Source organism: Leucopleurus acutus (genome assembly GCF_964270905.1).
Source record: "Leucopleurus acutus genome assembly, chromosome: 2".
Lineage (NCBI taxonomy): Eukaryota > Metazoa > Chordata > Mammalia > Artiodactyla > Delphinidae > Leucopleurus > Leucopleurus acutus.
In genome coordinates, this window is record NC_139143.1 from 9623252 (window position 1) to 9695340 (window position 72089).

General features: G+C 39.9%; 1 protein-coding gene across 1 annotated transcript; it reads right to left on the bottom strand.

Annotated features, from left to right (window-relative positions):
• Nucleotides 1-13418: 13418 nt before the first annotated feature.
• On the bottom strand, nt 13419-30199 carry RGS13 (regulator of G protein signaling 13; the record flags this gene model as incomplete). The annotated part of the gene is made up of 4 exons (XM_082832893.1): nt 13419-13604; nt 14730-14896; nt 26848-26909; nt 30135-30199. 4 exons carry the CDS (start codon nt 30197-30199, stop codon nt 13419-13421), a joined length of 480 nt encoding a protein of 159 aa, XP_082689019.1.
• Nucleotides 30200-72089: the final 41890 nt, after the last annotated feature.

The following is a 72089-nucleotide window of genomic DNA, read 5'->3' on the forward strand; positions in this document are numbered from 1 at the left end:
ATAGTGCTGTACCAGTTCACATTCCCACCAGCAGTGCAAGAGTATTCCCTTTTCTCCACACCCTCTCCAGCATTTATTGTTTCTAGATTTTTTGATGATGGCCATTCTGACCAGTGTGAGATGGCATCTCATAGTAGTTTTTATTTGCATTTCTCTAATGATTAATGATGTTGAGCATTCTTTCATGTGTCTGTTGGCAGTCTGTATATCTTCTTTGGAGAAATGTCTGTTTAGGTCTTCTGCCCATTTTTGGATTGGGTTGTTTGTTTTTTAGTTATTGAGCTGCATGAGCTGCTTGTAAGTTTTGCAGATTAATCCTTTGTCAGTTGCTTCATTTGCAAATATTTTCTCCCATTCTGAGAGTTGTCTTTTGATCTTGTTTATGGTTTCCTTTGCTGTGCAAAAGCTTTGAAGTTTCATTAGGTCCCATTTGTTTATTTTTGTTTTTATTTCCATTTCTCTAGGAGGTGGGTCAAAAAGGATCTTGCTGTGATTTATGTCACAGAGTGTTCTGCCTATGTTTTCCTCTAAGAGTTTGATAGTTTCTGGCCTTACATTTAGGTCTTTAATCCATTTGGAGATTATTTTTGTGTATAGTGTTAGGGAGTGATCTAATCTCATACTTTTACATGTACCTGTCCAGTTTTCCCAGCACCACTTATTGAAGAGGCTGTCTTTTCTCCACTGTATATTCTTGCCTCCTTTATCAAAGATAAGGTGACCATATGTGCATGGGTTTATCTCTGGGCTTTCTATCCTGTTCCATTGATCTATCTTTCTGTTTTTGTGCCAGTACCATACTGTCTTAATTACTGTAGCTTTGTAGTATAGTCTGAAGTCAGGGAGCCTGATTCCTCCAGCTCCATTTTTCATTCTCAATATTGCTTTGGCTATTCGGGGCCTTTTGTGTTTCCATACAAATTGTGAAATTTTTTGTTCTAGTTCTGTGAAAAATGCCAGTGGTAGTTTGATAGGGATTGCATTGAATCTGTAGATTGTTTTGGGTAGTAGGGTCATTTTCACAATGTTGATTCTTCCAATCCAAGAACATGGTATATCTCTCCATCTATTTGTATCATCTTTAATTTCTTTCATCAGTGTCTTATACTTTTCTGCATACAGGTCTTTTGTCTCCTTAGGTAGGTTTATTTCTAGATATTTTATTCTTTTTGTTGCAATGGTAAATGGGAGTGTTTTCTTGATTTCACTTTGAGATTTTTCATCATTAGTGTATAGGAATGCCAGAGATTTCTGTGCATTAATTTTGTATCCTGCTACTTTACCAAATTCATTGATGCAAAAATCCTCAACAAAATACTAGCAAACAGAGTCCAACAGCACATTAAAAGGATCATACACCATGATCAAGTGGGGTTTATTCCAGGAATGCAAGGATTCTTCAGTATATGCAAATCAATCAACGTGGTACACCATATTAACAAATTGAAGGAGAAAAACCATATGATCATCTCAATAGATGCAGAGAAAGCTTTTGACAAAATCCAGCACCCATTTATGATAAAAACCCTCCAGAAAGTAGGCATAGAGGGAACTTTCCTCAACATAATAAAGGCCATATATGACAAACCCACAGCCAACATCGTCCTCAGTGGTGAAAAACTGAAACTATTTCCACCAAGATCAGGAAAAAGACAAGGTTGCCCACTCTCACCACTGTTACTGAACATAGTTTTCGAAGTTTTAGCCACAGCAATCAGAGAAGAAAAAGAAATAAAAGGAATCCAAATCAGAGAAGAAGAAGTAAAGCTGTCACTGTTTGCAGATGACATGATAATATATGTAGAGCATCCCAAAGATGCTACCAGAAAACTACTAAGACTTTATTGATTTTTGAAAATGAGTTATTCTTTCTAAGGCATTCTACTGGTAAAGTGTTAAAATTTGAAAACGCCACTGGTCAAATCCTTTCTATAAACACATTTCTTTATACTTAGATAAAGGATCTAAGCCCTAAGTGACTGGTTCCTAATTTTAAGCAAAACTGACCGTGACAGTGGTAGGTGCCAGATGTTGGGTGGTGTCTTCAGAAAGTGGCAAATGCTGCTGCATGTATGGCTGATAGATTTTTTAAAAATGACCTCAGATGACAAAGATGCTGCTTGTGAAAAAACCTAAAATACCCTCATGATTTCCTACATTATTTTCTCTAAATTTTTGGCCATTGAATCTAGATTCTTTCAGCACTTTTTTTTTCTTTGTATTTTAGTGTTTGTAATGACATTTTCATTCTCTGCCCACACCTTTCCTCCAGGCTCTCAATCTGAAGATTTAGCCGTTAGTACTGACTGGCCATGGCGCTGAGCCTGGACCTCCTGCTCATTTGTCATCCAGGACAGCAGTGACAGTGTGGGATGCTGCATGGTAAGTACTATGACCTCCAACCTCTCGACAGGCTTGGTTCCTCTCCTGTCTCCCCCTGCATCATTTTCATAAACATAAGCTGACTACTCAATATGTGTGTTTCAGTTCCTGGAGTCAACAGTGTATTTGCTAACTAAAGAGAAGAGGTTTCATCTTATTATTGGAACTTGGGCATCATTACCTCAATCAGTTGCCTGGTAATTCTTTCTAGCAGAAACCTAAGCATCAGCAATGATTTAAACCAGTCTGTACGAGCTTATTAGCAGCAGTAACTAGCGGTAGCTATAATAGTGACCATTTCCATATTAAAACCGTCTGTGTAGGTAATAGCACTTTACATTTGAATATGTATTTTACTATATTAGGTTATTGTGCATTTACTTGCCATTTAGCTTGTTTGTGGGAGGCTGTACTTATCGTGGTTAAGGTATGAGAGTCAGAAAAATCTTGGTTCTAGCCGAGAGGCACTGAAAAAGTTATTTAACTTCGCAAAGCCTTGGAGTCCCAGCCTCGGTTAGGGCTGTCGGGAGCGGGGACCATATGAACTTTGCAGAGAAGCTCCCCTGACGGCTGTCTCCAGCTGTCCCCATCCTGCCTCTGCTGCTCTCTATCGTATTGGTTTCTTTTCCTTCCTTTGTAGCACTTGTCGTAATCTGATGTGATATTCTTTGTTTACTGTTTTGTCACACAAGACAGTGCAAACTCCATGTGGGCAGCCATGTCTTCTGCTAGGTTTGTTGGTGCATCTCAGGTTCTCACCTGAGAACCTGGTTGGCATTCAGAAGGAGCTCTGAGACTATTTGTTGAATGAATGAATAATGTATTCAAACACTTAGCACCATATCCACAGAGGAAAACGCAATAAACCATCATTATTGTTACTGCAAATATCATGATGAGCTTACAACGAGAATTTGAATCATTAGTATGTTATTTTTTTCTCTAAGGTTTTGTTTGTTTGTTTTACATCTTTATTGGAGTATAATTGCTTTACGATGGTGTGTTAGTTTCTGCTTTATAACAAAGTGAATCAGTTATACATATACATATGTTCCCATATCTCTTCCCTCTTGCGTCTCCCTCCCTCCCACCCTCCCTATCCCACCCCTCCAGGCGGTCACAAAGCACCGAGCTGATCTCACTGTGCTATGTGGCTGCTTCCCACTAGCTATATGTTTTACGTTTGGTAGTGTATATATGTCCATGCGTCTCTCTCGCTTTGTCACAGCTTACCTGTGGGTTTGTCATATATGGCCTTTATTATGTTGAGGAAATTTCCCTCTATGCCTACTTTCTGCAGGGTTTTTGTCATAAATGGGTGTTGGATTTTGTCGAAAACTTTCTCTGCATCTATTGAGATGATCATATGGTTTTTCTCCTGCAATTTGTTAATATGGTTTACCACATTGTTTGATTTGCGTATATTGTAGAATCTTTGCATACTGGAATAAACCCCACTTGATCATGGTGTATGATCCTTTTAATGTGCTGTTGGATTCTGTTTGCTAGTATTTTGTTGAGGATTTTTGCATCTATGTTCATCAGTGATATTGGCCTGTAGTTTTCTTTCTTTGTGACATCCTTGTCTGGTTTTGGTAGCAAGGTGATGGTGGGCTCGTAGAATGAGTTTGGGAGTGTTCCTCCCTCTGCTATATTTTGGAAGAGTTTGAGAAGGATAGGTGTTAGCTCTTCTCTAAATGTTTGATAGAGTTCACCTGTGAAGCCATCTCGTCCTGGGCTTTTATTTGTTGGAAGATTTTTAATCACAGTTTCAATTTCAGTGCTTGTGATTGGTCTGTTCATATTTTCTATTTCTTCCTGATTCAGTCTTGGCAGGCTGTGCATTTCTAGAATTTGTCCATTTCTTCCAGGTTGTCCATTTTATTGGCATAGAGCTGCTTGTAGTAATCTCTGATGATCTTTTGTATTTCTGCAGTGTCAGTTGTTACTTCTCCTTTCGTTTCTAATTCTATTGATTTGAGTCTTCTCCCTTTTTTACTTGGTGAGTCTGGCTAGTGGTTTATCAATTTTGTTTATCTTCTCAAAGAACCAGCTTTTAGTTTTATTGATCTTTGCTATCGTTTCCTTCATTTCTTTTTCATTTATTTCTGATCTGATTTTTATGATTTGTTTCCTTCTGCTAACTTTGGGGATTTTTTTTTCTTCTTTCTCTAATTGCTTTAGGTGCAAGGTTAGGTTGCTTATTCGAGATGTTTCCTGTTTCTTAAGGTATGATTGGATTGCTATAAACTTCCCTCTTAGAACTGCTTTTTCTGCATCTCATAGGTTTTGGGTCGTCATGTCTCCATTGTCATTTTTTTCCAGGTATTTTTTTTATTTCCTCTTTCATATCTTCAGTGATCACTTCATTATTAAGTAGTGTATTGTTTAGCCTCCATGTGTTTGTATTTTTTACAGATCTTTTCCTGTAATTGATATCTAGTCTCATAGCGTTGTGGTCGGAAAAGATACTTGATACAATTTCAATTTACTTAAATTTACCAAGGCTTGTTTTGTGACCCACGATATGATCTATCCTGGAGAATGTTCCATGAGCACTTGAGAAAAATGTGTATTCTTTTGTTTTTGGATGGAATGTCCTATAAATAGCAATTAAGTCCATCTTGTTTAATGTATCATTAAAAGCTTGTGTTTCCTTATTTATTTTCATTTTGGATGATCTATACGTTGGTGAAAATGGGGTGTTAAAGTCCCCTACTATGAATGTGTTACTGTTGATTTCCCCTTTTATGGCTGTTAGTATTTGCCTTATGTATTGAGGTGCTCCTATGTTGTGTGCATAAATATTTACAATTTTTATATCGTCTTGGATTGATCCCTTGATCATTATGTAGCGTCCTTCTTTGTCTCTTCTAATAGTCTTTATTTTAAAGTCTATTTTATCTTATATGAGAATTGCTACTCCAGCTTTCTTTTGGTTTCCTTTGCATGGAATATCTTTTTCCATCCCCTTACTTTCAGTCTGTATGTGTCTCTAGGTCTGAAGTGGGTCTCTTGTAGACAGCATATACATGGGTCTTGTTTTTGTATCCATTCAGCCAATCTGTGTCTTTTGGTGGGAGCATTTAGTCCATTTACATTTAAGGTAATTATTGATATGTATGTTCCTATTCCCATTTTCTTAATTGTTTTGGGTTCGTTATTGTAGGTCTTTTCCTTCTCTTGTGTTTCTTGCCTAGAGAAGTACCTTTAGCAGTTGTTGTAAAGCTGGTTTGGTGGTGCTGAACTCTCTCAGCTTTTGCTTGTCTGTGAAGGTTTTAATTTCTCCATCAAATCTGAATGAGATGCTTGCTGGGTAGAGTACTCTTGGTTGCAGGTTTTTCTCCTTCATCACTTTAAATATGTCCTGCCAGTCCCTTCTGGCTTGCAGAGTTTCTGCTGAAAGATCAGCTGTTAACCTTATGGGGATTCCCTTGTATGTTATTTGTTGTTTTTCCCTTGATGCTTTTAATATGTTTTCTTTGTATTTAATTTTTGACAGTTTGATTAATATGTGTCTTGGCGTATTTCTCCTTGGATTTATCCTGTATGGGACTCTCTGTGCTTCCTGGACTTGATTAACTATTTCCTTTCCCATATTAGGGAAGTTTTCAACTATAATCTCTTCAAATATTTTCTCAGTCCCTTTCTTTTTCTCTTCCTCTTCTGGAAGAAGTTTAATGTTGTCCCAGAGGTCTCTGAGACTGTCCTCAGTTCTTTTCATTCTTTTTTTCTTTATTCTGCTCTGCAGTAGTTATTTCCACTATTTTATCTTCCAGGTCACTTATCCGTTTTTCTGCCTCAGTTATTCTGGTATTGATCCCATGTAGAGTATTTTTAATTTCATTTATTGTGTTGTTCATTGTTGTTTGTTTCATCTTTAGTTCTTCTATGTCCTTGTTAAACGTTTCTTGCATTTTGTCTTTTCTATTTCCCAGATTTTGGATCATCTTTACTATCATTATTCTGAATTCTTTTTCAGGTAGACTGCCTATTTCCTCTTCATTTGTTAGGTGTGGTGGGTTTTTATCTTGCTCCTTCATCTGATGTGTGTTTTTCTGTCTTCTCATTTTGCTTATCTTACTGCGTTTGGGGTCTCTTCTTTGCAGGCTGTAGGTTCGTAGTTCCCGTTGTTCTTGGTGTCTGTCCCCAGTGGCTAAGGTTGGTTCAGTGGATTGTGTAGGCTTTCTGGTGGAGGGGACTAGTGCCTGTGTTCTGGTGGATGAGGCTGGATCTTGTCTTTCTGGTGTGCAGGTCCATGTCTGGTGGTGTGCTTTGGGGTGTCTGTGGACTTATTACGATTTTAGGCAGCCTCTCTGCTAATGGGTGCGGTTGTGTTCCTGTCTTGCTAGTTGTTTGGCATAGGATGTCCAGCACTGTAGCTTGCTGGTCGTTGAGTGAAGCTGGGTGCTGGTGTTGAGATGGAGATCTCTGGGAGATTTTCGCCATTTGATATTATGTGGAGCTGGGAGGTCTCTTGTGGACCAGTGTCCTGAAGTTGGCTGTCCCACCTCAGAGGCACAGCACTGACTCCTGGCTGCAGCACCAAGAGCCTTTCACACGGCTCAGAATAAAAGGGAGAAAAAGTAGAAAGAAAGAATTAGTAGAAGTAGAAAGAAAGAAAGAAGGAAATAAAGAAAGAAAGGAGGGAGGGAGGAAGAAAGGAAGGAGGGAAAGAAGGAACAAAAGAAAGAAAGAAAGAAGATAAACTAAAATAAAAAAATAAAGTAAGATAAAATATAAGAAGTTATTAAGATAAAAAATAATTATTAAGAAAAAAATTAAAAAACAAAACAAAACAACGGACGGATAGAACCCTAGGACAAATGGTGGAAGCAGAGCTACACAGACAAAATCTCACACAGAAGCATACACATGCCCACTCAGAAAAAGAGGAAAAGGGGAAAAAATCATAGAACTTGCTCTCAAAGTCCACCTCCTCAATTTGGGATGATTCATTGTCCATTCAGGTATTCCACAGATGCGGTGTGCATCAAATTGATTATGGAGATTTAATCTGCTGCTTCTGAGGCTGCGGGGAGAGATTTCCCTTTCTCTTCTTTGTTCTCACAGCTCCCGGGGCTCAGCTTTGGATTTGGCCCCGCCCCTGCGTGTAGGTCGATGGAGGCCATCTTTTCTTCGCTCAGAAAGGACGGTGTTAAGGGAGCAGCTGCTTCGGGGACTCTGGCTCAATCAGGCCGGGGGGAGGGAGGGCCACGGAGTGCGGGGCGAGCCTGCGGCTGCAGAGGCCAGCGTGACGTTGCACCAGCCTGAGGCGCTCCATGCGTTCTCCGAGGGAAGTTGTCCCTGGATCCCGGGACCCTGGCAGCGGCGGGCTGCACAGGCTCCCCGGAAGGGAGGTGTGGATAATGACCTGTGCTCACACACAGGCTTCTTGGTGGCGGCAGCAGCAGTCTTAGCGTCTCATGCCCATCTCTGTGGTCCGTGCTTTTAGCCGCGGCTCGCGCCCGTCTCTGGAGCTCCTCTAAGCAGAGCTCTTAATCCCCTCTCCTCGCGCACCAGGAAACAAAGAGGGGAGAAAAAGTCTCTTGCCTCTTCGGCAGCTCCAGACTTTTCCCCGGACTCCCTCTCGGCTAGTCGTGGTGCACTAATCCCCTGCAGGCTGTGTTCATGCCGCCAACCCCAGTCCTCTCCCTGCGCTCCGACAGAAGCCCGAGCCTCAGCTCCCAGCCCTGCCCACCCCCGGCAGGTGAACAGACAAGCCTCTCGGGCTGGTGAGTGCTGGTCGGCACCGATCCGCTGTGCGGGAATCTCTCTGCTTTGCCCTCCGCACTCCTGTTGCTGTGCTGTCCTCCGCGGCTCTGAAGCTTTCCCCCTTCGCCACCCGCAGTCTCCGCCCGCGTAGGGGCTTCCTAGTGTCTGGAAACCTTTCCTCCTTCATAGCTCCCTCCCACTGGTGCAGACCCGTCCCTATTCTTTTGTCTGTTTTTTCTTTTTTCTTTTGCCCTACCCAGGTACGTGGGGGGTTTCTTGCCTTTTGGGAGGTCTGAGGTCTTCTGCCAGCGTTCAGTAGGTGTCCTGTAGTTGTTCCACGTGTAGATGTATTTCTGGTGTATCTGTGGGGAGGAAGGTGATCTCCACATCTTACTCTTCCGCTATCTTCCCCTCGTCCCTCTGTAAGGTTTGATTGAGTGCTTTGGGTTTCTACCCTCTGTTTTGCAGTTTCCCTGTAAGACCTTCTGTGGTCAGTGACTCAGCCATGCTAACATCTCCCAGATCTACATCTCTGCCTCTCTCTGGAGTCCCCAGCATGGAATGTAGACGCTCAGCCTCTCTGGCGTTCCCAGCATGGCGTGTAGACGCTCAGTCTCTCTGGAGTCCCCAGCATGGCGTGTAGACACTCGGCCTCTCTGGAGTCCCCAGCACGGCATGCAGATGCTCACACACAGCAGGCCTCCCACTCCTGCTCACCTTCCCGGGCTGCCTCTCTCCGCTCATGACATCTGTACCTGCCCTGATGCTCAAATTAGAAGCTTTGCATCAGCCTTGATCTCTCCCTTATTTCGCTTATCTGACCAATTCACAGTTTCTCCCTCAGAAAGGTCTCTCTTTTCCTCACTTGCGTAGCTCTATCATTGCCTCTCATTTGGACTTTTATGGCACCTAATATATATGATTAAAGTTTATTGACCACAGTACAGACTTGATATGCATTTAAATATACAGCAGCCTATGAGGAAGATGTTACTAATGTTATTGTTATTATCATTTTACAGATGAAGAAAAAACAAGGTTCAGAGAAATTAAGCAGTTTCTTAAATTCTCAAAGCTGCTGTTGGATTTGAACTTAGATCTGATTTCAGAGCCTCCACCATCTTTGAAATCTTCCTAATTGCTGCAAAATTTCCCTTCTTGAGCCCTTGTTTCAATCCACACTGCCTTCTCCTTTCCTCTGAATGATCTGTTAATTACTCTTCAAGAACCGTCTTACACAGCATCTCTTCTCTTTCCAAGTTCTCCAGGGTAGAAGTAGATGCTTTTGCTGGGGTTCCACAGCACTCTGTACACACATCAACCTTGGCCATTATTATTTTGTATTTTAATTATCAGCCTACACATCCTTGAGAGAAGAAACCTCTAATTAATATCGTATTTACAATATCTCTACTCAGTAGGAGCTGGGTAGATTTTTATTAAAGGAATGCTTCTATAAATACTGTTCATTGGGGACTTTAATACTTGCTCTTTTATTTTTATAGGAATGCTATTCATTTTTTTCTACTAAAATGTAAACTTAGCAGTTGGGAGTAACTGCTTTTTTAAAAAAATCATTCAACATCTGTTTATTCAGTGGGAAATAGTACTTCAAAATAGCCTGAACAGGCACAGTTTTTTTTTTTCCTGTATACTTTATTTTATTATTATTTTTATTGAGGTATAGTTGATTTACTATATTATATTAGTTTTCAGGTGTACAACATAGGGATTCAAAATTTTTATAGATTATACTCCATTTGAAGTTATCTTAAAATATTGGCAGTATTCTCTGTGCTGTTTAATATATCCTTATAGCTTATTATTTATATATAGTAGTTTGTACCTCTTAATACTTGCTTTTTAAACTAACACCTCCTTCCCCTTTTGGTTTTCTATTATCAACATAGGGAGATTTTAGTAAGAAATCCATTTCCACTTGTCCCCCAAGTTCCCACTCCTGTTTCGTATGTGGTGACCTCTATTTACTCTGATATCTTTGTTCCCTCAGCCTCTTTTTCTGAGCCACCCCATATGCCTGTATTCTATTTTCCCCAAGTTTTGCTTTCTGCTAAGCAACAGGTAATGTGTCAGCACTAGTGTTTCACTGCTCACTTAAAGCTTGAGTTCAGATGCTGTTTTTCATCTTTTATGACTATGATGGAAATTTCAGGTCCTAGATATGGGAAAGATATTTTGGGGCAGTAGGATCTTATGATTTTCTTCAAATAACACCCCATTATGTCTTTGAAGAAAGCTTCATACATATCTTTTCTGTAATCATCCTTCCAAAATTGGTAAAAAGTCCTTTGCAGTTGCCAAAACTGTGGTGTGACTGATAAGTTATAAACAGGAAAGTGCTCGTCTCTGCCAAGATGCCAAGATGCTTGAATCTGAATTGTACAAATCTCTGTCTCTTTTTGGAGAAGATAAGACTTTATTTTTATGAGGAAACAATGAAGGCTTATCTTGTACATCTCCAGAATTTGAAAATGTATATCTAAAAATGGGAAAAAAATCATTAATATATCCAGGTTCTGATATCAGAACTCTAACAATATGTTTTTAATTTATTAATCTGAAAATATAAGGATAAAACAAATATCATGTAAAAATGTGTTAATGTGAATATATCCTTGTAGCCATTTGATAAATACAATCAATTTTTGAATTGTTTTAATAAAATGAAATATTTATTAATTTTTAAAAATCCTAAGAAAAACAAACAGGATTTAAGACAGTAAGTTAAAATAATCTGAAAACTAATTTAACTGTCAGTCACATGAAACACATACTTCCACATACAGTTCTTGAACAGATAGCACTTTAAGTTTAAATTCTCTGTTCCTAAGTGAAACAATTTAGAACTCCCTCAATTGGTGTTAAACCCAGAATAGTTCATTATCCACTTTCCCATGAAAACATCAATTTTTGGAAGAATTCCTCTTCAAAATGAGTCCAAGCTTGAAGGAAGTGATGAATACGTTAGTAATGGGGTGTAAAAGCACACTGCATGTGGCTCATTCCATCAGCTAGCCCCAGTTCTTTATTTTATATGTGAAGAAACTGAGGCCTATTGGTACTAGGGGTACAGAGAGAGACATGAGGTGCGTGAATAGGCGCTAATCCAGTTGCTTGGTCCAAAGCTTTTCGTTTCTTGTCACCATGTGGCACCTTGCTTCCCCAACATGAGGTGAACATGCTCTGAGGGCTGGGCAGAGGGACTGTATTTGGAAGGTAAAATCAGTACATAAGCAAAACTGAAAATTCTAGACTTATCCTGGGTTGGAGTGCAAGGGGAAAAATAAGTAGCAAAGGATGTTGGTTATTCCATTTATTAGTTACATCAGTGTTTGGCTGACTTAGTATAATCTGCGTGAGAAGGGTTCAAGGTGTCCTGAAACCATGTGTCTCGAGGCCATGGATGGATGACCTTTCTGACTTGCCCATGCATATACTCATTTGCTGATGGAGTGAGACGACGAGACTATTTGAAACGCGTGGAAACATTTCTTTTCTGGCATATTGTGCCTAGGGATCATTATCAAGTTCAGATATCTAAGACTTAAACCTGTGTTCTTATACTGGTATTTTTAAAAGAAATAAATTCAGTGGATTAGATAAAATTGGACTACTGTGGTAACACCTTCTACAAGTAACTAGAGCCCCCATTAATCAGCTTTATACTTTTTAATAAAAAATGTTCTCTTGCACAGCTAATTCTCTTTCCCAGAAATGAACCCCTGAATACTGATTCTATATTATAATAATTCTTTGTTTAATGAGAATAATTCCAGTTAATATTTATCTTCATGTGATACAGCTTAGGTTTATAGACGTTTTTAAATAGTAATGCTATTTCAGTCAAACTTGAGACCTGAGAAACACTTTTCATACTAAAACTAAAAATCTCGATCAGAAATTTCCTACAGTTAATTCTTTGGAAAAATGATATTAAATATTTTAAGTATCTTATTCTGTATCAAAAGTAAAGAATATTTATCCATTACTAAGGAACATTTATCCTGTGCTATGTGCTCAACAAAGCAAGTGAAACAGACATGAGTTCTTTCCTCTGGAATATTCTGACAGATTCTAAGAAGCTTCTATGACAGGGAAGATAAAAACAGTCTTTTACCAGAAAAATTACTTTATCATGTCTTTGAAAAAAATCACATATTTATAAAGTTTTTAGTTTATATTTGGAATTATTGATTATCAAGACCATCATGATGGATTCAAATTGTGAGGAGAAAACCCTCAAAATATAGGAACCAAATTTTCTACCCTATAGCAATATAAGTATGAAAATAAATGAGGAAATTCATACATTTAAATAGCTTAGACTCATTTGGAATTTTTCACATGTAGAAGATATATGCAATATAGAAGTTCAGTTATGAAAGTAATAGTAGGAAGATTTTATAGGTAAAATATCTCTCAAGAACACATCTTTTTATATGACTTATGATATAATACAATTGATTATACTTTGAGTACCAAATTTGTCTACTAATTAAAGTTATTACAAGCACTCTAAAGAGTACATTTACACTAGAGACAAAACTCATATAGCTACAGTTTTTAAAGAATTGATCTGTGCATTATGACAGAAAAATTTCATTAATAAGAAAACATCCATCTAGTTGGATTTCTACAGTCAAAACTTTATCGCACTGTTGTCATGAAGAAAGACCTTCCTTCTCCTTGCATATTAAGTGAGCTATGTAGGTATGCCATAAATTGTGTTATTCATGTTATAAGAGTTCTGTAGTCCATCCTTTCAGGATCTGTTTCTCTTTGAGAACTAGAAATCAATTTATAGTTTGATTTCTTCTATTTCATTCCTACTCCATTTCTGATTTTTTTTAATTTATGTATTTAATTTATTTATTTTTGGCTGCATTGGGTCTTTGTTGCTGCACGCGGGCTTTCTCTAGTTGCGGCGAGTGGGGGCTACTCTTTGTTGTGGTGCGCAGGCTTCTCATTGCGGTGGCTTCTCCTGTTGCAGAGCTTAGGCTCTAGGCACGCGGACTTCAGTAGTTGTGGCTCATGGGGTCTAGAGTGCAGGCTCAGTAGTTGTGGCGCACGGGCTTAGTTGCTCCACAGCATGTGGGATCTTCCCGGCCCAGGGCTCAAACCCATGTCCCCTGCATTGGCAAGTGGATTCTTCTTAACCACTGCGCCACCAGGAAGCCCAGATTTATATATATATATATATATATATATATATATATATATATATATATATATATATATATTAAAAGCACAAAGCCAGGACTTTCAGTATACCAGCTTCAATTTAAACTTTTGAGTGGTGGTCAAGAATTGTTGTTGGGTTGAATAGTCTTCAGAAGTTTCTGGTACATTTCTGACTTTAGAAACCTGGGATAGGAATCCCTTTCCATGTGCATATGCACTATTTTTTGAGCCTCTTCAAAACACGTTTGAGTGGGTTCTTGAATATTCTTGATGATGGTTTCTCTTGTCGAACTGTCAATGTTAATCTGAAAAGTGAAATTACATGTAGAACATAAGTAGGCATAATTGAAGTTGAAAATGGAATGGAAAGGTTTAATTTTTTTCCTCCTCTCCTTTTCAGTGGAATAGGGTAATATTGTTTGCAGTTTCATTGGTATCTTAAAAGACTGATAAGAGATAAGCTACTTGCTTTTGAAAAAGTAAACATCCAACTCCACATCCCAGATTTTAAAAAAAACACCCCCCCCCCGCCCCCCACCACAACAAAACATGAGGGCCAAGACCAGGGAAATACCAGAAACCGTTGCTTCCTTAGGCAGATGCAAGTGGTGTGTTAGTGGAGTCTGCAAGCAAGGAGTTTATGAAGAAAAGGGAAATCGGGGCTATTTTGAAGTTTATCTTCCTTAAACAGTCATGAACGTTGATTTAACTGACTATGCCCTGAAATGGGAAGAAAGTGAAGAGAAGTGGAGAAATAGAGGAGAGAAGTGGTTATTCAATAAACCAAGTATTTTCCAGACAAGAGTTTTGAGGAACAAGTCGGTAATGTTGGACTCTCCTGAAAGACAGGAATCTCATGAACCACCCTCTACCCTTATCCTCTTGACCAGAACTTTCATTCCTCGTTTTCTCTCCACCAGCAGGAGTCTCAGGGTGTCCGTTTCATTCATGACTCTTTATTTCCTTCCTCCAGTTGTAAGTGATTGGCAGGCATGTCGGTGTGAATGTTCGCTGGGTTTGCTGGTTTTAAACTAAGGTGAGCGGTGATGGCACACTTTGCCCACCCCCACTGGGGAAGTCACCACGTCTATTCTATCTGTTGTTTCTTGTAGCAGGGTCAATTTTTACAAGGACTTCTTTTTTTTTTTTCTTTTCACTTTCCTGGGAATTAAGATAACTTAATGAGGAGAGGCTTTGGAGCCAGACAGGCCTAACTTTCCTACTTAACTGCTGTGTGACACTGAAGAAGTTAAATTAACTTCTCAGATTCTCAGGTTTCTTATCTGTAAAATAAGGTTAACAATACTGACTACATAGCAATATAGGAGGTACTGGATGTAAAGTGCTGGCACATACGTGTGCTTGACAGACACTAACACTTTCCTGGGGTGTATTGATTTCCGGTTGCCGGCATTGTCAGGTGTGGTTACCTCTCTAGGGGACTGTGGCTGGATGTAAGTCCTATAAAGCTTCTTGGCCCTAGAAGTTCTGCTCCTCTGTGAGGCAACTTTCTTATAGGTTTCACACGCCATCCAGAATTTAATATTTTCATCACTGTGCTCCATTTTTAAGTATGCTGCGTAGACTACCGGACCATCTAAAAGTAGAGGAGAAATCATTTTATTTTCCTGGGTCAGCATCCTAAAAATATCTGAACAATTTGTAATGCAGTTTAAAACTAACATCTGAATCAGAGCTCCCAAATTATTTAACAAGTGAGTATTATATAATGATACACACACACACACACACACACACACACACACACACACCCCCTACATCTTAGTTACATCTATGCATCTGAAGCATGTTTTGACAGTGCCAGTTAGTGGTGGGATCATTCCTTCATTCCTTTATTCCGTGTTACTCAGAGCAAAATGCCCACTAGTGTGGCTGGGTCTAGGATGGAATAGGTCACAAGGACCCAGAAACAGGACTTAAATGACCTCAGTGGGAGAGAGCTCTGATCATGAACCTGACATGAAAAATCTAAAACCTCAATACAACCTGGAGGGTAAGAGCAAGGTTTAGAATCTAAACAGGCAGGTCAGGGTTGAAAGGAAAATGTCCAGACCATGTAGAAGTGATAAACTGATGAGGCTGTGTAGCCTGGGGTGTTTCTCATATCCAGTTAGAGCAGGAGAACATGGATAATGAACAATTCGACTTCATATCCATGGTTTGTGGTTCACACCAGAAATGAAGGATGAGGCAGGGAATGGAATTCAGATAGGGTGTTGGAAACTACCTCAAAATCCAGAACAGGACAGTGAGGATGTGCAGAACAACCATTAAGTGACACTTGATGCCAGGATCAATGGGCATCTTTAGCTCTGGTCTTTTCTGAAGTGGGAAGATAGGGGCAAACGTGTGGGAGGAACTTTCCCAATTGAGCCACTATCTTGTGGGCACCAGTGTTTGAAGAAGAGGGTTAAGTGAGTTTTCACAAATCTAACACATTAGTCAGAATCTTTGGGGGGATCAAGTATTCTCAAGATTCAAGATGAACCCTCTGAGAAAAATATTAAACTTCTTTTGGTGACTAGGAAGTCTCTTGGCATATCTGAGAAATTGAATTGCTAAATGATAAGGCAATGTAACTTTCCAATGATAGTGACAGAAATGTGTATGTAGGCGCATTGAACACGTGATGAAACATAGGAATTTGACTAACAGTATCTTAGTATTGTTAACTGTTACAAGAAATAATAGTAATCAGAGGGAATAGCAATGGTGAGTAAAATCATATTTTCCTAGATCTTCACATTAGAGATTGGATCTAATGAGTTTCCTAGCACCAGAAAGCCAGGCTCCTTGACTCCTTGGCTTCTACTGCTCTGTCAGCACTGATACAAAAATAAAGACAAAAATTAAGGTATTCTGTATTCAAGAGAAAAACTCAAACAGAGGCAGATTCTAATAACACCTTCTAAGGAGGCATTAGGGTTGGGGAAAGCTGGTGATCTGCAAGAAATGTGCTATCCTAGGAAGACACAGAATTAGAGCTTGGCTCATTAGTATCATGGGAACAAGTGTGGCCTTCACGACATTGGGTGGGAGATGGTTCAAAAGAAGCATTGTTTGAGTTGAGAGGACAGACGAGATGGGGGTAGGGCTTGTATAAAAATGTAACAGGGAAAGGATATGGATTTGGTATTTCTACCCAACGGGGGAATATATTTTACCTTACACTTAAAACAAGAAGTTTGTTTTCACAACAATTAACTTTAAGATGTGCCTCACCTCATCACAGACACAGAAAGCTGGGGTCAGAGAATACAGATGTAGCAATCGGTATTCCTGTTAGAGAAACAGCTGAATGGGTAGGCAAGCCAAAAAACAAAACAAATCAAAACAGAAAGCCATTTCTGGCATAACAAGTGAAGCTGGAAGCTAGTAATTTGCCGTGTATATTGAAAGAACTAGAATCCTATTTAAGAAAATAAAAAGCAATTTTTTATACTTTGTACTTAGAGAAATTTTGACTGAGTGCTTCATTAGGAACAGAAAATAAGGATCCTAAAATAAATGAGTTATGGAATAGGAAAAAAAAACAAGCTACCAGATGACATCTACAGATCCTGGAATGAGACTTAGCCACCAGGCTGCTTGCGTGGGTTAAGCGGATGGGGTGGGGGGCAGGTGGGGGGATAATTTGGAAACCAGTGTTAGATTACATGTTATAGTATTCCAAATTTGTGTTTATATTTATGTTTAGCTTAACTGTATAGTAAAATGTTTAGGGATTCTTATTCTAGAAGCTGCCTGCATCTGTATCTGCCTTTTTCACCTTCCCTCCTGATTAAGTGGAGGAAGGGTCTTCTGGGGCTGGCCGAATGGTTCAACAGTTCTCAACATTCCCAAGTCCTCTGCTGAGGAGCCCATCCGTGTGGTGCCACATATATTTTTTAACTCTTTTTCTTTTTTTTTTGCGGTACTCGGGCCTCTCACTGCCGCGGCCTCTCCCGCCGTGGAGCACAGGCTCCAGACGCGCAGGCTCAGTGGCCATGGCTCACGGGCCCAGCCGCTCCGCGGCATGTGGGATCCTCCTGGACCGGGGCACGAACCCTCGTCGCCTGCATCGGCAGGCGGACTCTCAACCACTGCGCCACCAGGGAAGCCCCACATATATTTTTATATAGATACCCGATGCGGTAGACGGTGGTATTGTTCTCAGTTATTCCTGCCCTTCTTGGAGGAGGATTGTACTTTCATGTCCCACTTATTTCAGCCTTGCTCGTTGGACTTGTGTCAACCAGTGACACCCATGCACAGTGTCATGTGCAGGTCGGGCAGAAGGCTTCAGGGGGACTATCAGGTGGTTCTGCCATTGCTCCTCCCCCAAAAAAAGAAAAAAAAAAAAACGTGAAAAGGACGCGTTCTGGAAGAGCTGCTCCTTTAGTCTGAAGGCCAGAATAAAGACCTGCAACAGAGCTACAGTTGACCCAGTCATTGTGTAGCATGAACAAGAAATGCACCTTTCTTGTAGATTAGTGAGATTGTAGTACCATGTACTACTGTATCATATCCTAGTGAAAGCTGACCTGGACCGCTTGAACTGATATTATGGATAGAACTCTGGTGTGTAGAACAAGTAGCTCACATGGTTGGTATGTTTTATAGAATTTTGTCTTCATTAGGCTAATTGTTATGCTATGTAAGTTAAGCAGCTGAAAATAGTTGTACAAAAGTGTTCCAGGGGGACTTCCCTAGTGGCGCAGTGGTTAAGAATCCGCCTGCCAATGCAGGGGATTTGGGTTCGAGCCCTGGTCTCGGAAGATCCCACATGCTTCAGAGCAACTAAGCCCGAGCACCACAACTACTGAGTCTGCGCTCTAGAGCCCGTGAGACACGGCTATGAGCCCACGTGCCACAACTACTGAAGCCCACGCACCTAAAGCCCGTGTTCCACAACAAGGGAAGTCACCGCAATGAGAACAGAAGCCCGTGCACTGCAAGGAAGAGTAGCCCCCCGCTCGCTGCAACTAGAGAAAGCCTGCGCTCAGCAATGGAGACCCAACGCAGCCAAAATAAATAAATAAATTTATAAGAAAAAGAAAGTGTTCTAGGAATCCAAGCAGTTATTAAAGTCAGAACTGAATTGCTCACTTTAGAATTTCTATTGACTCATACAACAAGGGGATTACAAGGTGGGAAAGCCTTTTCCAAATTAGGCGATGCAGCCCAGTGCGGCCCGTTCTGAGGTTTTAAATGATGCTCCTTTCTGAGCACTAACGCTCCAGAGACCGTGATTCTGCTTGAGCAGAGTAATAGGGATAAACAGGAGAACTGCTCATTAAACTGAGAAGCTGGAGGAACTAGGTTTATGTCACACCTAGTGTGCGCTTTTTCCTTGAAGAATGAGAGTGGTGCCTTTGGGACTCCCTAGTGTGTTCTTTACAACTTAGTCACTGAAATTAGTATTTCTGTGACACATGCTGGTATCTTGATGTAAATAGAAAGGAAATATGACATTCCTCTTGTCTGAGTCAGAATGGTGGCCCATCTATTCCAGGATTGTTTTCTGCAAGGCGGCAAGGCTCATGGCATCATTAAATCCTAAAAATGGGCTGTGTGGCAGTCTGCCACCAGAAAAGTGTCTAAAACTATGTTAAATCCATTTTATTTTTAATATGTACCACTGGGGAAAATGAATTCCATAATTCTACCAGCCTCTGTGAAGTTTTAAAATAAGTCTGTTTTATTGAAATTCTCTGGTTTGGCTTGTATGATATTAATCATTTCTGGGTTTTCTCCTAACTTCTGTTTGCTGTATTATTATAAAAGCAACTTAAATACAGAAATTTGTTAACAACTTGATATATTTCCTTTCACTCTTTCAGTCCTTTGTTCATGTTTAACTTCCTACCTAAACAGTATTCATTTAACTTTCTACCTAAACAGTATTCATTCATCTTCACAAATACAGACACACTCTCAAATTACCTTATTGGCATTATACAATGAAAGCAATTTTGTATCACTCTTTCATACTTAATATGGTGTAGCAAACACTTTCTCTTATTTACTCTTTTTTTCCCTCCTGTTTACTCTTAAAGGTCATGTAACAGTCCATTGCAGGACTACTACACTGTATTATATTTAGCCGTGCTACCATTATCGAATATTTAGATTATTTCCCCTTTATATGTTGTAACGTATTCTACATTGACCATTTTGGTTTATAAATCTTTGAGTCTCTAATTACTTCCCTAGAATTAAAAGAGTAGAATTACTAGATTGATGATGTAATATTTTTGGAGACTCTTTTTTTTTTTTTTTTTTTTATGGTACGCGGGTCTCTCACTGCTGCGGTCCCTCCCGCTGCGGAGCACAGGCTCCGGACGCGCAGGCTCAGCGGCCATGGCTCACGGGCCCAGCCGCTCCGCAGCATGTGGGATCCTCCCGGACCGGGGCGTGAGCCCGTGTCCCCTGCATTGGCAGGCGGACTCCCAACCACTGCGCCATCAGGGAAGCCCTGGAGACTCTTGATACCTATTGTAAAATTGCTTTCAGAAATATTTCATTGTTTTTCATTAGTAATAGCAGTGTTGACATGTCTACACACTCCTTCCTTCCCAATCAGATTGGGTAAGACTAGTGACTTGTAGTTATTTAAATTTGTGTTTTAAAAATATTAATGCTTAAACATGTTTTCTTTATTCCAGACCATTTCTTTTCTTTCTGTGAATTTCAAATTTTTTTGTCCATTTTTCTTTTGCATTGTTACTGTTTTCTTGAATTTCCAGGTCTCTTTGTATATTAAAGACACTATCTGTTTTACTTACGGCATTATCTTCGGTTTTACTTTTACATGTTACTTTTGTTTATGATTTTGGGGGAATATTTGTAAAATATCTAATCTGAAAAAGCCTAAGTTTATCCATCTGATCTGCTTTCAATCTTTTCTGCACTCTTATTAGAGAAAAATCTGTAAAACGAAAATCTGGCCATGGCCCTTTATTTATAGCCTTCAACCTTTCCCATTGCTCTAATGGTAAAACCCCTACCTCTCGGCAGTGGCTGCAAGGCCCATGAGGATACCGCACTGTCTACCTCTCCAGCCTCATCCTGTCATGCCTGAACACCGTCCTGGTTTGCGCCTTGCTCTTCCTGGCCAGGTAGTGTGTTACTGCCATGCTGCTGTATATGCAGTTCCTGCTATATGTGTGGTGGGCTTTATACCCTGATCTAAGACTCAGGTTTGGTATCTCAGTTTCTGAAGAAAATCTCTCTGAAGCCCCTGTCCCCACAGCAGGTTAGATAAGTGCTTCCTGTCAGTTGACAAGCAGCACCTAGTCCACACTTATTTTCATTCTCATTGTATCTCCCTCTGTACCACAGTCTGTTCTGTTTGTTGATTTATTTCTCTTACTCTCCGCTCGCCTGCAAGCCCTTTGAGAACAAGCACGGCAGTCACTCACCTCTGCGTGCCCCACGCCTGCGTGCTGCCTGACGGGTAACAGGTACCCAGTAAAGAAATGTTTGTTAATCCAGGCTTTTGGATCCCTCGTGCTTCTGTATTTTAAAGAGACTGCCTGTAGATTTTGAAAAGTAAAGAGGCAGGCTCTAATTACTCAGCATCCAGGAAGCACCAAAGCACAGAGGATTATACCTGGCAAGTTGTTACTTTTTGGTTTCTTGAGAGCGAGACAGAAAATGTACTAACTGAACATTGAGGTCTACAGAAGGCCAGGTTTGTTGTTGTTTTCCCTGCAAGGCGAGGACATGCGTGAGAAGTTAAAGAAGACAAAAGTGCTAGTGGGAAGGGTGAGGCATGGCAGCATGGGGAGTATGAGGGGTGGCGAGGGGAACCATGGCAACAGCTGTGGGCAGCAGCGCTGAGACTAAAGGGTGGTGTAGGGAGCTGCCAGTCCCCAGTGAGCAGCACAGAATCTCACGGACGAGGAGAGCCGAGGGAACACACAGGAGGGAACGACAACATCCCCCAGTGACTTGTAGTGTCCACTCTCTGCCGTGATGCACTACGGCGCCTTCAGCACTACGAGAATCCTACACTTTCCATCTGGCATTTCCAAGGCTGTCCACGGTGACTGTGATCACTGAGAAAGGGAGGGAAGCGTTCAGTACATTTAAGGATGATTTTGGCCAAAATTAAGATTGATGCAAATTCTGGGATTCAGAACCCTTGCCGATCCAGAAGGGCTTAACTGTATGTCTGCTCTTGTGTCTGTGCCGGAGTGCACACAACAGGCCCTGGAAGAATACACAATTGTACCTTCTCACTTGAAATCATCACTGCAAATTTTAAAATGGGCACTCAGCATTACCCTCTGTCATCCTACTATCCTCCCCTAATATCGTGACTCTCCAACTCTCCAGAAACTGTTTCCTATCCCCTCCTTTCACAATGCCAACTCATTCTCTCCTCAGCTGCTGATGACCCTGCTTCAAACTTAACTGAGAACACAGGTTTGATTAGGTGGAGATTCCCTCACCTTCTCTCCGCCAAATCAACCAACCTGCCTCTGCTGGTACCGGCCCTTTCTGACTCTCCTCCCGAGAGGAAAGGATCCCAGTTGCTTTTTGGGTGGGCCAAACAGTTCATTTGTGGCTCCCACCTGATTTTGCTTTCCCTGTTGCCTTGCACTTCTCCTTTGCTCTTAAAGTCGCCTCCACTCTATTCTGTGTCATCCGTTTCTTCCTCTCTAATGGTTGCCATCGTCTGCAAATATGCTGCTGTATTTCCCAAGTAAAACCAATAACAACTACTGACTCTTTACGCCCAATGTGGACTGCATTCACGCTTCCTTCCAGTCTCTGTGCTTTTCTCTGATGAACTTCACAGCAATATTTATGTAAATAATTCCCTGTATCATCTGCCTTGCTTCCTCTTGTCCAGTCCATCTCCACCATGCCCCCCAGGCTGCTCTTATCTCGGCACAATTGACTTCACGTTGCCACACCCGATGGTCGCTGTTCCTTCCACATCTTACCTGACTTCCCAGCAGCCTTAGACACAGTGCACCCCTCCCTTCCTGAAACGCTCTCTTCTTTGCCTCCCATGATGATATGCTGTCCTGGTCATTCTTCACTCACTTGATGCTCCTTTAACATCTTCACAGACTCCTCCTCTTCTCTGGATATGGAAATATTGGTGTGCATCTAAGCTCCACGTCTGGGTCTGTGCTCACCTCTCTCTGAACTCTCCCTCTAAGTGAACTCATAGGGCCATGGCTTCGATTAGCATCTATATGCTAATTACTCCAGGTTTTGTCTTCCCTACTGAGTTCCAGTCTTACGTGGTTTATTGAAATAGCCTTCTAACTAGTCTCTCTGCTTCTTTTCTTCAGAAGAGAACTAGCGTGTACTTTTATTGACTTACAATATTATGTTAGTGTCAGGGATACAACATAGTGATTTGATATTTTTATAGATCATACTCCATATAAAGTTATCATAAAACATTGGCAGTATTCCCTATACTGTACATTGCATCCTTGGGTCTTCTGTGTTTTATACCCAGTAGTTTGTATCTCTTAATCTCCTCCCCTCCCTTGCCCTCCCCCACCCTCAGAGGGTATTTCTCAAAGCACATTAATGCTTGTTACTTTGCATTTAAGGTCTTTCATGTGGCCTGTAAGGCCCTGTGCTCCTGTTAGGCTGAATTTCTTTGGTTAATTGAAGACACTAGCTTCATTCATATCTCAGGGTCTTCTGAACATGGTTTTCCTCTGCTTGGGCTGCTCTGCCCCCAGACCCCAGTATGGCTGGCCGCTTCTTGTCATTCAGTTCTTAGCTCAAATTTTACACCTTTGGACAGTTTGTCTCTAATCATCCCGTTGAATTTCCCTCTTACTCCTGTCTTTCTTTGTCATGCGACCTGGTTTTAGTTTCTTCAAAGTACTTACTACATTCTGGAATTAATTAAGCTATTAGTTGGCTTTCCTGTTTGTCTCTCTCCTCCCTCTAGAGGGTGCACATGAGCTGAGCACAGTGACCCTCTAGGCCTCTTTCACTGTACTGTCCAGTGCCAGGAAGGTCAGCCAGACACATGGAAGATTGAAGGACTCATCCAAGGGCATTAGTTGCCGTTTTAAACTTATTTTTATTTATATTAAGCATACTTTACTCGAATATTAGTGGGAAACCTCTATCCTCATATTTTGAGATTTGGCCAAAAAATATTATTTATGTATGAGCCTTCTGCATTCTTTTCTGGCATTCTTTTCTGATATTTTAATCAAAATCAAATATAAAACTTTGATTAATCAAAGTTTTGATTTTAATTATTTTTTAGTCTTGACCTTTCCAGTTTGTAGAGTCCTCAGCTTTTAGGGGATCATTGGTCTTCCCTGGTATTGCAGTGGTTAAGAATCCGCCTGCCAATGCAGGGGACATGGGTTCGAGCCCTGGTCCGGGAAGCCTGTGCGCCACAACTACTGAGCCTGCACTCTAGAGCCCGTGAGCCACAACTACTGAGCCCACACGCCACAACTCCTGAAGCCCGCGTGACTAAAGCCCATGATCCACAACAAGAGAAGCCGCCGCAATGAGAAGCCCGTGCACCGCAACGAAGAGTAGCCCCCGCTGGCAGCAACGAAGACCCGATGCAGCCAAAAATAAAATTAAAAAAAAGAAGTTATTACTACTTTTATGCCCATTTGAAAATAATTTTTTCCCTAAAATCTTGGATGTTTGGAAACTTGAAGGACTTTCTATCATCTGTAAACTTGGAACTTCTGCAGGGTACTATCTCTTTAATTCATTGTGGAGATTTTTTTAATGAGACCAGTCTTCACACCAAATCCCGAGGAATACTACACATTACATTTCTTCATTGAAAGAAGCACTCATTTGTCTTCACTGTACTTCTTTTAAAACCGTTTCCTATCTTTAAAGTACTTACAGTCAGAACTCTTTATCATTTTACAACAATCTGAGTCATTTAAGTCCCAGCTCAAAATTTGCCTCTTGTGAGAATCTTTGCCATGTGGGTTTCTGAACTACATATTCTTAGAAATTGCTTTTTAATCTGTGTGGAGGCATCTGTGTGTCTTAGCTAGAGGATGCGTTTTACTCCTGTGCTTAGTTAATGTAAACACAGTCTATTCTCTGGCACATTTAATGTTTGTATTCTTAGTTTTATCTTTCTGATTGCGTGTCCCGTAGAATGATTTGTTTTATCACCTTTTTATTACATGATTGTTGAATTTTTTACATGAATTTCACAGTAATTCAATTTCTGGTAAGGTTAGTACCCTGTTTTTGGCGATTTTTGTAAAGAGCAGTATGCTGTCTTCCTGTCCTCATCTTTTCTTTAGACTTTACTTATTCTTATGATGCTAGATCTCTAAATTGCTAATTCTAGCCAAGATCCCACTTGAACATTTTTTCTGAGTAATTAACTTTATTCACTTAGTTTATGAGGCTGCCAGGATTGGCACAGAAACTCTTACACAATATGGTTGGCGTTTTGATCTCTTCTTACTAATATTTGTCTTGTATTTATTCATTGAACATTTATTGCATGCCCATTAGGTACAAAGCACAATTTCGGCCTCTGGGAGGTAAGATGAAAGGTGGATGAGAAGTGATCTGTGCGCTAAGGGAATTTACAATCTAGTGAGAAAGCAGCTGCGGGAGAAAACCCAGTACACGAAATTGCTATAATTAGAAGCAAAGTAAATAATGATACTATCAAATAGAAAAGAGAGAGAAAAATATTTCCAGGAGGTTTCCAAGAGGAGAAAGTGGAACTTGAATTTTACCTTTAAGGATGGGCAGGGTAGATAGAGGAGACAGACAGGCAAAAGCCTGAACCAGGAGAGTTGGACATGTAGAAGATGGGGCAGACATCACAAGGGCAGAAGGGCATGTCACGTGTAGGGACAGAGCAGGAGGTAAGTGTTAGAAAGTGCGTTAGGTTGGGTATAGAGTCCTGAAAACCAAGTTGGAGATTTTGGACTTTTGGGTGGGCAGCAGAGAAAAAGGAATGCTATTCAAGACAAGCGCTTTATTTCTAAGAGAAATAACTCTCAGTCATTGTGTGTCTCCTCTGTATCAGGCATTGAGCGAGGGGGTGTATATTTAACCTGCACAGGAATGCTGAAAGGATACATGATATTATGCCGTTTTGCAGATGAAGAATAATAAACTCCAAGAGGGAGATTAATCTGGCAATGCTGCACAATATGGATTACTGGGGCTTGGGACGAACTCTGAATTATTAACAGAGGATCAGTCAGGATAGCCAACTGAACATACACTTTAGTCTCTTCCTCCTATACCAATGTCCTAAAATTGACCAAAAGGATACATATCTTAAAATTTGCAATCATGCTGGCAAACCGGATCACAAACTAGGAGGTACACCTGAAAAGTGAGAGGCGGGGATGGTGGCGTCAGAGAAAGAAAGCGTGGCCTTCAGTGCCCACTGGGGAGGGCTGCTACCTGAGGTGGGCCCTCAGGTGGTGACAGAGCCTGGAGCTGTGGGTCCCAGCACTGTGGGCGCCGTGGAATAAGAGCCAGGCCGGCTGGCTAAGGTGTTTCAGTAGGAGTAGCCAGGGGTCCGCACCTGTGCCACGGCCCTCGAGGCCAGGTGGCGACAGCTGTCTCCGAACAGGAGTGGGGGGTTGGGGGCCCTTGAGTCGAGAAAAGCAGGCAGCACCCCAGGAACATGGCGAGCCTTGGGGGACAGGAAGCACCCTGCCCAGAATAACTGCTGGCACCCCTGCCAATTTAAACCTTGGGTATCACAGCTAACTCCCCTCCCACAGTCAATAGATGTAAACAGATTAAACGTTCACAGAGGAGCTAACAGGGAATCTCAAATAAAAAAAGGTATAGAGCAAATCAGTAGCAGACATTTGAGGGGAACAAACTGCATTTTGAAAAAAGTACCAAGTTCAGCAAACAGAGGCATTTTCTTTGGGTGCGCCCTAATTTTTCTCTGTACCTGTCTTCTGGTGTTTATCATTTCCTACAGCCTCCCAGTTTCCTACCCCAGACACAGTTGACTGCTCCTTCATGTGTCTTGTGTTGAGCCTCTGACTTTATCTTCCTCACCTCCACTGCTATCATCTTCCATTTATACCATCTGAATTCTGACACTTATATATAACTAACTATGGACTTATATGCAGTCCCACTTAAATCAGACACTGATAAAGTTAGAAGCAAACTTTGAGGATTTTTAGAATATCAAAACTCAAATTTATTCTTACGTCTCAAGGCACTAAGAAGAGGAAATTGTTAGTTTTTTTTTTAAATTATAACTTTAGAAAGCTAGAGGAAGGCAGTATATTTCAGTATGTGTTACTATTTAAGCATATTTTCCAAGGGATTTTACACATATACTTGTGAAGAATAAGTATTCACAATGACTAATCTTGCTTTAATTCACACCAAAGAAAATAGTACTGGTTGACATGGCAAACTATTTTCAGGTTTCTTTTTGTAACCGTGGCAGTTGCCGTTTAGAAGGCTATGAGAGGAGCAGCAAACATACATTACCAAGTTCCCTCATTTTCCTCCGAGAATAAAACTGACTAGTTATTAAAAAAATGATATGTACATGATACTCACATTTCGTAGCCATCAACTTTTCAAAAGACTGGGCCCACTGTAATGCTTCCTCCAAAGTAAGGCTTTGAAAAGAAACAAAAGGTGCTCATTGCACTAAAATATTCTCAAGCTTTTTCTGAACTAAATAGAAATATGCTATCTTGAAAATAATGCCCAAATATAGTTATACTCTATTTGTGTGTAGTTTTGGGTGGAAATTTATTTCCCAGTGATCTTTTACGTTTTATTTTTACTTTCTAAGTGATCAGAATTATAAAAATATAAAAGTAGAAAAAACATGAAAATCTGATAAAATAAATTTTAAAAGACAAAGAACCAGAGTTTTATAATCTCTGTGGCCCAGATTACCATTGTTAATATTTTGATGTATTTCTTTTTAGTTTTTTGGTTGTATGCACGTTTGTGTGCTTTTAACCAAGAAGTAATCATTCTCTGCATATGTGTGCACATACTTTATATGTGTGTGGGGTGTGTATATACGTGTATGTCTTCACAATTATGTCTTCACAATTTATAGTGTTATAATTTATGGCTTCACAATTTATAGTGTTATAATTTATAATTGTAAATTTATTTATTTTTTTGATTAGGGAGATATTTATTCTCTTATCTTTAGATGAGTAATTGTAAATTTATAATCACTGGGAGTCAGTATCATTTATAGTGACCATGAAGTATTCTACAAGGGGGCATTCCATAGTTTACATAATTATTCTCAATGAGTGTTTTGATCATTTCTAATTTTTCACCAATAAAACCAAAATAACCCAGCTGTCATTGAGGCTTGCCATGCCCACAGTCAAGGTAATTCCTTAAGAGATTAACAGAAGTAGAATCAATGCTTCTAAAAAGGTTATACATTGTATGCCGCTGCCACCAGCAATGTGTTTGCTCATTTATGTATTAGACTCTTAGAGTTTATCCACAAAACCTATTGGCATGCATAACTTTGTATTTATTATGTATAAATATTTTCTTGGTCAGTTATTTGCTCTATATGTTTTTACCTTGACAGTTTTAGTTTTTATCACTGTGAATAATATGTCAAGTTACATTTGACCTAAACATATGAAAAAGGCTATTTACCATTTTGAAAATATCTGTGGAAGAGACTGGCTTTGAGACTTCATTTCTTTCATTTTGGTGGGCTTTTTGAGGTGAATTGGTAAGCGACTGTTCATTAGAATCACTTTCTTTCCCTCCTTTGAAATACTCAGTCCGTTCATTGCCACTCAGTTTATGATACGTTCTTACTTTTCCTATTTTTAATAACCGCATCTAATCAAAAGCCACTATAGATACAAGCAAGCACTGCCCATTGGCTATCACCTGGTATAGTTAGCTCAGTACTCAGTGTTGAGGTGACAGCCATCTGCATTAGCAGGTACTTAACACAACGAAAGAAGATTAGTTAAAGAGGTTAAAAAGTAACCTGGGACACAGAAAAATATTGGGAGTCCTAGAAAGGTCAAATATCCTTTGTTTTCTGAAAGTTCAGGTGGTACTTGCTAGTTCTAGATGGACTGTTCACATTAGCACTGAGGCTTAACAGTGCACTGCCGTTCAGATTGTTTTCAACAAACATTTCCATGCAACGGTGTCAGACTCGTTGTTCCTTTCTCGTATTAGAACTTTTAAAAACAGAAACCTAAAATCACCTTTTCCAATCCGTCGAAATGAAAAGTGCTTGGCAAGGTGTCCTGCAGACCTAACTGTCATGTAGGAGAGAAGAAAAGCTACAGCGTGAGAGGAGATACCGTCACTGTCCTGGGTTAGCTCAAAGTTTGGTGTTGGTGATTGTTGGCAAAGGAGTACCTGTGCCTCTAAGGGTCATGAGTTTATGGAGATGCATTGTGATTGGGGTAATTATGGTTGGGGGTAAAGCTGTGAAGTAAAATTTGGTTTTGGCTTAATCCCATTTTTGCTTGTAATTTTTCTTGAGTATTTCACCAATTTCATGCTGTCCCGTGGCTACCAGTTTCCCTTAGGGTAATTCTAAACACCTTTGTCCCCTCATCCACTGGAGTTTCTAATAACAGACTCCACTTTTGTGTCCCCTCCTTTCTTCTGGACAGAGAGAGAGCAGGCACCAAACAGATACGGGAGCATTCTGAGACATCACAACATTGCGGAGAGAGGAATGAGGAGTATCTGGAGTCTGACAGTCCTGGGTTCTGATTCCTGTGCTGGACTTGATAGCTTTTGGTCTAACTTAAAATCTCCAAGCTTCAGTTTTATTATCCACAAAGTTACCCTGAACATTAAGTTAGGTCAAGAACATTAAGCACTTATCAAATGACTGTCATCTCTTGGTTTGTGAGGAATGTGAATTCTCTTTCCTTGGCCTTCGCCGGCCCTGATGGTGGGTGTCAGGGCAGGTAGAAGGAAGGCAAGCGTTGATGGTGATGCTTTATGGGAATCGTCAGCAGAAGAGAAGGAAGCTCTTCCCAAACCAGCCTTCTCGTCTTCCTCCTCACACAGGCCTGTGCAGTTCAGCAGCCTCAACTGGTCATTTGCAATGCTGAGCTTTGGGTCTTCCTGTCTCTCCCACCCACCACTGGAGACTCTGCATCCTCCAAACACACAGTAGCTGGTTTGCATTTTTGGATGTTTGGATACCTCAGGGTGGGAGCCTGCATACCAGGAGTTCCGACTGTAGCAGGGATGTGTGGCCACGACTGAGTCTCCATGCAGATGAGGTCAGGCTCTCAGGTTAACCTAACAGGGATCCTCGGCCTGGGGATTCTTCAGGGTGAGCAAATCCAGTCAAATGGTTTGTTACCCTCCTCAGGCATTCCGCTTTCCATTTTAGTATAGCCACTGGCCCCACCTGAATGGCTTCACTTTGAGTTATGGCAAAATGTAGAAGAGACCTGGGAGCTTGGTGAGCATTTGGTTACCCCTCCAGTCTCACCTCTTCCAACCACGGACGAAGGTCTGGCGCTTTGTAGATAGAGGGTTTGAACCATGTAAATAGTTTGGATGAAAGAATCTCATTTTAACATATAAAATTTTAACAATATAAGACTTTAAAAAAAACCTAAGAATATCTGTTTGTAAAAGACTCTCTAAAAACATTAACCTTGCTGAATTCTCAAGTGTGAACCATGAATAATGAAAATGGAACCTTAGTGTAACGCATGGTTGCCCTTCTAGTGGAATTACGTGTAAATGCAAATTTTACTTTCTGAGCAAAATATGTTAAGACAGCAGTTGAATAAACATACACCTACTTATCATGTGATAAATATACATGATAACGGTAATAGAATTTACATGCTACTTACTTTGAAGGAGGCCTCTTAGAGTTATCTCTGCACATCTTACAAATCCAACAGTTCCGCCTGCTCATTTTTCTAAAGAAATGCAGCATATACTTAGTATAATCTAGTGATTTAAAATGATTATATATTAGAGTCAATTTTTAAAGAACAGACAAAGTTATAAATCATAAAATAATAAGGATGGGTTCTTGAAGTTAATGGAACACAACCACTGGTGGGGATGGGAAGGAGGGACGAGAATAAAATGACTCATCTCATAAATATTTTATAGGAATATAGGTGCTTTGAGTTGTGATTTTAGAACTCATCTGGCCCACCCGTTCTCTAATAACAGCTTTCAAAAAATACAGCTCTCTGAAAAAGATCTTTCCATGCAGGGGCTCCCAGCAGTGAATTCACCAACTCCCAAGTCTTCCCACTTTGGAGAACTCTTATTTATAGAAAGATCTCTCAATATACTGAACAAGAATTGGCCTCTTTGTAATTAACCAAACAAAATAGTGTAAACAGCCAAATAAAAACAGAAGCCTTTTTAAGGGCAGGTGCTGAGTGGAGTGTTGCCTACCTGGCGTTCCCCACTGTGGTCAGCGTGACTTTGACTTTAAAATTCAGGTAGAGGTTAGTCAGCCCAGGCTTTATCGACAATGTATGGCACAGAAGGTTTTTAACTCAGGACTTTGAGAAAAAAAACTCAAACATTTGTTAAAAACGATTAAATCCACACTTTACAATGAGAGCTGGAAATACTTTGCTAAATATATATTCACACTTATCTGCAGTGAGTTATTCAGGATAAAGAGTGAGTTTAATATCAGTCTTTATTGGTTCATGGGAAACATCTGTTGAACACTTGTTATGTACCAGGTTCTGGCTGCCAGGGGTCTACATAGGTCCCGTCTTTCCTCTTCCCATCCTCACTAACAAGCAGTGAAAATTCACGTGGTGGGGACTTTGCAACAGGAAGTACAGGGGCCCATGAGTACACGTGTGAGGAGAACCTAACCGGACCCGGGGGTGGTTAGAGGAGGCATCCCGGTAAAGCAGTAGCTGAGCTAGAACTACAGGGTGTGCAGGAATGTGCTGAGTGAAGGAGAGAGGCAGCTTGGGCCCAGGTCAGGAGGCAATGGGTCGAGTCCTCGTTGAGGAAATGAAAGGAACGTGGTCACTACATGAGTCCAGAGTGTGGCAGGGAGAGAGCTCGGAGAGAAAGGCTCCAAAGTGTTCATTGCAGCAAGAACGTGGTGGGAGATGAAGTCATAAGGGTAGAGGCAGAAGCCAAGCACGATAGGCCTTACACACCATCAGTTTCATAGTAAGAAGCTGAAAAGTCATTGAAGGTTTTAAGATATGGAATAGACGTGTTAACATTTGAAACTGGTTCTGTAGTAGAATGGATTGCAGGGTGGCCAGGGTGGAATGAGGGAGACCAGTTAGGAGGTGACTGCAGGAGTCCAGGTGAGGGATGTTACAAGCTTCGGTGAGGAAGGTGGCAGTAGCAGTGGTGGGAAGGGGATAGATTTCAGGTGTTTTAGCGGAGGAACTATCCGAACTTGTTGATGTATTGACTCTACCCGGTGGGAGAAGGAAAGGAAACAAGTTCAGGTGGAAGAGATTCAACCTCAAGGTAAACATGGGCAGTTTTCATAAAACATATAAGAGAAGCCAAAAGAAAAGATGAGATGGTCCAGGAGACAGTACAAAACAAGAAGAGTGGGTGGCTCAAGACAGATGAATGAACACACGTGATTAAGAGAGAGACTGAGACAGAGGGCCCTGCAGGAGGAAAATCAGAATAATATGCTATGACAGAAACCAAGGGAGGAGTTATCAGAAGGAAAAAAAAATGGCTAATTGAGTGTTAGGACCTGGGTAGAGATTAAGAGAGCAAAGGACTGAAAACATCCCTCAGATTTGTGAACAAGAAGGTCATCTATAACCCCAGTGAGAGTGGTTTTAGTGGAGTGGGGAGGGCAGAAACAAGCAGCAAAAAATAAGAGGAAATGGAGACCTGGCCTGCACATCTCTGGGGACATGGTTCATAAAGTCTACACTGCGAGTGATTCAGCCTGAAGTTGGCCGTGGTAGCCATGGACAGAGGGTGAACACATAGGAGAAGGAGGGAAAATCAGTAGAATTTCAGGTTTCTGAAGACGAAGGAGGAGGTGGGATTCAGAAGGGGGGTGTCGGACTTTGGAGATGTCCCAGTGGAAGCATAGGAGGAAGTTACTGTCCCCTTGTAATCGGAAGGGGCAGGGAAGGCACAGGTGCAGGTCTAAGTATATTTGCAGGTTTGGGGATCAGAACTTATGGGTGCTGTGGTCTGCTGGACTTCATTTTCTGTGTGGGTCTTTGCTGTGAGGAGAACCAAGGGACAGGAAGCTAAATACATCTACAGGATGGAACAAAATTAGGACTCTTGAGTGCAAATATAGATTCACTGTAGTTTAAGCAAAAGGGAGAGTTTATTCTAGATTCACACTAGTTTAAGCAAAAGGGAGAGTTTATAGGGAATATGTTTGTGCAGGTAGATTCTGGACAGCCTTCAATGCTGGGCTCTACCCTGTTGGTAGGGATAATTCATTGAGGTCTTTCAATAATAATGTGATGAAAATAAGTCTTTTTCTAGAAGGACAAATCTGACTGAAGTTAATTAACACTGAAATAATCGAGGCTGAGAAAACTGTTGCAGCGATTGGCTGTCCTTAACTGATCCTGTGTGTAATTGCACCCTCAAGTTTCAAGATTCCTCATCTCTGTAATCAACTCTAAGATGAGGATTATACCTGATGGCTCTCTGCTTATTTTCTAAGTAGGAGGATGGTAGACAACTTCTTTCTTTTTTTTATTATTATTATTTTTTTTTTGTGGTACGCGGGCCCCTCACTGTTGTGGCCTCTCCCGTTGCGGAGCACAGGCTCCGGACGCGCAGGCTCAGCGGCCATGGCTCATGGGCCCAGCCGCTCTGCGGCATGTGGGATCTTCCCGGACCGGGGCATGAACCCGTGTCCCCTGCATCAGCAGGCGGACTCAACCACTGCACCACCAGGGAAGCCCTAACAATCGTTTTTATATCTCATCGTCTCCTCACTTGATCTACTGGATCTATTTGCACACATTGGTGATCTGTGTATCTAAAGTTCATGTCTGTTTATATAAGTCATCATATTTTCTTTTCTAAATTGAATGCACCTGTTTGACAAAAGCAGAGCAGTCTTAGTGTGCACCACCCACGGAGGTCAGCAGCACAGCAAAGGTAAAGTAATTTTTGGGTGCACTAGAGTTTTGGGGAGTCCCGCAGTTCCTGAGAGGTGAATTAAAATAATCCTGGGCTCTGAAGCCAAACAGACATATGCTTGAGTTCAGGCTCTTACTAGGCTGTGTGAACTTGGGCATATTAATTAAACTCTCAGTTTCCTAATTTCCTCTTCTCTAAAATGGAACTGTAAATATTAGAAAAATGCATGTGTGCGAAAACTTTCTGTTCCAGTTAATCTGATCAGTCCTTCAGCTTCTTACACTCTGTCCCTCAGGAAATATTTCCTAAGCTCTAATGTATGTACAGGAAGCACATGTTCTGTCAGACTGCATTCCTTCCTCTTTTTAAAGTTCACCTCATAAGTTTTTCCAATTAATCTTATTCATTCTTCAGTGTGTCAGCACACCCTGCAAATCCTCCTTCCTTCGTTTGCGTTTGCTCTTGTGTTCCTATTTTTTCTGTTGTTCACGTATTATGTTAGTAGCTGAGGTTCCAGCTTTATAATTAGCTAGGTCTGCTGCAGAGCTTCAGACACATGTGGCATGTGTACCCTATTGAAGGGATGGGGCCTCCAGGAAGGATTTGTTTGGCCAGAAGAGCCCTGGCAAGCTTGAGGGGTAGAGGGGAAGGGGCGAGAGGACAGCCCAGCCAGAGCTTCCGCTTATGTACAATTATGCAGGCTGTCCCCCAACCCGGATGCCTGGTCTGGAGGAGAGAAGGGTTGAGATCCACCCACACTTCCCTTTCCAGGCTGTGGCCCCCAAGTGGGGTTTCATCCATGTGGTGGAAAGGCTCCCTTTTTAAATTCCAGCAAAGGCTCCATATAGATGAGTCGCAGCCCTGTGCTCAGCTACATGACTGATGCAGAGGGAGGTTCTCTGGCCCAGGTGGCTCATTAGTTGGAAAAGGAGTGGAATATAAATATATATAATATACAAAAATATACACAAATATATAAAAATAGTGTTATTTATATTTCTGACTTTACTCTTACTAGAGTATAAATTTCCTGCTGTTATGTACAAATGCTCTTTGATAATCATGTATAAGTAGTTGTTTATATGTTGTTGTATTCTAAGTCAAACATTCACAGATTTATTAAATTATGGAATGCCAATAGAATATAATGACATAAAAGCATCAACAATTAAATTAATACTTAGTGACAGAATTGGGTACAAGATGATTTTTCTACATAGAAAAATCAGATCACAAAATAGTCTTGTTTTGTGAAGTTTTCTGGTTTTCTAATCCATTGAGAAATGCAGCTTGTTGGTTGCTGTCCCAGTGACTGGAAGCCTGCTGCTCATCTTCTAAGATTCCTGGGACTGCACGTCCCTTGCACACCTGCATACCCTCTTTCAGTTACTGCTGGATTCACTATCACTATGCACCTCTACTTTGCTGGAATATCACAGAACACTCCCCGTGTCCTCATAATGCCTCCAGCGTTGAAACCAAGAGATAAATGCACAATTATTTAACCCAGTTTCTGGTAATAGAACAGATTGAACTCCTGAGTTTATTACTTCTTCCAACTGACCCTGCTAAAATTATAGTAAAGGAATGTATAAGGCTTAAACATGAAGGAGAAGGCAGATTAAACATGGAGACAGAAAACACAATATTTCAAACGAATCCTGGAAGATGGAAAGCAGAAAAAGTAATAGAAATTAAAATTCTCATACCTCTAAAAGGAGAAGAGAAAAGGCAGCCTTTGGAATTTCATCTGACAAAATGAAGAAAATATAATTCACAGTGTGAGGACAGAGAACTTCCTGTCCTAGTGGTTTAAAAGGAAATGTCTGCAGTCCTGCATTCAACAATATTTATCATTAAGTAGTGCATCCACATCTACAGTTACCAAAATATAGTGACAGAGTGAAACACTTTCATATTTACAGTTGCAAACTTTTTTTTTTTTAATTTTTTTTTTGCGGTACGTGGGCCTCTCACTGTTGCGGCCTCTCCCGTTGCGGAACACAGGCTCCGGACGTGCAGGCTCAGTGGCCATGGCTCACGGGCCCAGCCGCTCCGCGGCATGTGGGACTTTCCCGGACCGGGGCACGAACCCCTGTCCCCTGCATCGGCAGGCGGACTCTCAACCACTGCGCCACCAGGGAAGCCCTACAATTGCAAACTTTTAAGAAATATTTTTGGTGATTCCAAAAGGAGTAAATTCTAAAAATATTTAAAGTATAGTTCTTCACAACTAGAATTTGATTAAAATTCCTGTTGATAAACTCATATTTATTTTGCTTATAGTTAAATCCAATTAAGAACATTTGCAGTGAAATTATACCTTGCAAATTAGAGCACACATGGTCATTTACTGGTAAAAATATAAATAAGCCTCAAATATTCCACATAACTATAATTCTGTTTGGCAAGAAAAGAGTTTCCTGTGAAAGAATGACTTAAACTGATGAGATATAGAATTGATTTAAATTGGAGAAACTCACCAAGCTTCACATCAACAATAATCATTTTTTCCTCATATGGGTGGTATGATACGTAGAAAAATTCCATTGACCTAAAAATAAAATAATAACAAAAACAAACAAAAAATTATTGTGTGCTTCCTGGAGAATGCATATTTGGCAAAGATTTCTATGAATTCCCTGCCTTACATTTTAAGCAAATATTTTTTCCACTTTGTAAGTGCTGGATTATGGTTATCTACATTTTTGATTTATTAACTCCTTATTTAGAATTTTATTAGTTTCATGCATTGATATCATAAAAATTCCTATACTTTGTATTTTCCATTGCTTTTTCTTTAAATATTTTATCTTATTTAATATTATATATTAATTTACCTAGCTTTTTTATTTTTCAATATCCTCGTGGTAAAACCAGTGTGCATTGTTACTATCTAAGCATAGAATATTTGGAACAAGTTTAGGCGTCCGTATGATTTTACCTCCAATGTTTTTTCCTGATTATTTTAAAGAAAGAATATATTTCATCTATGAAAGCCAATTCTTAGAGTGGTTATAAATGCATTAGTTATTAATTGAGTTAGATATATAATATGCCAGGAATAGATTCAAGTTTCCTCTAACGTTTAAATGAAATCTTTCTCAAAGTGATATGAAAATAAATAAATTTTCTTAAATTGAGCCTTTTGACATATTTAAGTGTTCTTATTATCCTGGTAGGCAGTTGACATTCTGTTCATATGTAATGTTGTCATTTGAATGTGTTTATTTTATAATGTGACGTGTCACATAAGATTTAGAAAAACCTAGAAAAAATTTTTATTTTAGTGAGATTTTGTCTGTCATAGCACACAAAATTCTTGCCTTTTAAAAAACAAGCTTCCCTGGTGGCACAGTGGTTGGGAGTCTGCCTGCCAATGCAGGGGACACGGGTTCGAGCCCTGGTCCGGGAAGATCCCACATGCCGCGGAGCAACTAAGCCTGTGCACCACAACTACTGAGCCTGTGCTCTAGAGCCCGCGAGCCACAACTGCTGAAGCCCGTGTGCCTGGAGCCTGTGCTCTGCAACAAGAGAAGCCACCGCAACGAAAAGTAGCCCCCCTCACCGCAACTAGAGAAAGCCAGCGCACAGCAATGAAGACCCAATGCAGCCAAAAATAAACAAATAAAATGAATAAATTTAAAAATTAATAACTTAAAAAAATAAAAGTGAAAAACAAGTAATTTGTGCAATAGTTGTGCTTAGGCAGAACAGTAAAGAATGAAGAAATTTCATAAAATCAAATTAATACTTCATAGAAACCGTCTAACAACCTACACTTGAAATCAGTACAGCTAATTAAATGATGGAACTAATCATTGGTAGTGCGTAATTTTTGAAACAAACAATTCTGAAGTTCCTGATTTTATAATGTATCTTTATCTAAACATACATACACACAAGAAACACATAAAATGAAAGACCATACTCTAAACTTTACTGCTCAATTTAGAGGCTTCGTTTATACATGAGTGACTTTTAAGTTTTAAGTATTCAAAGCCTAGGCCACACAAAGTGTGGTTACTAGTTTGTTTCTTTGTTTTCCTTAGAAGAACCCTGCTAACACTTCTGCTTTTGAAATAAACATCCACTAGTCATTTATATCAAGGAACATTATTGTATTCATCAACTATTTTATAGAATCTCATACTTACAAATATATGCTGTAGAGTAGTCCACCATGCTAAATTCTATTTCCTCCCTGTATGATCCTTTTGAAATCAAGTTCTGAAATTCCCTCAGACCCCCAGCATCTTATTTTTGCTGGCATGAAAGAACTTGACTGTCTCAATAATTACCTTCGATGGCACTCTGGCCTCTGTACCGGATGTTCTGTTTTTACACACGTATCTATGCAAAGAGAGGTTTTGTTGAATATGGAAATCAGTGCTGTGGGATGCAATGGCATTGCTGATAAAGAGGTCTTATCTAACATTATTAGCCCATCTGAAGTGATCAGACGATTGGAAGCGGTAGTTCCATGAAATCTTCAATGTAGTAGTCAGCATTTTTTCCCCCAATAATTCATTTTTGTAGTTTTAGAAAATGTATAGCTTAAAGTAAAATCCCCCTTTTAAAAAAAGACAGGGAACCGAATACCAATAAGTCGGCTACCACAGCAAACAGTTGTTATCAAATTATTGAGAACCATTAAAATCAATCTGGAATAGTCAAATTACTAAGGACTTGTAACAATCGAAAGATCTAAAGAGGCCTGTTTTCTAGCTAAACCTTTCTAGTTCTTTCAGCTGGTCCTCATAGGGCAGTTTTTAGACTTTCCTTCATTCTCCAGTTTGCGAAAACACCTGTTAAAATCTTAACTGAGCACGGTGCTGCAGATGTGGACTGGTGAATGCAGAGGATGGTGAGATTGCCAGTGCCCTTGTCCTATGCCTCCTGTAATTGTGTGTGTGGGGCGGGGGGAGGGTGATTGATAAGAGGGGGAGAAACAGAGTGGTGGCGGTGGAGGAATGAATGCTAAATAAAACAGCAGGAAAGATCAGGCTGTGGTTGATGGAGTGTTTCTTAGTAGTTAGACGCCTAATGATGTAGAAGAGTACCTTTACGTGTATTCTATGATTTTGAGGTTTAAACCCAGGGAAATTGAGTCTCTCAAGCTTAAAGGGTAAGTTTGGGAATAGAAAAGGCAGACAAAGTTCAGGAAGTCAGGAGCTGAATAGATGTAGCAATGGTGCAGGGAATAAAGGGTGGGGTTTGGATTAGTTGGGAAGGATCCAGGTTGTTTGCTGAATGCAGTCATTTTCGTTGGCTTCTCGTCGTACAGTTCCTTCCCCAGCTCGGGGCATTTGAGACTCTCTCCAGGCATTGAGCCTGGGATTCAGGAATGAGTCCTCTTTCTCATGGTTTGGGTGCAAGAAGCAGACAGGAAGATTCTGAAAGTGACACCCTGAACGAGTGGCCGTTTCAAAGCCTATTTAACAGAACAAAACTGGAGCATCTTCCTATGGAGTGAAAACTGGGTGTCAACAGGGGCTGGGAAACGAGCCATGGAGGGACAAGTAACAGGATGGGTAGGTAGAAGGCAGTCCTGGAAGAATTCTAGAACAAGGTGTAGATGCTTGTGACAGATTTCTTAGCATTTGTGGTGTCTCTGGAAAAGGGTAGATCAGGACAATTGATGGGGTTGGAGCATTGTAGGCTACTTTTTTTTTTTTTCTTGCAGTACGCGGGCCTCTAACTGCTGTGGCCTCTCCCGTTGCGGAGCACAGGCTCCGGGCGCACAGGCTCAGTGGCCATGGCTCACGGGCCCAGCCGCTCTGCAGCATGTGGGATCTTCCCGGACCGGGGCATGAACCCGTGTCCCCTGCATTGGCAGGCGGACTCTCAACCACTGTGCCTGGGTTGGAGCATTGTAATGCTTGGTGACTAGGCGGCTGTGACTGATTCAGTGATGTCAGGTCTGGGCAGGTACCAGGATCCTTGTGCTTTTGCTGGTGCAGCTCTGGAATGCCCTTGCCTTTGAGAGGCTGTTTTTTTTTTTTTTTCTGATTAACTTCGATCTGCACATTCTGCATAATCACTTTTACTCTATTTCTGTTTCAGCCAAACTAAGTCCAAAGTAACGGAAGTTCAAATGTGCACAATCAGTGAATATTTAATATTTTTGTATGGTTAAAATCCAAAATGAACTTCATATGAGTAGAATAAAGAAATATTGGATATTGGTTATTGATGGTGGTTGTTTAAGAAATAAGCCTACTATTTACAGTGCATCCTACTTAAATAGTTGTTGCCATTCATTCGTACGGTAGCACTTTCTAATATATTCTGGAACCAAAAGAAACCTCTAGTGACTTGACTAGTAGGCGCTGGTGAGTTCTTCAGTGAAACGTATCCAGTAGTCGACAGTGTGTGGCAGTGTTTTCATTCCCATATAGGAGAGATTTTCCCACATGTCCACAAATACAATCACCTGCTTTGAGACCCTGCGGAATGGCTGCTACACTTACTGCTGTGGAAAGTTTTCTGTTCAGATTGAAGGACAGACTTTTATTTTCTACCCGCCTACAGAGGTATATTTCTTTTCAAACCAAATTTTATAATCATATTCAGCAGCTATTTCTAGCTGTGTTCACCCAATACTTAGGAAAACTCATTTAGAATGTTTTCATTTCCTTTCACTAAACTGAAAATTAAGTGGTTAGATAATGAATTATGAAAACATTTACAGTGATGCTTAAGTACTGTATAAAAATGCTAATAATTCCTGTTTACTAATCTAAAAAGACAAACAAAAAGAAAAGTGTACTGGAACAATCTGTCAAAGACAGTCTTAGATGATGTGAATGTCACATCGCCTTTTTAGTCTTTAACAGAAGCTTTTTTTTTAAAGCAATTGTTTTAGCTTTACATTCTTTCATTAAAGGATTTAAAAATATTTTATTCAAGGTCTTACTTACAAAGACACAGAATTTTTACTAAAAAGTTAGGAAACATTTGAGTTCTGTGTACCTTGTTCTGATAGTACCTTGCTCCAAGCAACCACCCAGACTACTAGTCTCTTAGCCACAATCCTCACTGTATCACCAAGTAAGAGATGAGGCCCCTTCCCTGGGGTGACCAGATATCTGTGATCTGCATTTTGTGAGGATCCGTTGCCTTTCCCAGATCCTGAGACGTTCCTCTTCGTTTCTGGGTAGATTTCCCCTTGTTCCACCTGTGCCCTTGGTGCAGGATGACTGGGGCCGCTCCTGCTTTCCTTTAACCCTGCCCCCTTAGCCTTGCACTTGGTCCTTTCTGCCCGCACTTCCTTCCCATGTTGCATCCTTGCAGAGCAAGGATCTGTCGTGATGGACTCAAGGTCCACGTCTTAGAGTGTGGCCCTACCTCTGCCACGAGACCTGACTCACCTCCTGGTCTTGTCAGCTCTGGCTTGCTGCTGACTTAGACACAATCTAACTTTGGCTTCTCCCCTGTGTGAGCCAGAAGCATAGTGACAACATAAATTAGAAACAGTCAACTGAGCACCCGGCACTGTTGCCAGGACAAAATGCACTTAAATAGCAATTAAAACTAACTATCCATTTTGTCTGCATTTATTCAAATGACTGACTCTAAAGATGCCTTTGTTACAGTTACGGTTCTGCCAGCCTGTAAAGCTCAGTCACTAACGCCCGATCATCACAGTCTCCATGTGACAGCTGCTCTGAATCCATTCTCTGGGCCTTCCCAGGAAGTCAGTAATGCTGTCAGGGTCCTGATCTCCAGTTCGTTATTACAAAGCAACGGCAGCCCTACTTGGTTTCCCTTTCTCCTGAGCACTTAGTGGTCTCATCCTGTCCTTTCAGATTAGTCTCCAGGGGATCAGTTAGAATTTTATTGTTTTCCCCACTGTATTTAAGGCAACATTAACTTAGCTAGGAAAGCAATGTTCTTTTCCTAGAAAAAAGAAGACAGTGCACCGTTGTTTAATTTGGACTGGGACACATCTATTAGCTTTTTTTCTACATTCACATGGCTGATCTGGTTATCTCTGCTTGGGGTTGAGGGTACATCCATTTGAAGATTTGCATAGGCCCTGTCAGGTGTCCCCAGGCCCTTCCAACCCAGGACTGCTTTGTTATTTTTTGACTTGGGTTTGAGGGGGCTGCTTCCTGGACCACACAGTTAGGGTAAATTTAAATGATGAATCCAGGAAAGCACACACCTGGTATTATGCTGAATCCAACATGCTTGCTTCATCTTGTCCTCAGTCTTTGCAGGTAACTGGTTTTCTAGTCCACTCTCTCAATGAAGATGCAGCACTTTGGGGGTCCTTGGCTCACCTTCCTACCTGATACAGCCTGGGATCTCTTTTTCTGGCTTTCAAAGGACTCCTAAGAGCCAGCCCTCTGGCTGAGTTCAGCTGTACATTTCATGCTGGTTTACGGCTCTGCTCTGGTTTTCCTTGGGGATTTCTGTTACTTTTTGTGAGCTCAACTATGCATTTAAATGGGGGTATTTGTTTTATATATATATATATATATATATTTCTAGCATTTCTAGGTGTCTGGTAGTGAGATCTTTCAAGATATGCCTTGTGTCCTATAATCCATATTTTCTTTTATATGAAATGTGATATATTTATTTTTTAACAAAGTCAAACTCAATGAAATATCAAGGAAGCTGGAACTCCAGTAGTTCCTTGTTATCACAGATGGAAACCACCATTATGTGCTTCTTTAAGTGAGAAATACCTTAGACATACTGGGCCCACTGGACATGGTTGCAAAGCTGAGGCCTGTCTGGTTTCTCATCACCTGAACAATTCACTTCACTGCCCTTATTCTTTACATAACCCTGGCGCTTTCTGCGAAGTGTATGAATTTTCAGCTATAGATGGGTGGAACAAACACACCTGGGCCACATTTCCTATGTTTCGTTTAAAAAAAAATTTTTTTTTTTAAATCACAGAGATTAAAATGGCTCTTCTGCAGATCACTATTTCAAAACTTGCTGACAATCTGGAAACAAATCTGTCCCCAAGGCAGTGGTGAATGGTGATGAATAGCTCCATCCCACTCCAGGAGGTCTGTGTGGTGTCCAGGGACTCAGGGAAACAGCTGGCTAGGTAGTGGCTCAGAGACAAGGGCAGTCTGAGAAGAAATAGGTCCTTGAGTCGGTTGGTAGGCAGTACATCGAAGGGTGGAGAACTTGGGGTCAGCCTGCATGGATCTCCCTCCTGTACCAAAGGAATACCCTGCTTTTCTCACCCATGCTTCAACTGCATATGTGGACAGAGCACTGAGACTGGTGTAGTAGATGCTCAGTAAATATTTGAACAATTAATGAATATATTCCCTTTCCAACAAGATTCATCGAAAATAAAAACTACCCTTAATGTTCTTTTGACCAATTTTCACTTATGATTAAATTGTGGAGTTTAGGGAGAAGGATTATATTGCACAAGTTTTCCTATCACAAACCTTCCTTAGAGACAGTCCTGTGTCTTCCCTGTAGCCTTTTTATAACCTATAAATTAGTGTAGTAATTAATGAGAGATGTCAGCAAATGCTAAGCTTTGTAAGTATAATTTACTCAAATATGTGTTTTTTATGAAGCATGCAAATTTGAACAATGGAGTCCTTATGAGTCTCTCAAATAAGGAACTAGAATAAAACACAAAGCAAACATTTGTCTTTGGATCTGAAAAATAACAAAATGAAACTACATTGTAAAACCTTTGGAAGGACATGATAAGCAAGCAAAATGAGTTAAAACATGTTTAATTTTTATGGAAGGCAAGGAATTTTAAAAATGGCGATCCCAGACCTTTAGAAGTCTACTTTGATGTGCTTTCCTCCATTAAAAAAAAAAAAATACATATTTTTCCTCCCACAAGTTTGAATATTTGGGGTTTGCTTTAGCAACTGTAAAACTAGTCATTCAAATAAGTGTTTTGTTTGTTTTGTTTTTTAAGATATAGAAAATCTTTGCTTAAGACATTTTTACATAAAGGAAAAGTAATTTGGCCCAAAGAAAATTATGTCCAAAGGAAAACGAGCAGCATTGCCATTATAAAAGATACAATCCTGGGGTCCTAGAATCCTGCAAGGCATCCTTAATACAGGACATCAGAGCAATGGAGATTATTGAATGATTTTTAGAGATGAAGCCAAGGAAAGGGGCCGAATAGGAATTAGACAAGGGAGACTGAGACACAAGAAAGTATGACTTTAGTTTGGAAAAGAAAAATTGGGGGCTGTCGTCACAACATCCATTTTTCCCAATCATACTTTCAAATAATACAGAAAATAATATTTAATAAAACATGAAATTTGTGTTAACTTTACTGAAAACTTTCAAATACAATAATATGGGAAAGATGGCATTTTTTTCAGGTTAGTGGACATTTACCCCTTCTTATTGCTTTTCTAAGTAGGCAGAGGGTAAACAAAAGTGTGAAAATTATATTAATTGGTTGTTTTCTTCATACCTTTGCTGAACAGCTTTGTGAAAGAGACTTACAACAAGGGTGAAATTTCTGTTTTTAAATCTTGGTATTGTCTATGTAAGGAGTTGAAGAGCTTGTACTAGAGCTGCTTCTCCAACCGCATTTTAAAGTAGAAATTCTATCACAGAAATTGAGAGTTTAAAGCAACTTTGGAGATAATCTAGTTGAAAGCTTTCATTTCATTGACAAAGAAACTGATCTCTTTTGCATTGTTCCAAATCACACTAAACTCAGGTCTCTTAAGCCCTGAGCTTTGTGCCCTTCCTACATCCCTTTTCTGATCTACTTCTGATTGAGGACTAGAGAATTGTACATATCTTTCTTTCTTTTTTTTTTTTTTTTTTGCGGTACGCGGGCCTCTCACTGCTGTGGCCTCTCCCGTTGCGGAGCACAGGCTCCGGACGCGCAGGCTCAGCGGCCATGGCTCACGGGCCCAGCTGCTCCGCGGCATGTGGGATCTTCCCGGACCGGGGCACGAACCCGCGTCCCCTGCATCGGCAGGCGGACTCTCAACCACTGCGCCACCAGGGAAGCCCATATCTTACATTTCTGTTTCAGTTTTTATGTAGTAACCGAGAGTTGTCAGGCACACGTGTCTAGATGTCTACCCCTCCCCCGCTTCTTTCTTTACCAGAAGAACATGTGGCACAGATGCTATAGTTATACAAGTCCTGCCCCATTCTTCCTGCATTATATTCACTGTAATTAATTCATTTCATATTGAGAACTTGGCGTCTCCACTGGATTGTTAGTAACATGGTTTCCTGAGTTGAATAAATAGAATGTAATGCTTCTAAATCTAAGTTATCGGTCTCAGATGATGCAGTTTGGGCATCATTCTTTGATGAAACACAGTATATGCTGCCTACTACCAGAATATGTAAACTATCTCACAGAAAATATAGATTACAGGATGATTATTCATATTGAAAACAGTGGTTTATTTTACAAAAGAATTCTTTAAGGATTCCCTTAGTGAATTCCTCTGGTTTAAATTTCTGAAACTCAGCTGATGCTCAGTGTTTCCAGAACATAAAGCAAAACGTACTTGAATTGAATGACACATGAAAAACACCCAGACTTTTCTAAATAATGCCAGCAATTCAAAACGCTGGTTATATTGGATGATGTGAGCAATGATATACAGTACTTAATAATATAATTCTTATTTTATTTTTGCTTTCTGCCAAGGCCCTGGGTTGTTTGGTAGGATGAATGATACTATCTGGAGATTAGAAACAGATTTAAAATTGCTCAATTGCAATGCCTAGAAATACCCTGGAGAGTCAAACATGCCTGAGAAAAGAGGGTCAAAAAACCTATTATGAAACAGTGGTAATTAAGGAATATTCCACTTAGGTCTGTTTTGAGTCAAGCGGTACTGCAAAGGGGCTTGCATGGCTTTATTTTTAGGCTGAAGTTTATTGATTCAGGTTGAGGCCTCTGCTAATTGGCAGAGCTGTTCTTAGCTGACAAATGTGCGTTTGGTTCTAGAGAATGGGAAATTAAATGTTTCGTCTGTCTTTCTGGAGAAAGGAGATGGATTACTCTGCTGAGGAGACTTTCTCCAGGCTGAAGCCCCACATCTAGGTGGGCCATGGGCAAGGTTACTTGACAGATGCTGGGATTCACACAGTCCACACACACAGGGTTTCCCTGGGCCGATCAGTGACGAATTCTTCAGGGCAGTGCAGCCAGGGTTCCGGAGGCCACGCTTGAAATGAGGATGTGGGGATTAGGACCTTCCAGGTGACACAGCGCACAATTCATCTGGTGAGTTAACTAGCCGACTGCTTGGTCTCTGAGGGGCTGTGACAGGATGCAGATGGCAGTGTTGCGCGGGACGAAGGGATTGGCAGACAGTGGCTGGGGGCTGCTGTAGTGGCGGGGCGGCAGTCCAGGTGCAGGAAGACACAGACCATGCATCTTTAAAGGTGTTCAGAGCTCAGGAAGAAGAGACACAGGGCCCAGGGCTTGCTTTAATGCTCTGCTGTCATGGTCTTAAAATTCTTCACAGTTGTGTTGTTGTTGTTAATCAAAGGGCTTTTTGTTTTCATTTTGCACTGGGCCTCACAAATTCTTTAGCTGGTCTTGCTGGAAGGGGAGAGAAAAGATCAGGAGGCAGAGACCAGAAGGCAAATGTGCAAATTCCAGTCTGTGCCAGGGAGAATTCTGTTCTCTGTAATGGGGTTTAGCGATAAGGCATTTAAATAATCCTGCTGACATCATGATGTTGATGAAATGTCTGGAGGGCATTTGACCCCGGAGTTGCTGAGAGGGGAGAGGCCACGTAGTGGAGCTGATAGTGGAGTGAAGGACAGCTTCGAATGTCACCTGGGGGGAGCAGTCAGGTTAGGGGGTGTGGGGGGGGTCTCAGAGGAGGAAGTGCAGCAGTGGCCGCTGGGGGAGAGGTCCATAGCACGGGCCGTCCAAGTGGCCTGGGCCGTTGCGGTTGACCTAATTAGGAGGCCTGAGGAGTAAAGACAGTTTGCAGCATTCCATGGCCTTTGACTTGCTTGGTGCTCAAGAGAAAGTCTCTTGACTTGCAGTGTCTCAGATTCCTTATCAGTAGAAAGATGTTTTATCCTAGCTGCTCTCAAATACTAACAGTTTAGTGTGATAGCATCTGTCAAGTGCTTGAGCCCTGGGAGATAGGTGCTTTATCAATGAGTACAGTGGCCTGTTCCTGGCACCAGAAAGTGAATTTGGGGTCTAGCAGAGCTGCCTTGGAGGATGTGGTTTGAAGAAGTTTAGGAGTTCAAGTGTTGTACTTAGCAGTTGTCCAGGGAGACAGCTTATATGCAGTAGCCACCGTCCTCTCCCCCAAAGCTCCTGTGTATTATCTAGTTGTATTTCCTCACCAAGTTAAGTATGGGGTCAGACCCAGACATTCATTCTCTCAGGTCTTGTGGCTGGGCCCTGATTAATCTAGAGGATTCATAAAAATAATAGCCTGTGGCCTCTCAGGGGTATTACAGATAATTTAGTTCAACTCCTTAAATTTTCAAATGACAAAATCAGAAGAGGGGAAGGTCATGGGTGGCCCAGGTGGCACAGCTAAGTATGCAGAGCCGTGTCCAGTGACCAGATCTTTTACTTCTGGTCCAGGTAATTTCCCTGACATCACTCGTCTTCTGGTCAGTCAGGTCCGTAGTCGCTATATTTGAGGAGTTCTGTTGCATTCTGTGTTTACACATGTCCCAAGGTTATTATGGACTGCTTATTAATCAGGGTAATAATAATAGTAATAAGTACCATTTACATAGGGCCTGCGATGGGCACAGTGAGCTCAGCACTTCACCCAATCCTTTCAGCCACCTTTAGAGGTAGATCTTATTATTTTCACTTTTCAGAAGAGGAAATCGGGGCTCAATGTCGCATGGCTCTTAATTAGGTAGATTTTAGGTTTCATCAGCCTTCTAGCAGTTTTTAGCATAGGCTCCAGTGCATTTAGTGGGGACCCTTCCATTCCATCCTTCTCTGCTGAGAAAGAACTAGGGTGTGCATTAATTCATGGTATTTAGTTTCATTATTTTTTCCAGTTGATGAAGATTTAATCCAGGCGAAAGAAATAGAAGAGCTACAAGGGTGCCACTTTATGGAAATATTATGGTGACGTATGTATTCTGATTATAAGAAAGGACAATATTTGAAGTCAGTTTAAGCAGACCTGCCTAGAAATTGAAAAGAAATGGAAGGCTTTGCTAGGTTGTGCTTGCCCAAGATGTTCAGGATTTAGGCCACAAAGTCAGAATGTGCATATTCACCCCTCTGCCGGGTGCAGAGCAGAGAAGAATAAGAGGAGTGTGGTGATGCCCCCCCCCCCCGTCTGGGGAGGGTTGGAGACATGGCGGGCCCCCTCCTGCAGCTCTTTGCCAGACCTGTTCAGAAGCAGAGGACGTGGCCCCTAGACACGAACTCAAGGCCCTCTGTCACCGCTGTCATCCATGTTAAACAGCAAAGCCAAGCGGCCTTCATTTACCTAAACTCGTGTTGTTTTTTCCTCTGTAAGCTTTTCGGTCGGCTAAGGCTGCTGTAAGTACAGTGAAGTGTAAAATAGCCACACAGGTTCCTGTCTGATGAGTGGAGTGCAGGTTTCTCATCACTCCCCAGGGGCCACTTACAATGGGAAATTGACCTTGTGAGCCTTGAAACTTTTCCACTCACCAGCCTGTATGTCGTGTATTATTTTGCCTTTTAAAATTAGCATGCTATTTTAGAAAACGAAGAAAGCAGGCTTTAGAGCATCCCAGGGCATCTGCTTTACGGAAACTGCATATCAGTCCCTGTCTCTTCACACTGAGTTTTAACTTATTACCAAAAATGGGAAAATATGCAAATAAAATACCTGTGTATTGATTATGCTTTTATCTTGAGGTCCTTTTGAATATCTGAATGATGGGCATTTGTGTGTAGATTTGACTCCTGTTTCTCCATGTGACTCTGCTTGTGGATTCTGGACTGTGGCATGCCCTAGAAGGTGTGGTGATTCACTTAGATGGTACCTGGCACCCTGTACTATGCCCCAGCACTGGGCCATGACATAAGATTTTATGTTAATAACAGCCATACTTTGTAGGTACTGAGTTTTCTCTGCAATTTGAAGGTATCAGAGGAGTGACAGCGTCTGTTCTGATGCCATCGGCGCCCCTCATTTGTGCCCTACGAGCATTCTGTGCTTATTTCTGCGTTTACTGGGCTTGTCACAGGCCTGCATTTGCATATACAAGGGCCTGGCTCCTTCTCTAGACTCTAAGCTCTTTGAGAGCAGGACCCGTGCCAGTCTTGTTCATTATTGGGTCCTCAGAGCAAATTAGTGCAAAGCCCTCAGTGGGCACTCAAATAAATATTTGTTTAATTGATTTGATACCTTTAATTCAATATTATTAGTACCTTTAATATGCCAGGCATTGCAAATCATGTCTTAAACGCATTTTCCCATGTAATCCTCCCAGTAACCATTCAGGGTTGTTGCTGATCTTCATATTACAGATAAGGAATCTGGAACTCAGATAGGGTAAGCAGCTTGCCCAGGTCATCCACCTGAGCTATGTAATTTGGAGCTGGGCCTGAGTGACTGCAAATCACTCACCTTCTCTGCTACACCACACTGCTCTGTGTGTTAGAAGGTAGAGTGATATAAAAATCACTCCAGATGCTGACAGAAGCATGCAAAACATGAGAGCTGGGGAGGTGTGTGGATACACTGGCAAAAGGACATTGGTAAAGAGATGTGTCCCCTTCGAAATTTTCACAGAGAAGTTCTTTTCATTGAGGAGAAGTATTTTTTGCTCCTTAGACAAGGAAACTGGATAAGGCATGTTTGTTCATTGTTTCTGCCATTTGAATTGATATACATGGGTATTGTAGTTATAGGTAAGGATGGCATAACTGTTACTATTTGATTTAATTGATGTTATTGAGCCCTTTCTAATTCTGAGAATGATACTGGGTGAGGTTGAGGGCTGGGAGCAGAATGGAGAACACAAGGTGGTACAAAGTACCTCTTATTTTCACAAGCTTGTAGTATAATGAGGAGTAAGAAAAATAATCAAGGTACTATGTAATAAAAGAGGATATAATAAATGTGGAAAAAGTGGTTCAATGTAGAAAGGGTATAAAAGGAATAAAAAATTATATGTGATTGGTGATAGAAATATATTATGGAAGGGGTGGTACTGGGATAGTTCTTGAAAAATGGGTGGAATCTAATAATTGGACATTTGAAGATGATGAATGACATGGTCTCTGTTTTCAAGGACAGGTAAGAGTCCTTGGCAGAAATGAGTGCCGAGTGAGCATCGATTGGTCCAGAGAATAGTGGACTAGAGAAAGCAATTTCCATTGCATCATTATTACAGTAGCTGAGATATGGAAGCAACCTAAGTGTCCATGGATAAAGAAGATGTGTTTTATATATATACACACAAGGGAATACTACACAGCCATAAAAAGAGTGAGACCTTGCCATTTGTGACAACATGGATGGACCTGGAGGGTATTATGCTAAGTGACCTAAGTCAGACAGAGACAAACACTGCATGATTTCACTTCTATGTGGAATCTAAAATACAAACGGGCATACACAACAGAACAGAAACAGACTCATAGATATGGAGAACAAACTTAGGGGTGCCAGAGGAGAGGGGAGGTGGGAAGGAGAAACAGGTGAAAGGATTAAGAGGTACACACTTCCAGCTATAAGTCACAGGGATGTAATGTACAGCATAGGGGATATAGTCAGTAATATTGTAATAACTTTTTATGGTAACAGATGGTTACTAGACTCATAGTGGTGATCAGTTGTATAAAAGTATCAAATCACTGTGTTGTACCCCTGAAACTAATAATTCAATTAAAAAAAAGAAATAATTATGCAAGATAATATTGAAAAGATAATGTGGGACTGTGTCTTTCTAGGGGAAATAGTAAAGACTTCCTGTATGGGTGACCAGTAGCCCAGGAGCCTGCGTTTTAGATTGTGTTGATCCGGCCCTTAAAAGTTTGTTCCACAAAAGGATCCAAAGGGGGTTCTAAAGACACACAGAAAACTCAGTGAACATAAACTCCTCTGGTTCAGTGACTCAGTCTTCACGGGGACTCAGGATGCTTGAGAATGGAATCCACACTGTCGGGAAGAGGAAAGGATTTTTCCCTAAACAGCACAGTGTATTGTTACACTACTCATCAGAGTTGGCAAAGGAGAATCAGGCAGCATTTGGGTTGGATTATATTGAAATCACGTCAGAGACTGAATAATTAAAACCACTTTAAAGGGAAGTTTGATTTCCCTCTTGCAATGCGCATATGGCTCTGGCACAGAAACATTTTTCAAGTTAAATTATGTTTCATTCTCCATTTATGATTTGTCATGGTAAATAATCCTTTCTCAAATGGCAGTGTCTTGAACGTAAAACATAGCGGGTGCTGTCTGAATATTAGGCAATCAGTCCGGCATGGGATCAACTAGCTTTTCCTTAGATGGAGATTGTAAAACTAATGAAGTAACATACATAAACCAACACTAGGAATGTTTCCATGGTGAGGATGGCCAGAGACACTTTTGCTAATAGAAGAAAATGGGATGGATAGTAAAGATGTTAATTAGCTGTACTATGGCAGCAGCTTTTTTTTTAGTAGCCCTAAGCCTTCACCATTCTACATGTCTACAGCTCTGTGTTGCTGGCTATGAAAATACAAATCATGTAGAGACCTATTTTATTAAAAATTTTCAACAGTTTTATTGAGAAATAATTTATATACCATAAAATTCACTCATTTTGATTGTAAAAGTCAGTGATTTTACTAAATATGTACAGTTAGTCAACCAACACCACAATCTAATTTTAGAACATATCCATCACTTCCCAAAGATCACATGTGTCCATTGCAGTCTCTCTCCAGCCCCTGGAAACCACCAGTCTACTTTCTGTCTCTATAGATTTATCTTTTCCGGGCATTTCACAATAAGTTATCCTTGATTGAATTTTGTGAGTTAGAGACTATGGGGAATATATATATATGTATATTTCTTTAAAGAGTAAGGCATATTTCCTGTTTCTTAAAATCTGACAACTAAGGAAGGTGAGATTAATATTATTATTTCAAAAGTGAATCATAAAATTAAAGGTTATATTCTGTATAGAGACCAAAGATACTGAACTAAAAAAGGGGAAGAGCTATTCATGTAGAGATGCAGAAATGAAACAAATAAATTAGACACCAAGACAGTTCACCTGAGATGTCCAGTTCATTTAGATAAAAATGTTTGATTGAATAATGTGATAATCTCTCTCTTTGTTTTTCAGTGAGGAAATAAATATTTATTAGGATCATGTTAAGTCCATCCTGAGTTGTAGGTGATCTTGATTTTAAATGTTGGACATATTGGCATAGATGTTTTTCTGAGTTGGAAGGCCACCTAGTGCACATCATATTGAATCCTATCCTGGCCATATGTGTATGTGCAGAAAGCCTGCTTGGCAAGTACTGAGAATTCCCAAGCTAGAGTGTGTCATATCACACTCTACCAGTGGGTTGTCCTTGCAGAACAGGGTCACTGTTCTCTCTTGCTGTGGCCAATACTTGGGGAGGCTATTCTTTGTCAGACTGCACGTGTTTCAAAGAAAGTGGGTGTCTTTTTAAAGAAAAGTAGATTTATTTTAGACTTCTTGGTCATATTTCTAGATAGGAGTGCTTTATCTAATGTATTAGTTTGCCAGAGCTGCTGTAACAAAATACCACAAACTGGGTGGCTTAAACAACAGAAATGTATCGTCTCACAGTTCTGGAGGCTGGAAATTCAAGATTAAGGTGTCAGCAGAGTTGGTTCCTTCTCAGGGCTTTGGTGGGGAATCTGTCCCACAGCTCTCTCCTAGCTTCCGGTGGTTTGCTGGAAATCCCTGCCATTCTTCGGCCAGTAGAAGCATCACCCCAGTCTCCGCCTTCATCCTCGCAGGGTGCTCCCCTGAGGGCATGTCTGTCTGTGTCCGAATTCCCCCCACTCCAGTATGATTTTATGTTACCTGATTGCAAGAGCAACAACCCTGTTTCCAAATAAGATCACATTCCATGGTACTGGGGGTTAGGATTCTAACATATGAACCTTTGGGGGACAGACTCCAACACGTGATATCTAATAATAGTAATACTAATAAGCAAGCACATAGCACAGAATGTGCCAAGCCCTTCCAAACATTAACTCATTTAATCCTCATAAAAACCCTGTGACATGGGCACTATTATTATCTCTTCTTTATTATTTATTTATTACATCTTTATTGGAGTATAATTGCTTTACAATGTGTGTTAGTTTCTGCTTTATAACAAAGTGAATCAGTTATACATATACATATGTCCCCATATCACTTCCCTCTTGTGTCTCCCTCCCTCCCACCCTCCCTATCCCACCCCTCTAGGTGGTCACAAAGCACCTAGCTGATCACCCTGTGCTATGCGGCTGCTTCCCACTAGCTATCTGTTTTACATTTGGCAGTGTATATATGTCCATGCCACTCTCATTTCATCCCAGCTTACCCTTCCCTATGTCTTTGTTATAGATTAAAAACATTGAGGCACCAGAAGGTCATATAGCTTGCAAAAAAGAGACTTTTAGGTTAGGATCCAGGCTGTCTGGCTCCAATGTACATACTCTTACATGCCAAAGAACACGGTGCCACCTTCTAGGTATTCATAATCTGTCCAAATGGCTTTTATATTATAAAATTTCATAGGTGATGGAGAGTTTATGACCCTAATCTCTTTAGATGGCATTATGAAGGGAATTATATTCCTCCTCTACAGAGAAATATAGATTATATAGATTGAGAATGGTCCTTGATTTCCCTGTTAAAGAGAAAATATGTTAAGCTGATGAACTGACTCATAACATGTATACTCTTCTATTAGGTTAAACTGTATGTAATTGTCTTTTTATAAGGTAATACTTATAGTTTATTAATAATTTTATATGATTCAAGCTATTGTCTTTACTCACGTTTAAAGCCAACCGTTTTGGGCTTCTAAGACTTGTCTGTTCTTTGCAGATAAAGCAGACAGTTCACCTCATTTCTTCAGAAATCTCTTTACCCTTCTGTACTCTGCTGCCCCAACTTGTCCCAGACATCAGGCCTGCAGCCTTCTTTGTTTCAGGGAAGGATGATACACAACACACAGGAAGAACAGCAACAAGCAAGTACAATTCAGATGCTTAAATCAGAATATAAAATATAGATTGTGAGGACTACTTCTGTCCCCAGATTTAATAAAGTTTCTCAGTACCACAGAAGGAAAGGAGAGTCTGAGTAGCAGCAAAAACCTTCTGAGGAGATGAGAGTTAGTTACCAAGCAGGGCCTGCGCCTTCCTTCCCCAGGCTGATCCTGGAAAGGATAGACAGTTAAGGATGATAGAAATGTGTTCTGGTTTTTGGTTAGTGCCGTGGAAAAGAGCAAGATGCCACAATCTCCTGGGACCACGTGGTCTGAGTCACGTTATGGTAATAAGTCTCATTGGTTTATTTCCTAGTAAGTCTAAACTTATTGATAGACAGTTAGTTTCCTTTGAAAAAAATGAAGGTTTTTGCACACTTAAATTTGTTGACTGACCTAATAGCTACATGAGAGAAATATGATTTTGAATTTTTAGATCTTAAATTCAGTTTTTTTCTCTTTATTTTTACACAAAATAAAAGGCTTTTTTAAAAAAAAAATATATATATATATACATAGTTGCTACGGGCTGAAGTTTCAATAATTTCTAAGAAGAATTATATTTATAATATGTTTTATTTATGAACTGTAAGGTACTTTATGAAGTAGTTAGATAAAATATTTTCAGATCACTCTGACTTTATTTAGCAATATCAGGCACTATATGAGGATGTGGGATTACGTAGATAAACAAGACACGGTCTCTACCATTGATTGCATTTTGTGTACCTTTTTATGATTTTAATCTCTACTTGTGACAACTTAAACAAGTTTACAGATAAAAAAATAAGCTCTGGATATACAAGCTGATGGAGGTGACTATAGTGAATAAAGAGAAAAGTAACATGAGTTTTACTTGAGTAAACTTGAGTTAAAGTGTTCACAAATAAATACCCAAAATAAGCAATAGTGCTCTCTGATTATGATCCATGAATGACATATGGAAATTCTTAGGTAGAAAGGTTACCAACTTTGACGTCAGAAAGAGATGGATCTTTTTTCCCAGTTGAATCATGAAACTAGCTGCGAGATTACAAACAAGTTACTTAACATTACAAATGCTAGTTTCCTGAGGGAAACTGAAGGTTATTATCAGGATTAGTAATAACTGACACATCTCAAGTTCCTAATGATTGGTAGATTTTATTGATATTTTAATTTTGCTGTTCTTATTTTTCCATGATGCCAATTCAGTATATATATATTTTCCACTTTTATTGAGAAATAAATGATACATCACTGTATAAGATGTAGAGCATGATGGTTTGATTTACATATATTGTGAAATAATTACCACAATAGTTTCAGGCAGCATCTATCTTGTTGTCATGTAGACACAATTAAAAAAAAAAGAAGGAAAAATTATTACCAGGAACCATATCAAGGAGTTTTATTCCTATATTTCTTCTAGGAGTTTCACAGTTTCAGGTCTTACATTTAAGATTTTAATCCATTTTGAGTTAATTTTTGTGAGTAAGGTAAGATATGGGTTCAGTTTTATTCTTTTACATGTGAATGTTCAGTTATTCCAGCACCATTTATTGAAGAGACTGTCTTTTTTTCATGGAGTATTCTTGACTTCCTTGTCAAATATAAGTTGACTGTATATGCTTGGGTTTATTTTTGGGTTCTCAATTCTGTTTCATTGGTCTATTTGTCTGTTTTTAATGCCAGTACCATACTACTTTGATGACTATGGCTTTATAAGTACAGCTTGAAATCATGAAGTGTGATGCCTCCTGCTTTGTTCTTCTTTCTCAGAATTTCTTTAGCTATTTGTGGTTCCATATACATTTTAGGAGTGTTTTTTTTTTTCTACTTCTATAAAAAATGCCATTAATATCTTGATAGTGATTGCATTGAATTTATAGATAGCTTTTGGTAGAATCGACAATAATATTAATTCTTCCAATCCACGATCATGGAATACCTTTCCATGTATTTGTGTCTTCTTTAGTTTCTTTCATCAGTGTCCTATAGTTTCAGAGTAGAGATCTTTCACCTCCTTAGAGGTGAAACTTTAAATTTATTCCTAAGTATCTTATTGTTTTTGATGATATTGTAAATGGGATTGATTATTTCATTGCTTTTTCAGAAAATTTGTTGTTAGTACATTGAAATGCTACTGCTTTTTGCATGTTAATTTTTATCCTGAAACTTTACTAAATTGATTGATTAGCTCTAACAGTTTCTTTGGTTGAGTCTTTTGATTGATTTTTTTTTTTTTTTTTTTTGTGGTATGCGGGCCTCTCACTGTTGTGGCCTCTCCCGTTGCAGAGCACAGGCTCTGGACACGCAGGCTCAGCAGCCATGGCTCACGGGCCCAGCTGCTCCGCGGCATGTGGGATCTTCCCGGACCGGGGCACGAACCCGTGTCCCCTGCATCGGCAGGCGGACTCTCAACCACTGCGCCACCAGGGAAGCCCTTTTGATTGATTTTTATGTATAAAATCATGTCATCTGAAAATAGAGACAATTTTACTTTTTCTTTTCAATTCTGATACCTTTTATTTCTTTTTCTTACCTGATAGCTCTAGCTAGGGCCTCTAGTACTATGTTGAATAAGAGTTATGAAAGTGGGCACCCTTGTCTTGTTCCTGATCTTAGAAGAAAATCTTTTACCATTGAGTATGAGGTTAGCTGTGGGTTTGTCATATATGAGCTTTATTATGCTGAGATATGTTCTTTCTGTGCCTACTTTGTTAAGAGTTTTTTTGTGAATGGATGTTGAATTTTGTCAAATGCCTTTTTTTGTGTCTGTTGAAATGATCATATGATTCTTTTCTTTCATTTATTAATGTGATATATCACAAAGATTGATTTGCATATGTCAAACCATCCTTGCATCCCAGGGATGAATCCCATTTCAGCATAGTGAATGATTCTTTTAATGTTCTGCTGAATTTGGCTTGCTAGTATTTTATTGAGAATTCTTGCATCTATATTCATCAATGATATAGACCTGTAGCAAATATTAATAAAATGTAGAAATTGTCATTCTAATTTAATAGAAGGGGAACGTAGAATTAAGAAATAAATTTGTCTATTTCTATGTAAAGTTAATAAGAAAGTCTGTCTGGCAAAAGTGATGGAGGAACAAAAGAGATCTGTCCTATAACAATTAAGGATGGATAAAGGTCAGGGTTACAGATCTACAGATCCAATAGATATTAAGCATAATCATAGGCAAGTACTATCAATGCAGGAAATAAATGGTCAAATTTCTACAAAAATATAATTTATCTGAGCTGACTGAAAAATGAATAAAATATTTGAATAAATCTATATTAAGGGAATTGGATGGAAGGGTTGAAAATTTTCAGCGCACAATCCCTTCCCCCCTTCACTTACACTCACAAACGTACAAATCCATTACCAAATGTCATTAACAGATAATCCCAATACATAAACTTTTACAGAGAGTAGAGAGTCAGTACCCTTGTAAACACATTTTATAAGACTAGTAAAACCTCTATATTGAAACCAAAGAGCGACAACATGAGAAAGGAAAATTGTAGGTTCATCTTTCTTATGAATTTATAAGCAAAATTCCTAAGGTATTAGCAAATCCAATCTAGTATTGGGTAAAATAACACATTAGGACTAAATTGGGTTTGTTCCAGAATGCAAGGAATTTTTACTGTTATGAAATTTATTAGCATATTTCACCCCATTAATAGATAAAAGCCCTATGATCACCTCAATAAGTTTAGAAAAATCATTTGATAAAAATATGCAATACTCACTTACAATAAAAATTTCTGAAAAATTAGTAATAGAGGAGAATTTCCTCAAACCTATGAAAAATTTCTACCAAAATTTACAACAATTGCCATAGTAAGAGTGAAACATTTCAAGTATTGTCATAAAATGTAGTTATCACTTTTTCTATTCGACATTTTGCTACAGGCTATATCTGGTGCAGAAATTAAAAATAAGAATAATTATTAGCAATGAAGAGACAAAATTATTCTTTTTATTTTATGGTAGGATTATCTATTTAGAAAATTCAAAGAATGATACAGGGAAATTATTTGACATTAAAGAAAGTTTAAAAATGTTGTTGAAATACAAGATTAACATGTAAAAATAAATTGCTTTTCTCTATATAGTGTAAACAATGAGAAAAATATAACTTAAAGCATAACATTTATAATAGTGACAACAATTATATAGAACCTAGGAATAAATTTAACAAGAAAAAGGAAAGAATTTCTAGAGAAAATATAATATTTTTTGCAAAACAAATAGAGGACCTAAATAAATAGGAATCTATGTTGCGTTCATGAAGGAAAATATTATAAACATGTGAACTCTGCCCTTATTAGTCTGTACATTCCATAGAATTCCAAACAAAAGTAAACTAGAGCTTTTTCCTTTGAATTGGACAAGTTCTGGACATAAATTCATATGTAAAAGGAAGGCTCAAAAATAGTGAATGCACTTTCCCGAAAGGTGGAGAGAACAGATATCTAGATTCACTTAAAGTTATAAAAATTAAGAGAGTACAATATCTGTGCAAAGAAAGACAAGTAGAAAGAAGAACCAGGACAGAACATTCTTACTCATATAGAAAATAAAATGACAGAGGAGGAAATTAGCAGAAAATATAGGTTATTCAATAAGTAGTACTGGGATAATTGATTATCCACTTGGGAAAAAACCCCATAAAAAAACCCCAACCTCACTTTATACACAAAAATATGGGTTCAAGACATAAATGTTAAAGCTTTAATTTAAAAAAATTAATGGAGACTATTTTTATGACCTTGAGCTAAGAGAAAGATCCTTAAAATCTAAAGGTATAAACCTTAAGGGAAAAGATTAGTAAATTTTTCTGTTAAAATGAACAACTTCTGTATAGATTGCAAAATGATATATACTTGTATATAAAATTTACATAATATCTAAAAACAGGCAAACTAATACACATACTATTTATAATTATATGTAATAAAATGTAAAGATATGCAGGTAGATTATAAACTGCGAATTTAGATAGTGAAGATACAGGGATGGAGGATAGGTACACAGGGTCTCAATTGTGCAGTGTTCTATTTTTACTAAATCAAATATGACAAAATGTTAAAATTTACAAAAAAAAAAAGTGGTGGATCCATGAGTCTTTGATGTATTATTACTTATAATTTCTCTCTGCTCAGAATAGATAATGATAAATTTTTTTAAAGAAAATGAAAACTAAAATAACAAGGGAGAAAGTGAAGATATGAAAAGTGGTCAAGGAGGTCTAGTGGGGGGGAGAGGGAAAACTCTAAAATGAGTTCAAACAGGACTAGGGCTTTCAGATGTAGAAAATGGAAGACTGTGAGAAGACTTGGTGGAGTTACACAGAATTAAGAATCTCATGGATTAAGTGAAAAAAGATCTGTTTGTTAAATACCAAGTAAAGGATGCTCGTGGTTCCTTCTTCATTTTAGTGAAGTAAGTGGAGGAAACATTCAAAGCTAATATCACTTCATTCAACAGCTAAAGAAATTATGAAACATTTATTCAAGGTTGAGACCATAAATGAATTCAATTTTAGGGACCTAAATTTGATGACCTAAAAGAAGATTCATGTACCAGAAATGCTGATGTATATTAAGCCTTTAATCCTGAGTCAGAACAGAGCACCCAGATACTCTGGAGTGTTAGGAACAGAGGTCAAGACGAGGAAGACCACGTGACTGACAGTAATTTGTAGCAATTTGGTGACTCTCAAATGTCATCTAAATTCTAACCTTCTTATATTACGAGTTATGGAATTTTGGCACAGAGAAGTTACAGAGTTTGCTCAAGGTCACAATAGCTAATTAGCAGCCCAGTCAGGCCTATAAATTCTGCCTCATATTCCTGTACTTTTGGAGGGTTGACTGATTACAATGCATGCATTCATTCTGAACTTGCATAATTTTATTGTCTATATTTCTTTTTTAACTACAATTGATAGCTGATACCAAGAGATTTATTTAAGTAGAATTTTTTAAAGGTGGCCTTTCTTAATTAGAGCTCTCCTGAGCATTTCTGTCTTTGTGATAGGGAGCATTTCTATCTTTCATATATTTATTTTCTTCTTTAAATGTGCCAGAATCCATAAATGGAAATATTATGTCTGCATTTATGGAAAAAAAAATTGGAAAATTGATTAAACTGATCAAATTGGGGATTTCAAAATATGCCTGTTAGCCACTAGGTGTCACCATAATGCACTGTAATTAAAAGCCAATATGATAATTTTGTAGAAAAAGTCAATAGCTGCACTTCTCCTGAAGCATTGTGACACTTTTAGAGGGCTAGCTGCATAGCTCTATGTTTTTCCACCCCTGGGATTCTGTATCTAAGCCCTAGGTTAGATACAGAAAAATTAGTAATAGATTTCACATAGTTATTTTCATAGTCTATGATTATAGTACTGAGAGGATTTTAGTGACCAAAGCAGTATGTTTTAGCAATGTTAAATAATGACGCCGTTTGTCTTGTCTTGGGATTCCACTTGTCATGCACGTGTTATTTCCAAGAGGGGGAGTGCCGGGGTGGCAGGGCTGCTGAGGAGGGGAAAGGTCACCTGTGGAGGGTCTGCAGGAATGGCAACTTCAGTGCTTAAGGGGCACATAATTGTGTCTGGGTGACTAGAAGCCAACCAGGCATCTATTTTCTCCTACACCAGTTCGCAGCAGTACACTTTAACCTCTGTGAAGGCTTGTTTTCTTCGGGTAATATACTCACTTTTGGCTGAAAATGAAGATGTTAAAGAGTTTTCGGAATGGATCTGTCACATCCATTATTGACTTTGATTTTTTAGTCCTTTGTTTCGAAAAAGAAAACAAGGATAGAAAAAGACATTTTTGGTTCTCTTCTTTTCTGCCATGGTACTTGTTGGTGGATGTTTGTCATTCTGTTTGATTTCTAGGCATCTGAACCCCTTGAAGACCCCCTACTTTATAAGATAGAGCCCACTCTGTAAATGAAAATTAAAAATGTTTCAGACTCCCTGTAGCAAGGACGTGGTACATGTCATGGCATCTGCTAATCAGATGTATCTGCACGTTGACCAGTGTGAATCAGAAGTTAGTCACGTGGAAAAGAGGAGCTTCAGATCGTTGCAGGGAGAGCCGTGGAGGAGAGGCAGCTGTAATCTGTTCCCGGGGCAGTGGTGCTGAGGGATCTGGAAGCAGCACTGCGGGCCTCTTCCCTGGGGTTGTGGTGGTGATGGCCAATGTGTTGGACAGTTTTGCAGCAGGATTTGGAATGGAGTTTCCAACCTCTGGGCCCTGTAGAGATTATAACAGCTACCCAATAGCCCTCTAATATATAACTTCCTTTTATGCTTAATTAGGTTTTTGTTTTGTTTTATTTTTGCTTACAACAAAGAATTCTGACTTACATACTTAAAATTTCCAAGGCAGTAAAACATTGATGCTTATATTGTGATAAAATGAGGCCTATCACCCTTTCTTACCAGATTATCATAGATTTCCTCTTAGCTGCCAGTAATGAGCTGGATAAAATAGCGGTGGTGGTAGTCGGTTGTGTACATGTGCCCTGTGTGTGTGTCTGTTTACAGCAGGAAGAGATTTCTGCCAGTGGAGGCCAAGGATCCAGGTCCTGCCCTTGGCATTCATTTATTTGTTTGTTGGAGCTCTGTATCTTTCCTTCACCTTGCAGAACAGTACACACGAGTCTTAGTACTGTAGCCAGGGGATGTCACAGCTCTGACGTAGAAAAACAGAAGAACGTACATATGGAAAGGCATTGGGTACCTGCCCTGGAGCAGTCATTAAAGTCCCCAATGCTGGCAGATCCGTGCTAGACCTATGCTACACACCCAGGGCACCGAGCCTCTGACCCCCCAATTAAAATATCTCATTCTGTATTCTTTTTACTATTATTTCCATACCCATTGCCATATTATTGGAAGTTTGGATGTTTTCCAGAGCATATTGGTTATGAGCTTTGGGGTCTGGCAGACCTGAATTGAAATCTCAGCTTTGGCAGTTTTTTGCTAGGTGATCTCAGGCATGATTTATGTAAACTTATATAAAAATTGATTTTTAATTACACAAGTAATACACAAAACCATTCTCCCTATGAAAAGTAAACAGTTATAGATAAGGCTGAATAAAGCTCCTTGACACCCCTGCGGTGCCACAGTGCACCAGTCCCCCCCCCCCCACACACACCCAGGTAAACACTGTCTCCCTTTTCCTCACCTGCAAAACGGGTGTGAAAAAAACCTGCTAGACAGGCTTGCAGTGAGGCTCCCTCACTCGGGAAACTGAGTTAAAATCCACCTGCCCAGGGAAGCTGTCCCCAATCTTCCAACCCAAGTCAGATTTCCCTGCTCTCTGCTCTCATGACTCTCTACTTGTCATAGCAGTTTCTTAGCTGTAATTTATTTTCTTGATTACAGCAGAATGTTATTTACCTAGCACGTCCAGGATTTGGTCTGTACAAGATTGATGACATCCAGAGTTTAGATAACCTTAATCACAGAGAAAAATAGAGCAAGAAAAAAGATGTCTTGGGGAATTCCCTGGCGGTCCAGTGGCTAGGACTTAGTGCTTTCACTGCCGAGGGCCCGGGTTCAAGCTCTGGTTGGGGAACTAAGAGCCTGCAAGCCATGTGGCGTGGCCAAAAAAAAAAAAAAAAAAGAGGTCTTGGCATTCAATGTATATATTCCGTGCCAAATGTGTATTTCATATCTGTATAGAAATATGTATATTTGCATTCTTGTTTTCCTCAACAGTTGAGTGAATATGGATTTCAGTCCATTAATTTATGTATTTAAGAAACTGAAATTTCATATCCTCTAAGTAAATTTCAAAATCTCTGATTGTTCTGGGGTTTACCATAGAACTGTAGCATCAGGGTAGGTAGGGAGTGTTAAAAGATAAAATGAGGCATATTAAAAAATTTTAAGAGTTTATTTGAGCAAAAATTGGTTCAAATTGGGCAGCATCTAGTCTAACAGGTAGAAAGGAGCTCCAAGGAGCTGTACAAAATGAAAGACTTTTACAGGCAGAAGGGAACAGGCACAAGGAAGTTATATTTGCAAAAAAAGCGGATTGGTTATTGCCAGGGCACTTTCCTTTAAGGGATGGCATGGGTCTATCAGGCAGGCGACCTCACTAGTGCTGATCAGGTGACTCCCGATTGATTGGTGTAGGATTTCATTCTGGGAGAGTGAAAATTAATTGTCTCGATTTGGTGACATGGAGCTTAGCAAAATTGACTCCATGTTGGGCCTGTTGTCTTGTTTTTAGCAGAAGAGACCACCTGGTCCTAGTTTCTATCCTCTGTACATCCTGGCATCCTTCCACACTGCCCTCTGGTCCTTGGTGGTCCAGACACTCTGATGGCCTACTCATCCTCGGGCCTGTCTAGTCCTCAGTTGTTGGTCCAGGCAGGTAACTGCCAAGTTCTTCTCATCTCTGGCTGCAAGGACTTTCCAGTCCAACTCTCCAGTTCTTTCCATGCTCCTCCATGACTCAGGGAGAGGGACCTTCTGACGCTTCCAGAGCTGGCTGCCTAGAGACCCCAGGCGGTTCTCCTGGGCTGCCGCTGCATCATGCAGGGTGTGGGGAGTCTTGGCCAGACATGCTGCTTTTTCAGACTCAACCCAGCACACACCTGGATTCCCCAAACCACTTGAGAGTTTGTAACATCCCTTCCCTGCCACATCAACCCTACTTGGTAGGTTGGGCCCTTTGTAATTACTCTTTGTTCTCCCTGAAATGCTCTTCCCAGAGTTACACAAAGCTCACCTCTTCACTTCCTTCAGGTCCCGGGGACTGTCTTATCACAGGGACTTTCCCTGAACACACAAAGTAAACCTCTCTGCCTCCATATTCTCTACGCCTTTAATCCCATCATTTTTTATTTTAGCATTTATTGCCAATTGTTTCCCTCTTTTCTCATGTTCTTTTTCTTTCTTTCCTTCTTTCTTTGCTTCTACCGGTCTTTCCTCCCTCCCTCTTTCTCATTATTATTATTATCTCTCCCCATTGGAATATTGGCTCAATGAGGTTATGACTTTTCCTGTGTCGCTTTTTATTATATCCCAGCACTTAGGATTTAGCACTTCACGACCCATAGACTTCCTGAATGAACAAACAAATGAATGAATGGGTAATGAATCATCTCATTATTATATTTCCTTTAAAATATAATTCACTTTTTTCTGTTTTATTAGAACTAACAGAGGTTTTTCTATTTAATTATTTTATTTTCTTCCAGTTAACCTTTCCTGGATTCATCAAATTACAATTTATTAATTTCAGATTTTAACCTAATATTTTCTTCATTGATTACCTTCATTGTTCATTGACTAACTGCTTTCTTTTGTGGCTATTTCTTCATTCTTTTTGTGATGTAAATATTTAATACATTTGTCTTCTTTTTTTAAAAAACAAACTGTAACAGGGAAGAGCCAGTTTTGACTCCATGTTGGATCTGCTTCTTTGACTTCAGCCTTTGCTTTTCGTTGCTTTTGTTATTATAATCACACATAATGGCCTGCCTCAGGGAACCCTACCCACCTGTGAACGGCCGCAAGAAAGAAGATATCAACACATCCCCTCCCCGAGGCTGGCCTTTCGTGTGTGTTGCAAGACTGTTGACCCTTCTTACTTTACTTCCTCCCCACCTCTCCCTCTCTATTCTGCCTTTTTACTTCCTTCTCTGATTCTGTAAAAGAAACTGGCATCCAGACCCTGATAAAATGGGGTTTTTGGGGGGACCTTAGTCCGCCATCTTCTCCGTCTGCCGGCTCTCTGAGTAAAGTTGTACTCCTTGCCTCAGCACCCCGTCTCCTGACTTACTGGCCTGTCCTGTGGCGAGCAGAGTGAGCTTGGGCTTAGTATCAAATTCACGAAGTTGTGATTTAATATATCGTAGTCTCAATTTGTCGCCTAAATAGTGCTATATTTTATTTCACAAATAGTCTTTTAATTTATCCTTCTGACTTGAGGTTTTTGCAGAATATTATAACCACAAAACTGTGTACTTTTAATATCAAATTTTTATTGAATTGTGGTCTGTGTAATTTCTTCTTTGGGGACTTTATTGAGGACTTGTTTTGTGATCAACTTTTCTAATGTTCTATTTGGTCTTTAAAAAAATGCATTTATTCTCTTGAGAAGGTATACACATATATGTGGTGAGAAAGATTTTTACCCATCACAACTTTTTGGAACTGCACTGTATTCATTTGGAAGAAATTTGCTGGTCGGCCATAGTAGTTGGGAGGACGGTGCTGAAGAAATAGAGTCAAGGGCCGACGACATCTTTGTACTGACAGCCCCTCACCCCGACCTTTGCCCTGTTCTGTCTTCAGGGTTAAAATGGCCTTAGAGGCTGATCCCATCCTGTGGGATGGGCAGCGGGTCCACATGGCACCTCATTTCCCGTTTTCTCTCAGTGTTCACCTGTGGAGAGCAGTTGTTTTAGGATGCCAGCTTCTCTCATAGCCTTACTGCGTTCCAGGAGCTGTGGTTTCCGAATGTGTATGGAAAGAGAGAAGGAGCACGTGGCACCGTGTGGGTGGGGGATTGGTCTCAGATTTTAGGAGTTTTATTTGGGTCATAGATTCTTTCTGACTTCCCAGACAGTTGTGTGAGAACAGTTTTCTCTGCAACAGTCCATGGATTAAAAAAAAATTCATATGGGGCTTCCCTGGTGGCGCAGTAGTTGAGAGTCCGCCTGCCGATGCAGGGGACACGGGTTCGTGCCCTGGTCTGGGAAGATCCCACATGCCGCAGAGCGGCTGGGCCCGTGAGCCATGGCCACTGAGCCTGCGCGTCTGGAGCCTGTGCTCCACAACGGGAGAGGCCACGGCAGTGAGAGGCCTGCGTACCACAAAAAAAAAAATAAAAAAAACTATTCATATGATTCAGTATGTGTGAAATTTATTCTTTTAGCATGTCTTCACAGGTATTTTATCAGGAAGTTTAATAGGGCTCTTCGTAATGAAATTTCAGTAATGGTTATTCTCACACATTGTAAAAACTCTAACAAAATATTTGTTTAGGCCTTAACACCTTTGGGTCTCTGATGTGTTTGTTTCTAATGGGTGTCATTTTCTTACATGGTCATACAACAGCACTAAAATAGAGACACAATTTCTGCATCAAGTCTTAGAAGTAGAGTATAATAGAAATAGAATTGTATTGCTTTATTAAAATTCAGAACACAACCATTTACATTACATCTATGCGTGTCCGTGAAAGTAGTGGGCATTGGCTTGCCCGTGATTTTGATTCGTTGCTCGTATGTAGATTTTACAGTGACTTACACATGTTATATACTATACAACTGGTAGCTTTTTTGGGTGCAGTGATGGGGCTAAATGACGTCAAAGGACAAAACTGTTTCAAGAAAAATAGATTAGCACTCTGACACATTGTAAAGAGCGCTGGACTTGGTCTGGGAGACTTAGGATCTTTTCCCGTTTCTGTTATTTGCAGTCAGTATGACATTGGGCTAGTCATTGAATTTCGAGTCTTGTCCTAAATAAGAATAATAAGAATGCCCACCTTTTTAAACTCATAATTTCTACAGATGATAGGAAGAGGAGGTAACATTTTATTAATACATCAAGTATTGCTATATTTTAACTCAGTTTTTCATTGACTCTTCAAAACAATCTTTCCCAGTAAATATTATTATCTCCATCTTACAGATAATGCAAATAATTAAGTTGCCTGAGTTCACAGGTCTAGGAGGTAGGATGATTGGGATTTGAACCTCCAAGCTGTTGCTCAGTTGCTCAGTATAGGACAACGCACTGTATAGGACAATGCACTGTATGTGCAAGCGTTTTGCTCACTCTAAAACACTGTACAAAACTCGTAGTCCCATAATGTGAATGATGTTTTAGCCACTCCAGCGGACCACGTTTTCATGAGTCCTTGCCATGTTTTCTGATTACAAGACTGTAATCAGCTGAAGTGGCAAAGAGCGTGCATCTGTTCTGCAGCAGCACCAAAGACACAGCTGAAGATGGGATCCCCAGTGATTATTAAAATACTGTTGTTCAGAAGTTAATGCTCTTTTTATTCAGTTAGAGTGGACAGTAATGGTAATCTGTTGTCATTTCATAAACTTTCTTGGGAAACATTTTTATTACTTAAATAAATTAGGTCAAGAACAGTTGGCTAGCCCGTTTTTGTATCAGAACTTCATAGACTTAAGTAGTGATCTTGGCCTACCTCAGTATTGTGAGGTGATCTGAATATTTTTCAAAATTATCCAAGTAGAAACACATGTTAAAATGATAAATGAAAAAGGAAGTACATTGTAGTCCCACACGTCATAGTCTCTACATCTCAGTAAGGATGATGACTCTTCTGTGTGCAGTTAGATGTCACTAAAAAGCATAGGCCATGATTAAAAATAGTTTCTGTGGTCAGACATGTGAGACCACAAAGCGGAAGAAGGCTAATCTTGAGCCACATGTATATTTTAGAAACATCCTTAGTCCCTATTTATTTACAGCAACAAGCTTGGCCATTCACTAGTAACCAAGGCAGAAAGAACTCATCTGATATTAATGCAACATTTTAGCTATTTCAAGTTGAATGACTGTAGTTTCAAAAGATTCAGTTTTTAGATGGTTATGTTTATTCTTAAAGCAAAAAATAAATTTTATATAAAACGTTATTTGTGTAGCATTTAAATATTGGGTTGGCCAGAAAGTTCGTTTGGGTTCTTTTTGGCCAACCCAATATGTTATATGTTTTTCATAATGTTGTCTTGAAGAAGAAAGTGTAATTATTTTTTTTACCACTATGTTACAGATGAGGGAATACGGTCAGAGAGGTTAAGTGACTTGTCCTAGGTATATAGCTATTTATTGGCCCAATCCAGTCTCTAATCACAAAGACTGTAGCCTTGGAATAAAGTTGGAAACCATAAAAAAAGCACTATCCAGGTCCATTTCTTTGCATACAGTCCACATATTATTGGAATGAAAGTTATCTCAAGAATCTGTTGGCAACAGATGATTTAGTATTTCATTGAATGCTATAAGTGTAAAATGAGATCTAGAGATCTAGCTGGTCATCTCATTTTATTTTGTGTTGTAGTAATATTTCCTTTCTGTTAATCCATCAAAACCAAATTTTAACTGTTCATGTGTGTCAAAAAATACCAAATAAAAGTAGCAAGTTTGGTCACATGATGCTAAATACTTCTTTTTAATGTACAAGAAAGTCACAACAACATATATTGGAACAATTATTATAATCTCTCAAGAGAGAATATAACCTAAAGCAGTTCATCTAAAATCTGTTTACATTATATGGTTTATATTTTCCTCTTCCCTTTGTCTTTAATCTACTTAATATACATTCTTTAGATAAACACCAACAGTGGAATAGAATTTATGCTGGAATATAATTGAAAGCTTGAGGCTAAAATTTTTCCACAGCTTTGATGTCACGTAAATGATCTATTTATCTTCCTATCTATCTTCCCATCTGTATATATGGGTTAAATTTATAGTCCAATACTTTGTACTTTATATTTTATAAAAACTCCACACAACTCTCCTAATTTGAAATATTCTGAATAATGAAATGCAGTTAATGCTGACATGAAATATTTGTTATGTAATTGCAATGTTATTAGCAACAATTGTGTTTTATACTTGGGGGAATAGAGAAAGATAAGACTTTTTTAGGGACTTCCCTGGTGGCGCAGTGGTTAAGAATCCACCGCCAATGCAGGGGACACAGGTTCAAGCCGTGGTCTGGGAAGATCCCACATGCCGCAGAGCAACTAAGGCCATGCGCCATAAGCCTGCGCTCTAGAGCCAGTGAGCCTAGAACCTGTGATCTGCGACAAGAGAAGCCACCACAGTGAGAAGCCCACGCACCACAATGAAGAGTAGCCCCCACTCACTGCAACTACAGAAAGCCTGCGTGCAGCAACGAAGGCGCAACGCAGCCAAAAATAAATAGATAAAAAAATTTTTTTTAAAAAAAGACTTTTTTATGTAGTATGGATTATAATTACTATAAAGTTCAGAAGTGGTATACTAGTGAAATGCTAGAATATTCTTGTTGAAGTAGGACTTGAAGTGGGCTTTGAAGGATAGATTTGGCTTTGCAGAACAGAGGTATAATGTCCTAAAAATGGGGGACAGCAAAAAAATATGGGACTCATAGAAGCAGAGAGCAGAATAGTGGTTACATGGGCTGAGTGGTGGGGAAAATGGGGAGATGTTGATCAAAAGGCTCATAGTTTCAGTTACGCAGAATAAATAAGGTCTGGAGAGCTAATGTACAACGTGGTGCCTATAGTTAATAATATTCTATTGTATACTGAAATTTGCTAAGAGAGCAGATCATAATTGTTCTCACCAAAAAAAGAATAACTATGTGAAGTGATGGATATGTTAACTAGTTTGACTGTGGAAATTATTTCACGATGTATATGTATATCAAAACATCACATTGTACACCTTAAATATATGCAACTTTCAGTTTTCATCTATACCTCAGTATAAGCTGGAAGAAAAAGAAACAAATAAAAATACATGGGAGTAGAATAAATACTGTGGGAACCCTATAAGGAGGAGGTTTAGTTCATTCATTTACAGGACAGGCCAGGAGTTAGAATCGGTGGACTCTAGTCTGATCCGGCTCTAGAACATGCAATCATGGTCATCCGAGAAGTGATCAGTGTGTGAAATCAGGACATTGGACTGGAGAAAGGAAAGTGGGTAACACTAGTCAAGGGTCCAAAACAAGTACAAGTCAAGTAGGAGAGAAGCTAACTCTCAACAGAGGGTGAAGCAGCAGTCAACAATGAGAAACCCAAGAAGGCAGGAAGTTAGAGGAGATCCCTTAGTGGAGGTCTAGTGTTAGTGCCTGGGTGCATGGGGTTAGTCAAAAGTAAACCGAGTCAGCATGAGGTACTAGTGATCAGAAGAAAAGATGAAAAGTACTCATGGCAGAGTAGACGTAAGCAGCAGGCCCAGGCCAACATACCACCACTCAGTTCTTAACAATGGGATTTTCATGTTCCCTTGTTGTAAGTGTAGGATTGCTTAGAGCCTGGAGACAAGGTTGAACCTGTGAGTAGGGCTCCTTTCATGGGATCCTTCAAGGGTGGGAGGGATATAGGGGGTTAGGGGCCGAACATGCCATTTTTCTTTATTGGATTTGAGAGCGTGAGCTCGAGCGTGGGAGATAAAGCTGGATGTGAACACCTTAGAAACTGGGGGAAGAGTTCGGGTTTGATGTGTTTGGTCCTCAGTAGGTTCTTCTGGGGAGCAGCCACATCAAGGTGGCTCTCCACGTGAACTGCTCTGGCTGTAGCATCAAGGCGATGTGAAAAGGGAGCTTGAGCAGGTGTAAGTGTGAAGTCACAGGATACGTTAACTTTATTTGTCAGGCAGTTTCAGGGAAGTCATAAGGATAGACGTTTCAATGCAGTGGGTTGAAAGTGAACAGGAAGTGAGTCAAGAGAAAGCCTGGGTGAAAAGAAAATAGGAAAGTCGTTGGAGAGGAACTCACAGTATCATTTTCTTTTTTCAAAGAGGGGGGACACCTGATCATTTCTATTTCCATGTGGACACTTGAAGAAAAACACTTTTCTGCTTTCAGGACCAAGAGGAATGGTCCTTCTGAGCAATTCTGGTTTTTTATGTTAGAGATACCTTTGATTATGAAATTGATCAGGTTTTTCCATTTTGCCTTGACTAAAAAAATTCAAGTTAACTCTGATCCACCCATAGGAAATTTATAGATCTTCATGGGATGGATTTTAAACCTAATTCCTGATTCCATTTTATGGGCTTGATCTTAATTTTCTCCCATTTGCTCCTTTTTTTTTTTTTTTTTTTTGCGGTACACGGGCCTCTCACTGTTGTGGCCTCTCCCGTTGCGAAGCACAGGCTCCGGACGCGCAGGCTCAGCGGCCATGGCTCACGGGCCCATCCGCGGAGCATGTGGGATCTTCCCGGACCGGGGCCCGAACCCATGTCCCCTGCATCGGCAGGCGGACTCTCAACCACTGCGCCACCAGGGAAGCCCCATTTGCTCCTATTTTTAATGTCATGTTTCCCTCCCTCCCTTCCTTCCTTCCTTCTTTCCTTTCTCTCTCTCTCTCTTTCTTTGTAAACTTACAAATCATTTATATTACTTTCTGGAATGAGATGAGGATATAAATAAATTAATTATATTTCTAACACCTATAAATGTATTGCCTGGCACAGGGTAAGAATTTCATCAGTGTTTGTTAAGTAAAGTAAATAAATTGAGCCTAGAATATAAATAAAAAGAAAACTCTTGCTGACACTTTGAAGGATGACATGTCAGGGTTGAGTAACAGATTGGATAAAGGCAGTGAGCACAGGAAACAGTGAAAAATAAATATCAGTTCTGATCTGGAATTTTGATGGGGAAACCTGGAACAGAAGTGGGTATTTAAAAGTAATGCAGATTTATAGAAAAACGATTAGCTTAGATTTGAAAAATATCTACTTGGCTATCATGTATAAAAAGTTTCAACTTCTTGACAATCAGGTAATGGCTCTTGTATTCCTCATTCATTAGTTTATCTAGGAGGGGGGAGGGGCATCCTTTTTTCTTTTAAAGATTTTTTTGATGTGGAGCATTTTTTTTTAAAGTCTTTATTGAGTTTGTTACAATATTGCTTCTGTTTTTATGTTTTGGTTTTTTGGCAGCGAGACACTTGGGATCTTAGTTCCCCAGCCAGGGATTGAACCTGCACCCCCTGCATTGGAAGGGCAGAGTCTTAACTACTGGACCACCAGGGAAGTCCCAGGGAGGGGCATTCTGAGTGGAAGGATGGGCTCCTGGAGGGGAAGAGGATGGTCATGCATCATGCCCGTGGGCATTACATAGGAATGTGCTCACACTCATGCTGGGCATAGTTAAGGACTGCTTCCTCTGAAGTTAGAGATAAGTTTTAAGAAGTCTGGTTCTCTGTTGTCAGCATGATCACTTGCTTCAATTCTAGTAATTTTCAGGGTGCACATGACACTAACACTGTTGACAGTGCAGGGAAGACAGGGGCATCTCAGGGGTGAAATGAGAGCATCAAGAGTGAACAGTGTTCTTAATAACAGGGAATATGAACTGGAAAAAATTAGCAGGCATGCATTTAAAGCTTGTATTTAGGTTCAAACAATAGGATGCGCTTCCTTCAAAAAAATTTACTCGACAATGAATAGAAACTTAATGCAACATAGTCCAGAAACGTTATGTGACTAAATAAGGAAGGGATACAAGCACAGACTGTGTTGACAGAGGTTAAGTGGGCTCAAGGGAGATAGCAGTTTCGTTGTGTTCTGCTGGAATCCTCTGCTCTCAGCCTTTGTAACATTTCCTAGGGGATTTTGACCACTGAGACACATTCCGGGGACTATGACTCCAGTGGAATAGGTTCTGGCACCAGTCAGGTCACGAGTTGCCACAGGATATGGGGTTGTTAATTCTGGAGAACAGAAGCTCTGTGAAGTATCTTACAATATGTAAAGGGTGTCGTGTGAAAAATAACTTGATTTACTCTGCAAATCTCTAGGGAATAT